This window comes from Pteronotus mesoamericanus, unplaced genomic scaffold, assembly GCF_021234165.1.
Source record: "Pteronotus mesoamericanus isolate MK-2021 breed Mesoamerican mustached bat unplaced genomic scaffold, CSHL_Meso_final scaffold_137, whole genome shotgun sequence".
NCBI classification, from domain to species: domain Eukaryota; kingdom Metazoa; phylum Chordata; class Mammalia; order Chiroptera; family Mormoopidae; genus Pteronotus; species Pteronotus mesoamericanus.
The window spans coordinates 6,845,226-6,912,916 of NW_026555306.1; the positions used below are offsets into that span (position 1 = coordinate 6,845,226).

At 55.8% G+C, this 67,691-nt stretch overlaps 6 protein-coding genes across 6 annotated transcripts in view; 3 read left to right on the top strand and 3 right to left on the bottom strand.

The window, feature by feature from the left end:
* Positions 1 to 1,112: 1,112 nt before the first annotated feature.
* SIGLECL1 (SIGLEC family like 1) lies at positions 1,113 to 5,260 on the top strand. The gene is made up of 5 exons (XM_054588429.1): positions 1,113 to 1,137; positions 2,370 to 2,651; positions 2,771 to 2,876; positions 3,984 to 4,183; positions 5,154 to 5,260. The coding sequence occupies exons 1-5, from the start codon at positions 1,113 to 1,115 to the stop codon at positions 5,258 to 5,260; spliced, it is 720 nt and encodes a 239-aa protein (XP_054444404.1).
* Positions 5,261 to 5,983: 723 nt separating this feature from the next.
* LOC129082717 (60S ribosomal protein L27a-like) lies at positions 5,984 to 6,947 on the bottom strand. Its single transcript, XM_054588430.1, has 2 exons — positions 6,887 to 6,947; positions 5,984 to 6,435 (listed from the first exon to the last, which is right to left on the bottom strand). Exons 1-2 carry the CDS (start codon positions 6,945 to 6,947, stop codon positions 5,984 to 5,986), a joined length of 513 nt encoding a protein of 170 aa, XP_054444405.1.
* Positions 6,948 to 23,338: 16,391 nt separating this feature from the next.
* IGLON5 (IgLON family member 5) lies at positions 23,339 to 37,036 on the top strand. Its single transcript, XM_054588562.1, has 8 exons — positions 23,339 to 23,417; positions 30,614 to 30,692; positions 31,343 to 31,575; positions 32,909 to 33,028; positions 34,359 to 34,493; positions 34,674 to 34,794; positions 35,362 to 35,516; positions 36,785 to 37,036. Exons 1-8 carry the CDS (start codon positions 23,339 to 23,341, stop codon positions 36,871 to 36,873), a joined length of 1,011 nt encoding a protein of 336 aa, XP_054444537.1. The 3' UTR covers positions 36,874 to 37,036.
* Positions 37,037 to 40,386: 3,350 nt separating this feature from the next.
* On the bottom strand, positions 40,387 to 47,813 carry LOC129082973 (V-set and immunoglobulin domain-containing protein 10-like). Its single transcript, XM_054588789.1, is given in 11 exon segments — positions 40,387 to 40,913; positions 41,434 to 41,585; positions 41,807 to 41,920; positions 43,729 to 43,774; positions 43,776 to 44,026; positions 44,247 to 44,525; positions 44,987 to 45,241; positions 45,691 to 45,975; positions 46,135 to 46,428; positions 46,830 to 47,675; positions 47,771 to 47,813. Coding segments are annotated over 11 exon segments (2,634 nt in total). The 5' UTR covers positions 47,811 to 47,813; the 3' UTR covers positions 40,387 to 40,841.
* Positions 47,814 to 50,536: 2,723 nt separating this feature from the next.
* On the bottom strand, positions 50,537 to 61,399 carry LOC129082974 (electron transfer flavoprotein subunit beta). Its single transcript, XM_054588790.1, has 6 exons — positions 61,254 to 61,399; positions 56,971 to 57,129; positions 56,499 to 56,657; positions 54,112 to 54,174; positions 51,707 to 51,865; positions 50,537 to 50,748 (listed from the first exon to the last, which is right to left on the bottom strand). Exons 1-6 carry the CDS (start codon positions 61,308 to 61,310, stop codon positions 50,578 to 50,580), a joined length of 768 nt encoding a protein of 255 aa, XP_054444765.1. The 5' UTR covers positions 61,311 to 61,399; the 3' UTR covers positions 50,537 to 50,577.
* Positions 61,400 to 61,506: 107 nt separating this feature from the next.
* LOC129082976 (electron transfer flavoprotein subunit beta) overlaps positions 61,507 to 67,691 on the top strand; it is a 10,809-nt gene continuing 4,624 nt past the window's right edge. Inside the window, exons 1-3 of the mRNA XM_054588792.1 lie at positions 61,507 to 61,563; positions 65,686 to 65,844; positions 66,189 to 66,347. Of these exons, the coding sequence (XP_054444767.1) occupies positions 61,507 to 61,563; positions 65,686 to 65,844; positions 66,189 to 66,347 (375 nt within the window). The remainder of the gene's footprint in view (positions 61,564 to 65,685; positions 65,845 to 66,188; positions 66,348 to 67,691) is intronic.

The following is a 67,691-nucleotide window of genomic DNA, read 5'->3' on the forward strand; positions in this document are numbered from 1 at the left end:
TCCAAAGGAAGGGGAAGCCTTGAATTGTAGTGTTGCCAATTTCTACTGTGTAAATACTTTCACCATAGTCAATTTTAAGCTATCAACCATGATGTGGAGTTAGGAAGAGATACAGTAGCACACCATTATGTAGTGTTTCCATCATACAAATACAATAAATGCAAACAACCTCAGGAACGCAGATAATAGAAAAGTGTATTAGAAATATTAGATGTAATTGATTTTGAGTAATTATTACCTTTGTTTTTAATATAATTTGCTTAACCATAGGTTCATATAATTTAATTTTTAATGATGCATGTGTTTACAGCCAGCTAGCAACATTCTTAAAATTTTAATAATCAGCAGTGAAATTTAGAAAAGGCAACGTTTTCTCTTTGGCATGGGGAATGTCGGAAGAAGGCACAGGGGAATATAAGGCAAGGCTGCGGCCTAATTGTGGAGAACCTTATTTGCAAAGCAAGAAGTTTGGGAATCAGCAGTGGTAATTTCTGTCCTTTTTTATTCTCCCAAAGGTTTGTTAAATCTGTCCCGCCTCCCCATTCCTCACAGCCCATGTGCCGTGTGGATCGTCACTCAGTCCAGACCTCCACACCAACCTCTTCCAGGACCACCTGGCTTGCAGTCGCTCCCCCTACAGGCCATCTCTCACATGGCCCCAGTGGGCTCTTCAGAGCACTCAGGCTTGATCCTGTCCCTTCGGGGCTCGCAACCCTCCCTTGGATCCCCATGAGCTTTGAGAGGGAACCCAAAGGACTTGATAAAAGAGCCCCTCCAAAGGGGCTGAGACTAGAAGTGAAAGACTAGGGGGCAGAGAAGAAAGGAGACCTGGCATTGGGGAGACAGAGGATCAGTGGGTGCCGCCCTGTCCCTAGTCGCTCTTGAGGAATCCCATGTAATTCCTGCTCCTCGAGATGGACTGGCCTTCAGGATGAACAAAGAGATAGAAGCCCCTGGCTTGCTAAGAATACTTTCTGCTCCCCGACCCGCATGTCATCTTTCAGTTGCCCATCCTCTCATCCCTTCTGGACCACACGGTTCCGAGGTCGGAGCTGGCTGCAGTAAAGGTGCCAGAGCTCTCCAGTCCCTGAGAGCCACCACTGCCACTGCTGATGGTGCTGCCAGCGCAAGGTCTGGGTAGGTAGCGGGGAAGTAGCTCTGCGGTGTGTGAGGAAGCCGAGGGCTCTGGGGGCACAAGGAGGGAGAACACAAGCACGGTAGGTACCGAATAACTGATATGGATTAGACATCTGTGGGCCAGATGCCGGCCAGGCTGGGAGTGTCCCGGGCAAACAGTGGATTGGGCCGGGGAGTGGGGTTGCAGGTGAGGGTGGTTTGAGCATTCGAGAGTACAGGGAGCTGTTTGAGATATCACTGGCCTGCGCTTGGAGCTCCCAGGTAGGCACTTTTTCAGCATCTTGTTGGTGGCCTTCCAGGAGCATGCCTTCCCAGGTGGAGAAAATAAATAGTCTAGAGACCAGCAGTGGAGGAGAAGCTATACATCACCCATCACCATCCCTTGCAAACTCCTTATCCCCTCAAGTGACCCAGGTGAAAAGGCCAAGACCCAGGTTACTGTTTAGGGGGAAATTACCCCTTTCTTCCAGCAACCCAAACCAACTCCTGTGAAAACATATATGAAAGCACTAAGGACCAGCTCCTCGCTAATCCATGCTATTCACCAGATTGACAATATTCCCTGACTATTCTATGTAGAATGAGGCAGGTCCAAATGTTGTTACCTAGACAATGTCATAGCAACCTGTGCTTCAGATGAATGCACAAGCAAAGGCCACTTGGGACTGGGAAGAAGAAATCTAGAAAGGCATCCTATTTATTGAATGGGTAATGCTTTGCCGCACACTGAGCCAGGAACACTGCAAACCTTAGGGCATTCCTCCTTATAGCCGTCATAGTGTGATACACGTTCAGTGACTATCGCTATTTTCCAGAGTAGGAAAGAACAAAGAGAGGGAGTGATTGGCCCGAAGCATCCAGACAGTAGGTGATGATGGGAGAAATTGATCACAGATGGAGCTGGGAAGGGGCAGAGCCCAAGGACAGAGTGGAGGGGGGAGGAAGAGAAGGGATATAGGAGCTGGGACTGGGAAGTCTAGCCTGGGGGGCGGTATATTAGGGATTATTTGCAATGTACATCCCCAGAAAACTCCAGTCTACAAGGTCAGATATTCAGGTTCAGGCCAGATGAGGAGAGAGGTCTGTGAGGCTTGACCTCTCTGGGGTTCCAGAAAGTCTTTCCAAAGCTCGCTGTTGATCACGAGTAAGGAGAAGGCTGGGTCCTTGAGAAAGTGGAGGTGGAGAAGGGGCGTCAGGATGCCCTGCCAACTCCTGGCTCTTCCTCCTCACAGAACCTGCCAAGCTCCTCTCTTCATCTTGCTCTTTGGAGAAGGTTCTGCAGTGCAGCTGCTCCTTTTATGGGGTCCCTGCACCCTACGTGCGGTGGTGGATGAAAGATGACATCGTGGGTGTGGACAGCACACCCGACAGCCCCCAGGTGGAGTCCACGTTCCTGGGCCCCTGGGCCAACACCACCATCAGCCTGGCTGAGATGCCAGAAATGGGTACACGGCTTCTCTGTGAGGGGATGAACGAACGCGGAAGCCATGTTATGAGCATCGTACTGATGTCAAGTGAGGATGAGGAAGAGCGGGATGGGGACGGGCACTGGGGCCAGGGGGGAGAGCAGAGCTTTGGTTCCAATCTCCAGGTCGCAGGGGGCCAGCCTTTCTCATATGTTCTCTACTTCCAGTAAAGAGTCCCTTGGTCACGCAAACATTCATCAGCGGGTTCTTCCAGGGTCTTGCCTATGGAGCCATTTTGACTACACTGCTCTTCCTCTGCCTCATCCCATTCATGTGAGTACTGGAGTTAAAATTCACCTGTAGGCGTCTCCTGGGGCCTGCTACTTGGCAAGCCCTGGCTGTGGTGTGGCACAGAGCAGGGAAAGACCAGGCCCCTGCCCTCAAGGAGCCCAGGGTCCAGGAAGGGAAAGAGGCACCAAACATGGTCCCCACAGTCTGGGGCCATCAGGACTATTCTGAACCACAAACAGGCCCAAGGGATGAGGTTTTCAGTGAATTTCATGAAGGAGAATGCAAAGGAGGAAGTGCCACCCTCAGGAAGACAGCAGAGTCCCCAGAGTACCATCTGCCGTGGACTTGGGGGGCCGAGCACTCATTTGGTACAAAGTACTATCTGAAGACCCCAGGGACACATTTGAGGAATTTTCAGGGTCATTGTGCAATGTCACTTGCATTGAGAGCAACAGATAATGGCTAAAAGTGAAGGTGAAAAAGGCCCTCTATGTTGATTCATAAAGACCCTCGAAACTTGGCAGAACCCATTGGCTAGAAGCCTAGAGTGAGAAGGGCAGAGTTCCCAGAGGTCAGGCCAGAGAGTTTGGTGGGGGCTGGCAGCGGGGGAGTCTGGCCAGTCCAGATGTCTTGGGCTGGATTCTGAGTTGGGAGCCCTGGAAGCATGCTAAGCTAGGAAGGAAAGCGTGAACTTGGGGTGGAACACAGACCAGAGAGGGAGAGCGAGGCAGCCTGGGGCTTGAGCCAGGCCTGAGCCTGGGCAAGTGATGTGGGGCAGTGGGAGACATGGGACTTGGGAGTGACTGGATACCTCAGGTGAGGAAGAAGAGGAGCAGGGTAGCGGGGCCAACCGGGGAACCATTTTCAAGTCTAGTCATCTGGACTTAAAACCAAAACAGTCCTTTACAGTTTGGAAAGCCCTTTCATAGCTGATCTCCTCTGAGTCCCAGGGCCTAATGAGCAAGGTGATCCCATTGTATAGAGTATGAAACCAACTCCCAGACAGTGGTGCGACTCACCCTAGATGACATGACAAGATGGTACGGTCACTGAGGCTCTAAACTGGAACTTATGACTAAGACCATGGCCCTCTTGGGGATCCTGGGGGACGTGCAGGGCCAGAACTAATCCGGAGGGTCGTTTCCTTAGAGTGAAACGTATCAGAAAGAAGCTGGCAAGAAAAATTGCAGTGAACAAGGAAGAAAAGGACATTGGAGACAGAGCATACCAAGGACCCAACATGGCTCTGAAGCCTGAGGAACCAGAAAAACCCATAATCACCCCATCTTCTGAGAGCCAGAGATTGGTGGGTACCCACTGTGTCTGCAATCTAGTCAAGCAGAATGATGGCAACGATGCAGCAGGAGCGCCACATAGTTATCCTCAGTTCTATAGAGGCCAGAATAAGCTTGGACATCATCTTATACATGAGGAACCTAAGGCCCAGGGAGGGGAAGAAGGACGAAAATTAAGAGAAACAACTTAAACGACAATTGGAACCAGCAATATATACACACATACATACACACTGAGTCCCCATCGAGAACAGGGTTGGGAGAAATTCCAGCAGCAGTTGTAGCATTAGAGTGGAAATCAAAGGGCTTTGTCTCTGACAGTCTGGCAGTCTGCAGTCAGCACAGCCTGCAGACACCACAGGCTCAAGTCAGCCTGAAGTTCCAGGGGACCAGACTAAGCCCAGTTTACTTCATTTACACCACATCCTGTATCCTCAGCAGGGTTTGGAGGAAGCAGTACCTGAGGTTTCTGGGCCTCGCTGTTATTTACCATTGACAACTCTCTAGGCCAGAAGTGCCCTGCTGCTGTCTGTATACCGTACACTGGGAGCCAGTGTCCCTTTCTATATAGACCATACATCTATTACGTTCCACCCGCATTTCCCACAGTATTTCCTAATGTCCATGTGGGCCATGCTGGGATCTCAGAAACGGGTCAGACCCAGGCCCTGCCCTCAGAGAGCAACCAGGCCAGCGGGGAAACACCCTTATAGTAACGAGGCTGAGCTGAGGATCTGGTTACCCAGAGGAAGGAGGGACCAAACCCACCTGCAGAACCAGGCAGAACCTCCCAAGGGAGTCTTGGTCGGGGGGGCAGTTAGGTGGGTCTGGTGCAGGGAATGCACAGGAAGGACCAGCAGAAGAAGATATCTCTCAGGCTCCAACCAGGGTATCGCATGGAAAGGGGAAGCCAATACCTGCTCCATGTTGCCCCAGGTGCTCGAAGGGAGGGACAGAATTCTGTCCCTATTTGGATACCTCACCTCTGAACCTGTTCTAACATTCTTCTCTCTTTGCTCTGCAGGACCCATGACCCTAACTTCCAGGAAAAAAAGAGCTGAGTTGGAGCCGACAAAGCCTGTGAAAACTCCACTCCCATCTGGAGAGCCCGTGATCCCACAGAACTGTTAAGGCCGCAGAAACCCAGGGCCTCTAACAAACCTGGAGCCCCTGAGCCTCCTTGGCTCACAGAGGCCTCTCCTGCCACCCTCCCATCCTGTCCTTTGGACTGGTTCTCCACGGAACAAGGTTACCCTTCGACCTGCTATTAGAACCTTTGAAAGCAAGCTATGAACTGTTTGGGTTAGCCAGAGGAAATGTGCCCCATCCTGGAATGGTGTCAAAGAAAGAGAAAATGCATGTGAGACTGAAATAGGCCCACCAAGAAGGGGCTTTTGAGCCCCTGCTGTGTGCCCAGGGCCTGGAAATATACATACAAGAGCACCAGACTTTGGAGCCATCCTGTACGGATTGAATCCCAACTTGGTTATATGTCTTCGAGAAGGCCATTTGCCCCCACCCTTGAACTTTAAACTTTGACCTTCAGTATTGTCACCTGAGGTGTACCTGCATGGAGAGTGAATGAAGTATGGTTTCCAGAGATACAGGTGGAGAAAAGGCACAGAGATGGGCCCTGAAGGTCAAGCTATGGCGTTGGAGCTCTGTCTGGTAGGACCTTATTCTGACTCCCTTAGAATGTGAGTTCCACGAGAACAGGGATCTTGTCTTTTTTTTTTTTTTCCTATCTGTATCACCAGCACCTAGAACAGTGCCTAAAAATAATAAACTCAAAAATGTTTGTCGAATAATTTTTTTTCACTTGTGAGAATTTAATGGATTCCCCTCCATGTGGCTTCAAGCTCCCAGCACACAAGCTCCACCCACGGTCTTAATCATCTCCTCGGCTCTTCTGCTGAAGACCTTGGCGTTCACAATGACAGGCTTCTCTGGGCGCTTCCCCTTCCCCAGAACTTTGTAGTAGCCCGATCGCACCCCATCAATGATGGGAGCAGCTCTGGTCTTGTTCTTGGCAGCATTTACCCATGTCTGCTCACTGACCAGAGTCCACAGTTTGTCAAGGTTGACAGTGGAGCAGAAGCTCTGGTTCCTCTTTAAGTGGAACCTCACACCACCTTTCCCAAAGTGACCTGGGTCATATTTGTTGAAGTTGATCCTGTGATGATGCAAACCACCGGCATTACCTCGGCCTCCCGGGTGCTTCCTGTGCTTGCTGATGCGGCCGTGGCCATGGCTTACGTGGCCCTGAAGTTTCCAGGTCTTCCTCAGTCTGGATGGGATGTTGGCAACTGAGATGCAAGAGCTGTTTGTCGAATAATTGAATGAATGAATGAATTAATTGTAAGCTGTTGGAAGGTCTGAAGCAAAGAAGTGGAGTGCCAAGATATATAATGAAAGATCATTTTATAAGTAGTTATTAAAAATGTATTTGGAAGAGGTAAGGCTGGAGGCAAAGAACCTAGTTAGGAAGTTATTCCAATATTTCTTGGCCAGGCTGAAAGGTAGGCATACAAAGAATGAGAAAGGGATTCTGACATTAGAATGGACCATGGCTGCATATTCCCCTCAAAATAAATGGTAACTGTTCCTCTGGTGCCAAAGGCTGGTTATTTTCAGCTGTCGAAGAAAGGGGCATCTCTTCCTTGGAGTGTTATTTGTGAGCAAATCCAGTGGTTTTCCATTCAGCACCAGTGAGATGATCATCTTGTACTTAAGGCAGAGATTTATGTAAACCCTCACCTGTATGGGCACCTCTATCAACTTCATGCATGCAATTCATACATTCCACCTGGGCACTCATCTTGTATCAGAGGAGGCAAATAAGCCAGACACTGACTTTGCTTCTGTGGAGTTTGTGGTCTATAGAGGTACACAGACAGTGAAGGAAGAAAGAAACAAAATATGACTTAACTTAAAGTAAGATAACTTAAAATAGAAAGTGCCAGGAAGAAAAAGGACAGAATACTCAGCGTATATAAAAGACCAGAGAAAGAATCTAGTTTGGATTAGAAAATCACAGAAAGACTCTTTGAGAAAGTGACATTTCTGCTGAGACCTAAAGAACTCTTAAGGGCTGGTCAGAAGGAGCAGCAGATTCTAGGCTCTTACATGGGAGAGGTTTGATGCGTTTAAGACACCGGGGGTAGGGGAGCGGTCTATGCCCTCGGAGCTCAGACTGAAGGATGCGCTGCACAGGAGACAGACCTTTCAGGGCCTCACGGTGAGAAGTTGCAGTTTTATCCTCACTCGTGGAGGGTTATTTTCTCATGTGCTTTGTAATCTTGAAAAGTGGGCCCCTATTCATCAGGACTTTACCTGTAAGAATACTGTGTTTAGCGTAGGTTTTAAGTTGAAGGAGGATCCTTCATAATAGGTCTGATGTTTGCTTCTATCAAACAAATCCTCCGTCAGGAAGAAGTGAACAAGGATGGGGACAGGGAGGGTGGACGATTTGAGAAAGGGATGGAGAACGAGAAAAATGATGGGAACTGGTTTGGGAACAGATCAGGGCTGGGCTGTCACGAAAATGGAGAGTTGGGCCTTGCGTCTTTCGGTCGGGATGGAGTCTTGGTTGCAGGAGAGGAAATGAGGGTACCAAGGTACCTTCTGATTGGCCCTGAGGGTCGTGCACTTGGCATTTTGTTTCTTGATCAACAGCCTCCAATCCGCCCACCACGTTTCCTCACAAGTACTGGGTTGAGGAAGAGCGCCCCTTAACAACTTGGAGTCTTAAGCTCTAGGAGGAACCTAGAACCACCACCTCAAGAAAGACGATTCTCCGGAGAGCTGAGGCGAGGGATGCCCGGCTAGGGTCCAGGGTTTCCACAGCGACCATCGTTCCAGACTGGCTCGGGCTCTGGAGACCCACGAGGCCCCTCCCCATACCAGCAGCCCCTGCGCACAGCCTCAGGCGCTGATTGGCTCCTGACAGACTTGCGCATGCTCATTGGTGGGCATGCGGTGGGGGGGGCGGGGTTGATGCTTCTCTGGAAAACAGGTATCCGCACGTGACCTCTGGCTGGTGAGTCGTTGGAGAAGGTCAGGGACTCCCAGGCCACCTAGTGAGCTGGCTATAAGGCAACTAACCGGGGAGCCTTCCTCTGCCTGAGGCACTTCCCGGTGAGTCACTTAGTGGTTGTGCACAGGGATAGTCCACGGATGAGTCAGTACCTCGGGCTCATGGTGAGCCGTTACATCGGTCCAACAGTTTATTCCTCTGGAAAGTTCGCTGTCCAGTCAGTGTTCTATAATACGTAGTAAGTTAGCTCGCCGGTCCCTTGTCATTCAGCAAAAATCCAAGCAGACGTTCAGGTTTCGAGGAACCAGCCAGGTGGAGCTCTTGGAACCCGAATCTGAGACGAGGAGATGAACTTGGAAAAGCACATTTGGAAAAAGAAAGGTTGCCTATGGAGACAACCCATGGATGTGTCAAGGCCCAGAGAAGGGCATGAGTAGGGGAAGAGATTTTAAAGTATGAAGGACCGGTAAAACCGTCTCATGTGATAGATGAGGGAAATGAAGAGAAACCAGAGAGCAGACAGCGCTCAGGTTACCTCATGGTTGCCAAATGGCTTCTCCACCTCCAGCGTCGCATCCATAGTCCAGGGAAGAGGAAGCAAGAGACAAGGAGAACGTAGTAGTGCCAGTATCGGAAAAACAGAATTTCCCAACGTCCCCAGCAGATAGCCTCATACGTTTGGCGTTCTATATTGAGAAATCTCAACATTTGTGCTTAATAATAAGTTTAGCAAAGTGCAAGGTTTTTATTTTTGCACTGTGCACATGGGAAAAGAGAAGAGGGCAATCCCACAGATAGGTATACATTTAGGAAAAAACAACGCCGTCAATTACAGTGTTTTGTTACCAGAGCAAGAAATTATCAAGTAAGACAACTGGTCAGGATATCATTTTTTATTTGAATATCATTTTCATAAGACATGGAATAATTTGTAATGTCTTTGGAGTCTCATAAGACCACTTTGTTTAAATTGTTCTTTCAAGGGAGGATTTGTATTAACAGAGAATGGAACAAGTCAGTGACAGTCATGAATATTCATTAAAACACTGTATATTGCAGAGGAGAACATAAATTATATTCGTATAAACATTCTCAGTTTTGCACAATATCAAATCAGATTCTTTGAGCCCTTTTAAAACATGGAACAATGTATTTTGATTTATAGCTGCAGGGGAAGGGAACATTTCCTTCAATTCTTTCTGCGTTGTTTCCTTTATTATAAAAACTTGTTTTTTTTTAAAACCAGACTCCGGAATTTTAATAGTTCATAAAAAAAAAAGAAGAAAAAGAACTAAAAGAGATACCCAGATCTCAACTGTGATGGCAGAGAAGGAAAAAAAAAGGCATAAAGGTTAAGTCGGCTTTTATTTGCCGGTAGTAAGTTAATAACATTTTTATTATACTTGACTCAGTGGCCAGAACTATGTCCCATGGCCACCCCTTAATTTAAAAAGGCAGGGGAGCCCTAACTTGGTGTGGCTCAGTGGGTTGGGTGTCCTCCCACAGATCAAAAGATTGCCAGTTCGATCTCTGATCAGGGCGCATGCGTGGGTTGAGGACCCCGACTGGGGGCATGTGAGAGGCAACTAGTCAATGTTTCTCTTGCATATCAATGTTTCTTTACCTCCATTTCCCTCTCTCTAAAAAATAAGTAAATATAAAAAACAGGGAAATACAGGTTGCTTGGTTGGTTTTCAAAAAGAACCAGGGACTTGATCGCCTGAACAAATTTGAAATGATGAGACACACAGGAGCGTTGGCATCATGCAGGCAACTCCGGTCTGCCTGACACATTGCAGTGAAAGAGATGGACAGAGGCGGGCGCTGAAGAGAGTCTGAGAAAGGCGGCGTTCTGGTTGTGGGTATCCTCGGAAGCTGCTAGGACGAAGTTACGTTTGACCTGGACTTGGGTAGAGTGGTGGGATTTCAGTGTGGGCAGAGGAGTTCCAGGAGGATGCTGCAAAAAGGCAGCTGTTCTGAATAAACATACGGAAGGAGGAATGCATGGAGTATATGTGGAAAGGGTACCTCCTTTTCCTTCATCTGCAAAGAATGGCAGCGGGATAGGGAAGCAGGCAGTGGAGATAGGGCAGGCGTGGGGCAAGAGCGTGGAAAGCTGTTGAATGCAAGGCAACAGAGTTTGGAGTCTTATGAGACTCCAAAGACATTACAAATTATTCCATGTCTTATGAAAATGATATTCAAATAACAAATGATATTCTGACCAGTTGTCTTTAGCCATTAGCCATTTTTTTAATGCAGATACCTTAAATATATCCCGTTTTCTCCATCCCCCACAGCCAGCACCACGGACAATCATAGGGACTTTCTGTTCTCAAAGCTCCTAGCAGCTGTTTAAATGAAGTTTCTAATTCACAGATGAACAGACCTTGAGGCTAATGGAAGAGACAACAGCCCCTAGTAGGCAATGAATATATTTTTACCCCCACCCCTTGTCTCTTACTGCTGCACCTCTCCTCACTCATTCCAAATCCTTCTCTCCAGGACGTAATGGACCTGAGATCAGATTTAGCAGCAGCGTTGGTCCTGGTTCTTCCCTGTCCCTGAGATCCTGCGGGTACTCATGGCACTACCACTGTTATGGTTGGGTAAGCGGAATGAGAGGCAGGGCGGGAGGTGTCTTAGGGAGCCAGGAATGAGCTGGGGCGGGGTGAGTGGTGCTGGCAGATGAGCAAGGCTGAGGTAAGTATGGTAAAGGGGTGAGGACCTAAAGAACTCAGTATTTGACGAATCCAGTAATAAAGAATTCCATGCGCACATTCGGTGATTGGCATGGTGACCCACCATGTGTCCCATTTCATCTCCCCAACAGCCCTCTGGGGAATTACTGTCCCCATTTCACAGATGAGGAAACTGGCTTTGGGAGATTAAACAGCTCGCCCAAAGTCTCTTGGAATTTTGCTAGTGGAGCCCAGCTCTGCTGACTAGTACCATGTCCTCGTACGATTTTAACGCCACACCCCTACCGCTCTAGAACCTAGATGACAAACGTAGCCACCTCTGCAGTCTCCTGTAGGGCAGGTATTCTTAAGCTGCGTCTCAGAAAAGAGACACAGCGTGACGGCCCAGAACCAGGTGTGCCAGGGTCCATGGATGTGATGTCTTGGAGCACTGACATCACATGTGAGAAGCTGGAGGCCAGGCCTGATGCCATTGTCCCTTTACCTACAGCATGGGACAAGGCTCTTAATCTCTCAGAACCTCAGTTTACCCCTATGTCTAGTGGAGTATTATAATAAAACCATCAGGAGAATGGCTTAAGCTGATTTTTATGAGAGTGCTTTGAAATCTATAAACACTGGTGGTATTGCTACCATCACTTCAAGGTGTCATTAACCAGAAGTGGCCTCAGGAACCATGAAGTTTACAAGTCCATCTGTTTTGTACCTGAGAGAGGTGTCACCTAGGAAAGGGAGAAGGAAGGGGAAGGAATAATTTTTCACTAAGAACAAACAGCTAAGTTATAACCTGCGATTATTACTATAGGGTGCCATGTGCCCCTGTAATTAATATCCTTAATTTTCACATCATTGCAACATTAGTGTGATTGTACCCATTTTTCTTATTGAGAAGCTGAAATGCAGAAGTGATACAACATGGCCAACATCACAAGATCTATTTAATACAAGAACAGCAAAAACCCCAGCAGACTACATTATGTTGGTGCAGTTTGGGAGTCCCCAAGGCCACCTCAGGTTCCATGATTCACAAAAGGACTCGCATATTCATGTATGCATGGTCACAGTTTATTATAGTAAAAGAATAGAGACTGAAATCGGCCGAGGGAAGAGGCAGCTAAGGCGAGATCCGGGAGAGACCAGGCGTGAGATTCCAGTGTCTCTCCCAGGAGCATTGTGTGGGTGGTGCTTACCTCTCCCACAACGGTGTGCGGCGGCACACACAGTACTGCCAAGCAGGGAAAATCACTGCGCCTTGGCGTCCAGGGTTTGTCTTGGGGGTCCGGTCCTGTGAGCACGGCTGAGCACTCTCATGGCTGACCTTAGTCTCCAGCCCCTCCAGATGTCATTATGATCCCATGTGTCCCAAGGTCCCCACGATCAATCACATTGTTAGCGTATACTGTCTGGTTGTGGCCCAAGGCCTCAAGTAAACCATCAGGCAGGACATTCCAAGGACTTCGAGGTCCTCTCCCAGGATTTGGGCAATGGCCGGACCCTTCCATGGAGAGGTGAATCCTTTAATGCCCTGTTGGGATACCAGGAGGGACTTGGTGAGTCTGTTTTTCAACTTGAATCTCTCCCCACAGGGTTGCTTTCTCATGTTCTGATGGAAGTCACGAAGACGCCAGCGGACGAGGGCCTGTGCACTCCAGTCTCTTGCAGACTAGAATTTCCCAAAGAATCCCCGAGCAATTCCACGATCACAGGCTACTGGCTCCATAAAAACACTAGCTCCCCTGTAGCTACAAATAAACTTAATGCTGCCATAGATGGTAACACCGGTGGGAGAGTCCACCTTATTTGGAATCTTGAAGAACAAGACTGTACCCTGCTGAACCACAATGTTCTCAGAAGGGACAACATGACATACTTATCCTCGGCAGATCGAGAACAAAAGAGTGCTTTACTGAGAGAGAATATCACACTCTTGCTGTCAGGTGACATTCAGTCTCACGCAACGGGTGGTGTGGAAAGCAGGAACCACAGGAGGGTTTTGGTAATTGTGTGGTTTTTACCTCACAGGGCATTGGGCTTTACAAAACCTTAGTAATTTAATTTTTACGACAATAATACAAAGAGACAGGTACAGTTGACAAGTTAATTTTTCTGACTAGAAATGGCAGAGAGGAAGGGATTTACCCAGGAGGATCCAGCCCATAAAAGGTGGAGGCGTGAATGATCACAGATCAGTTGGGAAGGGCAGAGCCTACTGGGAGAATTAGAGTGGGAGGGAGGGAGGCAGAGTCGGAGCCGGCCCTCGAAGTCTAGGCTGGGGGACGGACAAGGAGTCCTAGGCAATCTAGACCCTTAGGAAATTGACTCACTCTCAGTCTTGAAAGTCTAGGGTTCAGGCTCAAGTTCTGCCACTTTAAGCATTTTTCCAGTTTCTCACCTAGACAATGGGGTATGCCCCTTCTGTGCAGAGAAAGGAAAGATGCTTATGAAAAGCCACTTAATGATTACAATTCCAGGTTCCATGAGATTGGAGGCACGGGGGAGGGGCACCAAATGAGCTAATGGGTGGGAGAGTACTTTGTAACCTGAAAACGCTAGCCATCTGCGAAGTGTGCGTGAGGGTCCCTCGTCCCTGTGGTTTGGGTACAATACATCTCTTTCCTTCAGACCTGACCTCTACATTCCAGATATTCCTATGTCTGGGAAGCCTGTGGCCTTGATCTGCACCATCAGAGGCGCCTGCATAGAAACCAAAGCCCTCTTCCCCTCCTGGAAAGAACACACCATGTCCTTCACCACCAATGGCTCCAGAAACAACAACTCTTCCTCAGGGCTACGCTTCACCCCAAAGCCTAAGGACCATGGCACCAACCTGCAATGCCGTTTGAACTTTCCCCTACCTAACTTGACCAGAAACGTCAAGTTCCCAGTGATCAGTGAGTGCTGGTGGGCAAAGGACGATCCAGAGTCTGAGAGAAACGATGAGCCCAAGAGAAGTACTTGTGTCCTTGTAGGAAGGGAGAGGGAGAAGGGAGATGGAGAAGGCAGGGAGCAGCCACATCTTCCCCTGGCTTCTGGGGCTGAAAAGTCAGAAGTAAGAGCTGAGCCCGGGTCTGAGACAAATGAGGAAAGAGGATAAATCCCAGCCCTTTTCAGCGTCCAGAAAGTCTTATCGAAGCTGCTTTTGAATCATAGATGAGGAGAAGCCTGGGTCCTGGGGGAAGCAGAGAAGGGAAGGCAGGATGCCTTGCTGACTCTTGGCCCCCCTTCCCCACAGGCCCTGCCATGCTGTTCAGTCACTCTTGCTCCTTGGGAAAGATTCTGGAGTGCAGCTGTTCTTTCCATGGGATCCCCACACCCATCGTGCAGTGGTTCTTAGAAGGTGTTCCCGTGATGGTGAAAAACAAGAGTAACATCCTCCAGGTGACTACCACCGTAACTGCCCCCTGGGCCAACAGCACCATCAACCTGCTCGGGAAGCCAGAAATAGTCATGGACCTCCACTGTGAGGCACAGAACAAATATGGAACCCATGCTTCAAGCGTCTTCCTGATACCAGGTGAGTATACAGGAGTCTAGTGACTGGTCTAGAATGACAGCGCCTAGGGAGTGGGATGAGGATGGGCACAGGGACAAAGAGAAGAATTGCGTATCAGACCTCACAACAGTAGGAGAGAAAAAACCACTCTCACCTCCCTCTGATTCCAGATGAGAGTTCAGTTCACAAAGCGTTCAGGAAAGGGCTGATCCAGGGCATCGTGTATGGAGTCATTGTACCAGCACTATTCTTCTTCTTCCTTGTTCTTCTTGTGTGAGTACCAAGTTAAAATCCATCAGCATGCCTTTCACGAAGCCTTCTACATTTATTTTTTTTTCTTTATGTCCTTCCTTATAATTATTCCAGTTTATTCTACTGTGTCCACCCTCTTGATAGGGACTCACATCATTAAATTGCAGTCATTCTTCTTTTCCAATAGTTGCATTTAAGGCTATAAATTTCCCTCTGAGAGTAACTTTAGCTGCATCTCACAAATTTTAATATCAAATATTTATTACCATTTAATTAAAGTATTTTAATTTCCATTATGACTTTTTGACCCAAACGTATCTTTAGACACATCAAAATTTCCTAATAACCCTCATTTCTTTATTTCTAACTTAAACCCAATAAGTTCAGAAATATAGACCATGCATGCTTTTAATTTTTATTTTCTTTGTGACACAATTTTCATTTGGTTTTTATAAATATTTCATGTGGGCTTGAAATAATAATGCGTATTCTACATTTGTTGAATTCGGTGGGGGGTGGGGTGTGTATACACACACATCCTTTAAATCAAGTTCATTAATCACAGCACTTAAATCTTCTCTAGCTGTGCTGTGACTATTGCTTGGTGAGCCTCTCTACACTTAATCTCTCATTCGTGTTCCCTTCTCCTACCTGGCTGATGTTTACTCATCATTTAGGACTCAACTCACAGCTCCTTTGCCATGTTCTCCAGGAAACGTTTCCTGGGTGGCTTTTGAGGGTCCCCATAGCCATCTGAGCTTTGTGGTGTTTGCACTAATATTTTCACTGTATGTGACTACATGTGGATATTTTTTTGCTTGCTGTTATTCATATTTGGCCTCTTTAACCTGTGTTTTTTGTGTCTTTTATCAATTCTGGAAAATTCTCAACCTTTGTTTCTTCATATATTGCCTCTGTCCTTCCCTTTCATTATGGGGTTCTCATTAGATACTTGTCAAACTCTCTTTCAGTTATTTTTCACCTTATCCTGTGGTCTTGTATTTTCTAGGGATGTAGACAAGTAACCAAGCACAAGGTCGAAGGTCTGTACAAGGAAGATACTAAGGGAGCACTTCCCCTTCAGTATTTCCATCTGTGGTAGGGGCAGAGCATCCGTACTTCCCAGAAATGCTTCCGCTTACCCACAGTCAGCCCTCTCCAACACAGTATTCTGTGGATGTTCTAAATGTGTTTCTTTTTGTCCCAGATCTCTTATCTCCCTCTCCCCCAACTCTCAGCAATAAGGTTCACCCACTTACCAGGAAAAAAGCAACCCCCAACATCTACACGGTTGCTAACATTGGTGCTGATGATTCACCCCTTGCCTTTTTCAGAGAAAGAGGCACCCCTGGTCCTGTCTGAGGTGAGCCCCACCCACTTTACTTGGGAATCCACCTCCTCCACCCCCCATCAATCATCCCTTCCCTCTCCTACGCTTCCGATCATTCTCTCTTTACTGGCTCTTTCTCTGAAGGAGATAAACAGGCCCACATATGTCCACCTGAGCCCCACAAACTCCCTCTGTGCACCATCCAATATTTTATTTTGAGGGAATAGCTTATGCCCACTTCCCAAGCCTCCCCACCCTTCCATTCCTCCGACCACTGCACTCCGCTGTCCAGCACCATGTCATCAAGGGGCACGGTCTAAAGCAGCCAGTTATCCTTATTCTCAGAGTCCAATAGCACATGTCCTCTGTCCCTCTTGTTCATCTTCGGCTGGCATTTATGATGTGGGTGGGTGGGGTGAGGCCCTCTTACCGAGTGGCTTCTTTTTACAGCGAAGGACTTGGCCAAGGCCATCTGCTGAAGGTGATGCGGGTGGGAGCAGGGGTGAGGGGCAGGGAATCGAAGGAGAGTGGGGATGGGGTTAGGGGTGGTTACAGTGGCCACTGAGGAGAATAAATGGGATCTGTACGCGCACAAGGAAAACAAATGGCGAGCAGCAGCAAAGGTCCATTAGCGACTGGAGCTTATTAATTGTTAATCGCACCAACCGTCATTGCTCTGGGATGTGCCCGCCAAGCCGTGGTTGTTGGAAGATAAAGAGCAGGTGGTGGCATCGATCTAGGTGTGGATCTTTGCAGGCAGAGAGCCATGGATGGCTGATGGCGTGGGCAGTGAAGGAGGCGTGGAGACGGCAGGGGCGAGCAATGCGAGTGGGTGGTCATTTGCCCAGTGGGGTAGGGAAGGAAGGAGGAGAGGCTAAGATAGATGCTGGGGAATGGGATGCTGTGGGGTTGAAGCTTAAACCTGCGAGATCAAAGAACAGGAACAGGAGATTGGAAGGAGAGCACAAGAAAACCGGATGGAATAGAAAAACCAGGCAGGTCGTGGGATCCTGGGATTTAAAATTTAAGGGGTGGAGAAGTTTGGCGGGGTGGGTAATGGACTGTTAGTAGTTGAGGGAGATAAGTCGCATTAGTCAGAACTGTTCCAATTGTGAGCATCAAGAGCAGACCTCTACACGTTCGAGGAAAAGGAGAACAGTTCTGCTTATCCGTTGCTGTGTCGCTAGCCCCAAACTTGGTGATTGTAAACGATGGTTGTTTTAGTGTTTCTCATCATTTCATGGGTCGGGAGTCCAGGTAGGGTCCAGCTGGGTGAGTCTGCTGCCCCCCCCCCCCGTGACATCCATTGAAGTCACGTGGTAGTTTTCAGCTAGCAGCCGGGCTGGGCTGAAGGGTTCAGAATGCCTTCGCTCGCAGTGCTGGCATTTTGATGGGGGACAGCCACGAGGCTGGGCTCAGCTGGGACCATCTCCCTTTCTGTGTTGGCTCAGGGCCTCTCGTCCCTCCCAAGGCAGAAGTGGCCAGTCGCTCCTAAGGCTAGGCCTGGAATTGACCGAACATTACTTCCACCTCATTCCGTCAGTCAAAGCAAGTTGTAGACTAGCCAAGATTCAAGCGGGGAGGAAACAGACTCTCTCCATGGGAGGAGCGCCAAAAATCCGTAGCCATCTTTAATCTGCCACAAGAGCATAATGACCACATGTTAAGTTTAAGGCTTAAACAAGAGACATTTTCTCGTAGCTCTGGAGGCTGAAAGTTCCAGATCTGAATGTCGCAGGGTTAGTGTCTCCTGCGCCCTCCCTTGGCTTGTAAATGGCCACCCCCTTGCTGCCTCTTTACAGGGTTATCCCCCTGTGCACACATGCCCCTGGTGTTCCTCCCCCTTCTTAAAGGACACCAGTCGTGTTGCTTTAGGGCCCAGTTAACAGCCTCCATTGAACTTAATCACCCCTTAAAAGGCCTCCTCTCCAAGAACAGTTGACCCTTGAACGACACAGGTTTGAACTGTGTGAGTCCAGTTACAAGCAGCTTTTCAATTGATCCACACAGTTCAAACCCACATTGTTCAAGCATCAACTGTCACATGGAGCGGGGTCCATGCATATGACCTCATTTACCTTTAATTACCTCTTCAAAGGCCCTACCTCCAAGCTGTCACATTCAGAGGTACTGGGTGTTGGAACTTCAGCATATGAATATGAGGGGAGGGACACAATTCAGCCCATCCCAGGGAGCACCCATATTTCAGGCATGATCGGGTCCAGGTGCGCAGACGGTGTCCTCAAGGGTCGTTTCCTGTCTCCGGCTCTGCTGCCGCAGCGTTGACCTGGTCTCTGGAGGCTGTCCCCACCTCGTGGGCAGGGTGGCCCACAGCAGCCTGAGTTCGCAGCCTCCTACCTTAGCGACGAGCCGAAAGAGGTCTTGTCTCTCCCCCGGGGGTGTATCAATCCCAGAGGTAACTCTGATCGTCCCTGCTTGAGTCCCAGGCCCCTCCTGGACCCCTGGCCACGTGCAGGTGGGCAAGGTACTTTGATGAGCCTATCCTAAGTCTGCTTATCCTGCCTGGTCTGTTCCCATAGAAACCACAAGGAAAGCTCCTCCTCACAGTTCCTTCTCGCTCCTTGCACCTCCTGACTGACCCTGCGTGGCATGGCAGCCCCCTCTCCTGGGAACTGTGGGTAACAAACTGTCTTTTCAATGGTGTTTTTCTCCTGATCTGTTGGCTTCACCATAGCTGGGTACAAATAGAATCTCGGGTACGTTTTATTTTTTATTTTTTTATATTTGAGAGGGGAAGAGAGGGAGAAAGAGAGGAAGAGAAACATTGACATGTGGGAGAGAGATCGAACGGTTGCCTCTCACACCGCCCCAACCGGGGAATGTGGCCCGCAATTGGCATGTGCCCTGACCGGGAATCGAACTGGCAATCTTTCTGTTTGCAGGCTTGTGTTCAGTCCACTGAGCCACACCCGCCAGGGCCCAGGTACATTTTAAACAGCTCTGGAAGAGCCTGACCAGGCAAAGCAGGGGACCCCTGGGCAGGCCTGCAGTTGCCAGGGCAATAGAGAAAGGGTCTGTAATCAACAGCACACCCACAGAACAAAATGCTACACAGCTGTGAAGAGGGAGGAAGCTCTCCAGGCCCCGCTATGCACAAACATACCAGAAATGTTGAAAGAAGGTACCACAAAAGATTTTTCAAAAAATAAACAAATTTGATATTCATATCAAGACACGAGAAGACAGGGGAAGAAGTGGAGGAAAGGCACTGAAGGGCCTCCAGACTGGAGGCTGAGGCTCTGTCCCAGGAGCCACGCGGGGAAGGAAGACGGTGGGCGAGGGCGGGGCAGGGTCAGCTCTGGGACAGGAGGCCGGGAAAGAGGCTGAGAAGAGGGTCCAGGCCTAAAGGTAGGTACCTGTACCCCCATTTGATGACGGGAAGTAAGCGCTGGTCGCAGAACCTGCAAATGGAGGGGAACCCAGCCTCCTGCTCTCCAGCCCAGGGCTCTGGTGGCGGGAAGCAGAGGTGGGGAACTCATCACAGCGTTGAGCACAAGGTCCCTTTGTCTTAGACTGAAGATGCTCAAGTGGTGGACAAATCGTCAGATCCCCAAAGACGAAGAGGCCCTGATCCTGGAGAAACCAAAGCTGCCGGAAAAATCGGAAACATCCAAGGAGACTGAAGGTGAAACTTCACCAGTCCCCGTGGAAGGTAAGTCCCTGGGACTGTGGGAGCCCAGGGTGTCCGCCAGCCAGGCTGCTGCACTGCCCCGGCCACCGGGGGGCGCTCTGGCTCAACAGAGGACTCCCAGGGCCCCCGACCCTCCATCCCAGAGCCCCAGGGCCGGAACCCAGAGGGTGTACGCTTGGGGCGAGCTCTCCAGCTCCTTCCAGTGCACGCCCCCGGCCCAGGGGCTGGGCCTCCCCAGCCTCAGTCCGGATTTTCCAGCTGAGCTCCCCTCCCACAACCCAGCCCCAGGCCACGCCCCTGCCCCGCGGAGGGGGCCGCTCGTCCAGGCAGCCACTGCTGTGCCAGGAAAGGACAGTAAAAACTAGGAAGGGAGCCTTATCAGTCTGCTCAGGCTGCAGTAAGAAGTGCCACAGACTGGGTGGCCTTCACAGCAGAGGGATGTTTTCTTCATGATTCTGGAAGCTAGAAGTCTGAGACCGAGGGGTCAGCAGGGCCGATTCCTTCTGCTGCCTCTGCCCTTGGCTTGCAGATGGCGGCGTTCTCTCTGCATCCCCATAGGTCCTCGCTCTACGTATCTGTGTCCTAATCTCCTCTTCTTATAAGGAAATCGGTCCGATTGGATTAGGACTCACCCTAATGACCTTATTTTACCTTAATTATCTCTTCAAAGGCCCTGTCTCTGAATATGGCCACATTCTGAGGTCCCTGGGTTCGGGCTTCCCCCTATGAATTTGGAGATGGAAGGGAACACAATTGAGCCCATAACAGAGGCTTCTGGGAGCTAGTTGGGTCCCACCATTTGTGGGAGACCCCGAGGGGGGAAGGGCAGAGAAACATCAGTGTCTGGTTCTCCCTCAGTCTAAGGCGAGAAAGAAGACTCCAGGACAGATGGTGACCAACTTGTGGTCCGCAGACATGTAGAGTCGCCCTCCAGTCCGACCGGCGCAGACCTGCAGAGCAGGACAGCGACGCCATCTCAGACTAAGAAGAGAGCCCACTGCTGGGCCCTCTCCATTCACAGCGCAGACATCCCCCCAGGCCGCGGTGCGCCAGCCTCTGTCCCCCTCTTCTTGCTCCCTGCCCTCGGGGAGCACGTGGGAATATGGAGGGCTCAGGACTCGAGCATCTGGAACCGGCGGTTGCTGTCGCAGAGGCCGCGCGGCACTGTGAACCCAGAGTGACAGGGACCCTCCTGCAGCCGCAGGGGCACCGCAGACGGAATCCAGCCTCGGCATTCTACAGCGAGAGAGGCTGAGGCCCGTGGGAAGGGGCTGAAACTCTAAAACAAACAAACAAGCCTGCTTCGGGACATTGGGGATCCTGAAGGCCCATGCTCCACTCTCTGCTTTGCAAACGGGGACACTGAGGCTCACAACGCCTCAGGCCACACAGCAAGACTGTGCCCTACTCAGGACCTCTGAATCCTGGGTCCTTGGTCATCCTCTCCTGCCCTTGTAAGACGATCTAGTGCAGGGCTTATAAACTCGGAACTCCACAGGGCCAGGCGGGCAAGGAAATGAGTGCAGTAGGCCTGGTGGGTCCCGCTGCAGAGCAGGCACCTGCCAGACGGGGGCGCGCAGCCGCCGTGAGCTCTGCTCCCACTCCGCCCCCTCCGCCCGGCGCCCCCTCGCCCGGCCACCCACCTCCCAGCAGGAGTGGGTTTCTATTGCCAGATCTGAGTTTTGGGGTTTTGGGTGATGGTTTTTTTGAAAGAGAATCTGGAGATTCAGGTTTCAGTGTGAAATTTCTGGATTCAAACGTTAATAATTAAAACCATGTTTTTAAAAAAGCAATATGGATCTCAGAAAAGCCTCTCATTTGCAAATCTGATTAGAAGCACAGATATGGAAGGGACACCCTCTCTCTAAACGCACGTCCTGCCAAAAGGAGGTGTCTTTATTCAGAATGCAAACCTCTTGCCAAGAGCAAATGGATGGAATCCCCAGATCCTGGGCAGAGGCTTGGGTGTGGACGGGTAAGGAAGTTTCCCGGGTGGAGGAGGATGTTCCAGGTGCGTCGGTGCCCCCTCTCCAAAAATCAAAAAAACAAAAAACAAACAAAAAAAAAAACACCCAACCCTGCCCTAGCAAAGCTTTCATTCTGGAATGGGGCGTGAAGGAGAGGCATGACTGAAAATGAGCAAGTGAACATAGGCAATAAGGGCATAACAAAGACTCTGGAGAAAACAAAACAGGTGCGATAAAGATACTGCCCTGGGAGTAAGGGTGACTTTGCAGAGCACAATCCACAAAGGCTTGTTGAAGGGGAGACCTGCAGGATAAGAAAGAAGCTTGCGCCCAGCCCGCCCGGCCCGCGCGGACAGCCTCGCAGAAGAGGGAACAGCCCCGGGGCTGGGATCGGGTGGGCCCGTTCGAGGAAGGGAAGGCCAGGCGGGGCAGCTGGAACTGAGCGTCTGAGGCGGGGCAGCGGTGTCTGGGCAGCCCGGGGTCAGGGGCCGCTGAGCGCAGGGGGCGCCAAGGTCGGGTCGCGGCTGGGAGACCAGGGCTTTGGCTGCCGTGGTCAGGGCGGCCATGCAGGGGCAGATTGTGGCAGCTCGGAGCGAGGTGGGGGGAGGGGTAGAGGAAAGAGTAGAGATCTGTTTAGGAGGCAGAGCCAGCTTCTCTTGCAGACAGATTGGGGGGGGGGGGGGGGGGGGCGGAGGATGGATATGCTTTTTAGGCAAGACAGCGCCCATGGGGCGGCTTTAGAAGTCCCTGCCTCCAGCCGCCCCCGACATGGAGCAGGCTCAGAGGCTGTTGCCTTGCCTCAGAGGCCCACGTGAGGGACAGGGACAGGGACCCTTCACCCGGCAGGGCCCGGAGGGAGGACTGTGCCTAGTAAATGGATGCGTCGTGGGGCCAGGGGGGAAGAAGGACGTCGGGGTGCGGGCAGGATCTCTGGAGGTGGTTCTGCCTTGCAGGGGAGCACGCCGAGGTTCTGGGAAGAGAAGTGACTTGTCCAAGGTCACACAGCCAAACCCGTGAAAGAATGGGGAAAAGGGCGTGTTTTGCACCCAAGCCTTGAACCACCATCTCCTCCGCACTCCCAGTCCCAAGATTGGGTCCCCCAGGCCCTCCCCAGTCCCTTGTCACCCTGGGGATGAGGGTCGGCATAAAGGGACGAAGAAAAATTCATCCCTAAAGTCAGCGTTATTGGTGAAAGCAGAGAAGCGGAACTATGTCCCACGAGAACAGGAGGCTGGGGGGCCTGGACCCCTGGACCTCGACCCCTGGGTCCGAGCGAGAGACGGCCAGGGACCTCGACCCCTGGGTCCGAGGGAGGAAGGGCCTTGGGCCTGGACCCCAGGGTCCGAGGGAGGACGACATTGGGACTGAAGCAGGAGGGAGGTGGGCTTCAGGAGAAGTGTCCCCGGCCGGGGGTCGTTGCGGGGACCCAGGGGGGCGGACCCGCGACGCCGGGGGCGGGCGGGGGCAGGGCCGGGCCGCAGTAACAAAGGCCTCTCCCTCCCACAAGCAACCCCCCTCGGCCCCGCCTCCCCAGCCCCCCGCCTGTCCTGATTGGCCGGCCTTCCTGCCCGTCAGCGCCGCCCCCCTCCCTGGGTCTGCAGCAGCTCCGGCCGCCTCGTCGCGCCCCCCCGGCCCCTTCCCCCCGCCCCCGCCGCCCCCCCGGGCCGGTGCAGCCGCTGGCGGGGTCCCCCTCCCCCTCCCCCTCTCCCCCCAGGACCCGTGCGCCCCGGGACGGCCCCCCCTCCCCCTCCCCCTTCGCGCCGCCGCCGCCGCCGCGATGCCCCCCCCTGCGCCCGGGGCCCGGCTCCGGCTCCTCGCCGCCGCCGCCCTGGCCGGCCTGGCCGTCATCAGCCGAGGTACCGCAGCGCCGGGGGCGGGGGCTCGGCCGGGACGCCGGGGTCCCTGGCGGGGGCTGGGGGCGGGAGGGGGGCTGCCTCCGCGGACGGGGAAGGGGAGGCCCCCGGCCGAGAGGTCCGGGCCCGGGGGCGGGGGCTGCCTCCCCGGCCCGGCCCGGGGTCCTCGGGCGAGTGGGTGCGTGCCCGGGGCCGGTCCGCGCCCCGGGGCCGAGCCTGGGCCTGGAGGTGGAGGGCTGCCTCTCCGGGTCGGCCGGGGAGAGGGTCGCGGACACCCGGCCCGGCCTGCGGGCGGGAGTGTGCGGCTCCGGACCAGGGAGGGGGCCCGACGCTGAAGGAAGGGTCCCCGGCCAGGACCTCTGAGCTGAGTTAGGGTGTAGGGGCAGGAGATGCCCCGTCGGGGGTCGCCTCTCTGCGTGGAGACGGTCCCTGAGGGGGTCTTGGCCTGAGGGCCGGGGTGGGTGTTTGTGCGGGCAAAAGTGGGGGGATGGCGCCTTCCCAGGGTCAGCGTAGGGAGGGGGCAGGGGTGTCCGGAGACCTCAGTCCCAGGGCCAGGAAAAAAAGGGGGGGGGCTGTCTGGTCTCCCAGCTAGAAAGAGGCTGAAATTCCCCTGCTGGGTCATGTAGGTTGGGTCAAAGTGTTGGTATTTGAGGGGTTGCAGTTATGTGGGAGAGTGGGGGTCTGGAAAGTTGGGGTGCTGAGCTGGGATTGGGGTGTGGGGACCTCTGGCTAAATGCCTGGGGTCCGGGGGGCGGGCCTGGAGGACGAGAGCCCTGCAGGTTGAAGAGAAAGGGAAGGGCTAAGACGGGGTCAAAGGGTGAACTGCCCTCCCAGTGGGGGAGGGGGCTGCGGGGTGGTCTGCGGAGCAGGGAGGGGAGAATGTAAAGTGGGGGCGGGGGGCTCGGGGGGGGGGGGTGCCCCGGGCAATCTCTGGACTGAGGATGTGTCGCTGGACCTTGGGTCTCCCAGCGGGGAGCTGCGGCACCAGTGGTCCAGGAGATGCCGCGCTCCGGAGGGGAGGGGGGAGCAGGGAGGCAGGAGGCCAGGCACAGCGTTAATTCAGTGCTGCTGGAGGATTCCCCCGGGCCCTGCCTCCAAACGAGGGTCACAGAGTCAGGGACACGCAGTCGGGGACAAGCTGGAGCCCCCAGCAGTCTGAGTAGGGCAGCTGTTCGCGGCCTCCCGCCCACGCACACCCGGTCAGGCCCGGCCTCAGAGAGGCCGTCCCTGAGTCCGACTAGGAGCGCGCCTGCCGCCGCCCACAGCCGCACCAGCGGGGCTTCCCGCACGCGGGCCAGCAGTCCGCCCGCGCCCGCGGCCCGGCGGCAGGCCCTCCCTGGTGCGCACGCCGCCTGGGCGCTCCTTCCCCCGACCTGTCTGTCTTACTCTCCGACTTTCTGACTACCAGCCTGGGTCTCTCTGTCTCTGTCACTTGTTTCTTTGTGTCTCTCTAGGCGTCTCAGCCATTTCCGGAGGCTCCCTGGCTCTGGGGTTCATTCCCTGCGTCTGTCTCAGGGTCTCTGTCTTTCCTTCCCCACTCAACACAGTTTCACATCTGTCCCTCTCTGCCTCTGGAGACGCTTCCCTTTGTCACACCACGTGTCTCCCTCTGTCCCTTCGGGGCTTTCTTCACGAAAGCTTGGGTCCTCATTCACTTCTGGGAATTCATGACACCCTCTCATTTTTCTCCCTGTCCTTTCCTTGTCTCCAGGCTTCTCCCCTCACCTCCCCCTACACTCTCTCTCCTTTTACTCTCAAGATAACTCCCCATGTTCCACTTTTCAGGACCCCAGACACCCTGGGCTGGGAGCTTAGTGGAGCCAGGAGGTGGCCCATGATCTAGATCAAGTGCTTTCCCACCTCTGGGCCTCAGTTTCCCCATTCTGCAGCAGGAGAGAGGGGAGAGGGGCCTGGGGAGCTGAGACAGAAGCAGAAGGCAGAAAGTCAGCCGATAGCACAGTCCCGCCCCCACCAACTGACAGCCGGGGCTCCCTGAGAAAAAGCTGCTGGGAGGTCCACAAAATTGCATCTTCTCCTCTCTTTTGTTTTCCCAATTGCGGGAGGAATTTGTGCAAGTTACCAATCCCATCCAGCACGGAGGTCCCGGCCCCACCCTCCCCAACCTGCTCTCCTTGCACAGCCTCTCACGGAGATGAAGTTGGACCCACAGAGGGCCACGTGGGTGAGGAGTTGGTTTGTGCGTTGATGCTTTTCCCAAGATAGAATCAAAATAAATCCATTTCTCTGCAGTTGGCTTCTTTCTGCCTCTCTGGCATCCATAGATACCATTCTATCTTTGATTTTTTTTTTTTTTTCATATTGGACAGTTCCTGAGCGCTCTGGCTGGTGGTGTGGCCATATTAGACAGAGAGGGCAGGGCGGACCCAGGCATTCGAACCAGGGTCCACCCGTTTTGTCTGGGCTGTGGACTCGGCTCATCCGTTCCCTTAGCACATATCTACTGGGCACAGTGTCTGTTCCGGGCACGGGGATCTACCCATGCACAGCCAGATGACGTCACTGCCCTCACAGAGCTTAGGTCCCAGTGGGACAGAGTCAGCAAAAAACTGGCACAAAATCTGAAGACAAGCCAGCTAGTAAACAGGTGATTTCAGAGAGTGATGGGCAATGTAAAGAAAATTAGGGACAAGCTGGCCATGTGGGCTCAGGTGGCTGAGGGGACTGTCTCTGAGCAGCTGAGCGTGTGTGCAGTTCAGATGGAAAGAAGCAGAGAGGTCCGCCTTCAAAAGGCCCCAAGGGAACAGCAGAGGCCGAGCCCCCTCTGGGGGGAACCAGCGCAAATTCCCAGGGCTCTGGGCGCGGGCTCTGGGCATCAGCAATGCAAAGACCCCTGGACTTCCAAAGTCAACAGTGAGAAAGAGGGATCTGGGGGCTCCTCTGTGACAGCCAGGCCAGGCTCTGTCTCTCAGCCCTTTCCTCTAGTCCCCCAGGCCAGCCACACTTCTGCTTCTCACACACACTCTGGGGCCTCGGGGTCCCCATCTGTGGGTTTCAGGACCATGGAACCCAAGCATCCCCCCACTGGAGGGTCCCAATTCTGCTTAAGTTCCTTCCAGGGGTTCCAGGAGATTCTTGACTCCCACTCAAGGTCACCCAGCTTCTTAGAAATCCCCCTCTCTCAAGAGAGGGGAACTCACCCCTGCAACCGTCATCCCTTGATTTACCAAACAGGCGTGAAGGCTGCTAGTTTGGGCTGGCAGGGACCCACGGGGTCCCTCCAGTCACCACTGACCCGGGACAGGCTGGCACCTGCCCCATAATTATCCCGCCGTGACGCTGTGGGCAGGCACTTAACTGGAGGCTCTGTAGTGGACCGTTACTTTGCCTCCTTTCATCCTCCAGCAATCTGGTGGAGACACGATGATTGTTCTTATTTACAGTGGGGAAGGGAAATAACTTTTCCACCAAGCGGAGGGGCTGGGACTCTGTCCTGGAGACAGCAGGGAGACACAGGAGGGCCTGGGCAGTTCTGTGTGTTGGAAAGACCCCTCCCTGAGTCTCGGAAGGGAAATAACTTGTGCGACACAGAGGCAGAGCTGGGGTTTGAGTCAGGGGCTGAGCCCAGGAGCCCTGGCTCCCCCAGTCCATTCCTTTAGGCGCCGGCTTACGCTGGCGTCAGAACAGATGCTGATGGGGCATCTGAAGGATCGCCAACTCGGGGGTGGGTGCAGGGCGCAGAGCAACCTACGGCCCAGACACGCCCTGCTCTGCTGGAGCTCCACCCCTGGGAGGCTGACCTCGAACCAGGGATAGCAGTGGAGGCTTCCTAAAAAAGGTGTTGTTCTGAATAGCTAGCATTTATTGGACCCTTTCTGCATGCTAAGCACCGAGCTAAATATTTTGCTAGCATGTTCTCATGGAATCCCCCGCAAAAACCCTCAGAGGGAAGAATTACTATTTTTCTCCTTTTTATACGGGGGAGCTGAGATCCATGCTGGCGCAGGGTCGGGGTGGGGGAGAGTCACCCAGCCAGGAAATGACGTGGCGGATATTTCATCTCCCAGCTCAAGCTCCTTGGGCTTTTTCCAGTCTCTGGACACCATCTATTCCCTCTGTGAACACTTCCCTGCTCTGGACTAAACCCAGCTCTCGGGAACACAGCCAAGATTTGGGCCCTTGGGGAGTTCTGGGGCAGGTGGGGGCACTATCACAGCTGAGTCAATGTGTACCCACTAAAGAGAGTGAAAGCTGCCTGCCTTGAACAGCCAGGGAGGTCCTCCTGGAGGAGAGGGCATTTGAGTTTGGGTCTTGAAGAATGAGTAGGAGTTCAAGAGTTGGCGAAGCACGCAGAAGGCATCCATTTATATTCACTCATTCAAAAGATATTTCCCAAGGCCTTCCAGGGCCAAACCCTGGGCTGGAAGATGCTGGGGACACAGACCCGAGTCAGACCCAGGCTCTGCTCTCAAGAAACTTGGGAGACCGCCCTCAGCCGGGCCCGGAGCTGGGCACACTGGAAACACAGAGGAGGTCCGCCCCAGGCCCCGCCTTGGAGGAGCAGGTTGAGGAGGCAGCTGACCCTGATCTAAGGTGTCCTGGGCTTGTATACACCATCTCTCCCAGGAGAGGCCCCACCAGATGAGGGCCCTGAAGAAGAAGCGTTTGAGGGGAAACTATGAGACAGAGGGATGGCCAGAGCGGGGCCCCACATGAGGCCAGGTGGGAGAGTGATACCAGGGCTCCGGACACCAAGCGGAGGGGCTGGGACTCTGTCCTGGAGACAGCAGGGAGACACAGGAGGGCCTGGGCAGTTCTGTGTGTTGGAAAGACCCCTCCAGCAAGGGGTTTATCTGTATTTCTCTCTGCCGGGACATTTGGTGAGGGCCTTGGATGCTGCTGTGGGGTCCGCTCCTCACCCCACAGCCGTGGTTTGTGGGCCCAGCTCCTAGGGTGGCTCCTGGCTGGAATCAGGGGCTGAACCCAGAAACCCTGCGGGCCTTGACGCTTGTCCAGCACCTCGGACAGCTCCCCCTCACCCCGGGCGCGGTCCCCCTCTTTGAAGCTGGGGCAGAAGCTGTCATGGGTGGGAGGGGGTTTGTTTTGTCCCCCAGGAGGCATTTAGCAATGACTGGAGGCACTTTTTTTGGTCGTCACCACTGCGCGGTGGGAGGCGCCACTGGCACCTAGAGGGTCAAGGCCAGAGGCTGCCGCACACCGTACACCCTTCGAGGCACAGGACGGCTGGCCAAGCAGGATCCGCCCCCCACCCCACCCCGCCCCCCGGACGCCAGAGGCGCCAAGGTGGATAAGCTCCCGCCCAGGATCTGTGTGGCCTGGAGTCTGGCAGGTCCTGTGGGGCGCCCTTGTGTGATCTGATTGTAGTGACAATGTGACTGCGTGTCTGATTCTTGGCCCACAGCAGCCCCTTTGCGTTGCAGAGGCTGTGACGATGGAGCTGTGTCATTGCACAGGCTGTGGCTTCCTACCCGGAATCCTGGAGTGGGGGCGGGAAGGAGCCTGGCCCTCTGGCTGGAGGGGTGCGCGCGCGTGCGGGGAGGTGGCCCCTGGATAGGGCTGGGACCGCCCGTAGACTTTGCACTTGCGTGTAGGAGGCTGTTGGTGTGTGTGGCTGTGCTATACGTGGGGGTGGGGGGGCCTCAGTGTGTAATGCTGCTCGGCCTGGGGCTCTCCCTCTGCCGAGTGCTTCTGAGGGAGACTTGACCTGCTGGGTGGGTGTCCCGGGCTGTGTGGTCACCCTGAGTGTGTGTGGGCCTGTCCCTCCAAGCAGGGCCCCTTGTCATCCATGTCACTGAGCGCGGGACTGTTCCTGGCCTGGCACTGGCTCTGTGTGTCCTTTCTGGGCCCTGGTGGCTGCATGTGTGTCCGTGTGTGTGTGTGTGTGTGTGTGTGTCCATCCTCTATCTGTCCCCTGCTGCTACCAGGGCGGTGTGTGTCCCCGTTCACTCTGCACAGCTGGGGACGACCCACTCCCTCCCTGTGTCCACAAGTGACTGGGTGAGGCCGGGGCGAGGGGCTGCCCACTGCACTGGCTCTGCCCCAGGCCTGTCCTGAGGGGCTGCTGATGGAGAGGGCCTTTGGGAGCCATTGGGGCAGCACGGGCAATTAATTCATCAGATTAATTAGCTCCTCAACCGGGGCAGGGCAGGGCCCTCCCTCCCCAGGCGTCCAAGGTCATCCGGCCTCCTCCTCTCCCCAGCCTGGTGCATCTCCATCCGGCCGCCTCGACTTGCTCAGCCCCCACTCCCTGGCTCCGGTCCAGCCCGCTGGCCACAGTCCACAGAGAGATGAATGGGTGGGGGTGGGGGCCCTGCCAGGCAGTGGGGCCTTCGAGCTGCGCTGGAGTGTGCGGGCAGGCATGGGCCTGTGCCCGCAAGAGCGTGCCCGGGTGAGCACGGGCACACGGGCGTGTCTGTGTGGACACGTATGTCTGCAAGGGTCTGTGTGTGGCTGTGCACTGTGCCTAAGGGCGTGTTTGTCATAGACGTGTGTCTGGTGGATAGATGCATACAGGTGTGTGTGCACGCCTGCATCTGCATGTCTGTGTGTGTGCGTACAGGCATGGGCGTTGAGTGCATGCAACCAGCTCCGTGTGTGTGTCTTCCCACGTATTCCTGACTTCGTGTGTGCACATGTGTGTGTCTGCACATGTATACGTTTCTGTGTATATGTGTGTGTCTGTGTGCTCATGCATCTGAATATGTGTGTGTTCATGTCCATCTGTGTGTGTGCACCCGTGTTTGTTGTGTGTGTATCTGTGTTTATGTATCTGCATTCTTGAATCTGTGTGTGTCTTCACTGTGAAGACTGTGTGCATACGTATATGTGCATGTGTGCATACATGTACACATGTGTCTGCATGTGCGCATGCATGCATCTCTATACAGTATCTGAACATGTGTATGTGTGTGGCTGTATGTGTCAGTGTGCATGCGTCTTTCACACCCATGTGTTTGTGTGCTGTAGTTGGGGTGTGGGCTCAGTGCCTCTGCAGGTGTGTAGGTTTGTGTGTCCCCGTCCATCTGAGTCAGTGTGGGCCTGTGGGGGGACACGTACGTGTTGTGCGTATCTCCTCTGAGTGTATTTGCCACGTGTGTTTCTGGAAGCACCAGTGAACACCTGAGTGGGTGGGCGAGCGTCTGTGTCCCCGAGGACGTGTGTGTGTGCACGCGTGCACCCGAGCAGCCCCCGCGGTGCTGAGCTGGCCCTCCCGTCCGCAGGGCTGCTGTCCCAGAGCCTGGAGTTCAGCTCTCCGGCCGACAACTACACGGTGTGCGAAGGCGACAATGCCACCCTCAGGTATGGGGACTCAGAAGATCTCCCTGGGACTGCACTCCTGCCCCCACCCCGCCCTCCCTAGGGAGAACAGCCCTGACCTGGGGTGCGGCCCAGCGCCTCCCTGTCAGGAGAGGCCCCTGGGGGCACGGACTCCGGGCTTCGGTGTCCCTGTTTGTCACGTGGGCAAAGGATCGGTACCACTGTGTTAGCTGTTGTGGGGATTCAGGGGTCGGTGCACAAGGCTGAGAAAGCACAGCTCCAGCACACTGGCTGCTTATAGACGAGGGCCAGGGTTATCGTTTCCCCAGACCTCTGCCTCTGCCCACTCTGGGTCCCTGTCCCCCCTCTCTCTGGGTCTGTGTCCCTCATCTTCATGCATCTCTGTCCCTCTCTCCCAGAGGGACTGTCTTCCTCTTTTCGGATCCCTGGCACACAGCCATCCCTCCATAACCATCAGCTACCATTCCATGGGTACTTGACCCCACAACCTTCCCTCTCGGGGGCTCCGTTTACCCATCTGTAAAGTGGTACCGTCACCTGTCAGGGCTGCAGGGGGACCTGGAGATGTAGTGGCCCTCCCCCCCTTCCCCAAGCCCCTGCGATGGGAGAGCCTGGACAGTCAGGCTGGGCTGAAGGAGAGAAGCGACCTCCCCCTCTTGTCCTCCCGGCAGCTGCTTCATCGACGAGCACGTGACCCGCGTGGCCTGGCTGAACCGCTCCAACATCTTGTACGCGGGCAATGACCGCTGGACCAGCGACCCGCGGGTGCGGCTGCTCATCAACACGCCTGAGGAGTTCTCCATCCTCATCACCCAGGTGGGGCTGGGCGACGAGGGCCTCTACACCTGCTCCTTCCAGACCCCCCACCAGCCGTACACCACTCAGGTCTACCTCATCGTGCACGGTGAGCCCCAGGCCAGAGGGGCAGTGATGGGGGGAGCTGCTGAGAGAGGGGGTGGGGGGAGGGACATGATCCCGGGCACACCTGCATGGAAGGCAGACACTGCCCAGCCCTTGCTGATTTCAGCCAAGAAGAGGAAAGGGCAGTCACAAAAACAGTGACTCTTCAGTGCGATAGCTTCAAAGGCAGGAGAGCTACGGGGTAAGAGGAAGGTGTGTTCACAGGAAGACCACACTCACTGGCTCAACGCCGTTTATTGAGCACCTACTATGTGCCGGCATTGCTCCAGGCACTGGGGATACAGAAGAAGCTGATCAGGCTGTTCCTACTCCTTTGGAGGTGACTTTCCAAGGAGAGGCAGCTTCCCAGACGTAATGTCTGAGCCGAGACCTTCAGCCGGGTGCAGAGCTGGTAGCGGAGAAGGACCGGCATGTGCAGGGGCCCAGGGAGGAAATGAGTCGGGTGTGCGGACCCGAGTCCTGCATGGTGGGGTGCGTCAGAGTTCGAGGCGGGAGAGAGAGGGCTGGAGAAATCCACAGAGGGGGCAGGAGGAAGAGAGAGGGATGAGGCTGCCTCACGTGGCATCAGAAATGGGCTGGAGGGAGGGAGCACTTGGAGAGATGGGAACCCAGACACAGGGACAGCCCAGTGGGGGCAGGACAAGCCCGGCTTAGGAGCCAGACGGCCTGGGTTCCAACCGCGACACCACCACCTGCTGAGGGATCCTGAGCAGGTGAGGCAGGCTCAGGCTCCTCACATGCGTCGGATCTAAGACATCTTCAATCGGGAGGGACCCCTTTATTGTATGCTCTGCCGGAAAAGAAAAAGAACCTGCCAATCGAACTCTGGCATCCGGATTAGAGACGCGATCATGTGGGGTAAAAAAAAAAACAAAACGCCCACATGTGTTAGAATCGATGGACATAGTTACATCTACCCCAGAGACTGGCAGTGAGGGTTTAATTAGTTAATTTTTGTAAAACACTGAGAACAGGGTTTACCACACAGCAAGCGCCATGTGAGTATTTGTTAAATGAGTTAATTTTAAAATAATAACCAATAAATAAAAATAGAGATGAGGAGAGAGAAATTCAGAACAGAAGACAGAAATGCCAAGTTAGGATGAAGGCAGAGAGGGAGACGGAGAAAGAGTGAGGAAGACAGAAGTTAGACAAGAAGCCAGAGCCATAGGCAAGGGAGAAACAGAGAAATCTTACAGAAAGACAGGGAATGTCAGCTGGACATCCAGGTCCGAGGGAGGAGGCGCTGGGGGCTGGGACCCCTGGGTCCCGGGAGCCGATAGCCAGCCTCCCCTGACCTCCCGCCTCCCCCGCAGTCCCCGCCCGCATTGTGAACATCTCTTCGCCTGTGACAGTGAATGAGGGCGGCAATGTGAACCTGCTCTGCCTGGCTGTGGGGCGGCCGGAGCCCACGGTCACCTGGAGGCAGCTCCGAGGTGAGAACCTCACCCCGGCCCAAGCCCGTTCTCCTCCTCCACAGTTTGGGCCCCTGGTTTCCCCACATCCCTCGCTAGGTTCCCAGAGCCCCTCTTTCCCCCATTCCTGATCCCCCGGCCCCAGTAATAACTCGATTCCCCCCTCCCACCCCAATCCCATTATTTCCCTCGCACACCTGTGATCCTTAGGGCCGTCACCACTTGGCATCCCAGGCCTGGGCCACTTCTTCCAAATCACCCATTAGACCCCAGACGCGCCCCCGCCCCCCCCGCCACCCTGTCCCTACCCCCAATAGCCACAGGCTCTTTCCCGCCAGCCACAGGATTCTCCAGGACTCAGGTCCATGGCCTGAGCCAGGTTACAGCCAGTGGCCCCGTCCCCATTCCCACTTCCTGGTCACATCACTACACATCTGCTGGGTGCTCCAGCCCCGCAGTCCTGCAAGTGTGGTCCCATCGGCATCCCCTGGGAACTCGCCAGACAAGCACGTTCCTGGCCCACCTGGACCGGATGAGCAGAAATTGCCCTTGCCTGCCCACCATCACCACCACATTTTAACAAGCCTTTCGGGTGATTCTGATGGTCCAGCTGCGAATGACTGCTCTCAGAGTGCCCTAAACGTGGTGCCAAGGTGCCCAAACGTGACTTCCGGGGTCTCCACACGTCCCACCGCCCCTTTACCTGGATCTTCACCACCCCTTCCCAGATCCCTAGGTCCTCATTCACTGCGTCCTTGGAGGCCGATGGACGATCGCTGAATTCCCGACTCCAGAACCCAATCACTGGGTCTCAGATCCCTGATCCTCCCCTGCTGGGCCATCTGTACCCCACAATCCTGGTCTGAGATCCTGGCTTCCCAGATGCCCTATGTCCCAAACGGTCTTCTGAGCCCAAATCCGTCATAGACCCTACCTGTCCAGATTATTGATCCCAATCACCAGATCCAGATACTCTGACCCCTAAGAGCTAGACCCCAGAACTCAGGGCCTTCCCCCCTTGGGTCTGTATTTCCTGGATCTTTCTGAGCCCCAAGATCCTGGGATCCCCCCCACGGGGTCCTCTGAGGCCCATGATCTGAGTCAGGTACTCCCAGATGCCTTGATCCCCTGCACCCCCAAGTTCTAGGACCCTCCCCACTGGGTTCTAGTTGCGAGGCCCAGATCCTCGCTCCCAGCCCCTCCCCGCAAGTCCCTCCTGCCTCCCACTGGCCCCGGGCACTCCAGGCCCTGCCGTGCCCACCCCGCTGATGTGTGTCCGTGTTGTGCCCGTGTTGTCCCGTGTTAAGTGTTTGTGTCCGGCCCCGCCCCCTCCCCTCCCCCACCTCCGCAGACGGCTTCACCTCTGAGGGCGAGATCCTAGAGATTTCCGACATCCAGCGGGGCCAGGCTGGAGAATATGAATGCGTGACTCACAACGGGGTCAACTCAGCACCGGACAGCCGCCGCGTGCTGGTCACAGTCAACTGTGAGCCCCCCCGCAGTGGGCACGAAACGGGGGCGGGTCCTGGGTCCCTGGGTAAAAAGGGTGTGCGGGAGGAGAGGGCGGCGGACCTGGGCGCCTGGGAAGGAGGGAGGAGGGGCCTGCGAGCGGGAACGTTTAGATCCCCCCTGGCTGGGAGGTTTCCCTGACGCTCGCCATCACCAGATCCGCCGACCATCACGGACGTGACCAGCGCTCGCACGGCCCTGGGCCGGGCCGCCCTCCTGCGCTGCGAAGCCATGGCGGTGCCCCCAGCGGACTTCCAGTGGTACAAGGACGACAGGCTGTGAGGACAGCGCCGGCGGGCCGTGGGAGGAGGGGGTCCTTGCTACCTTGGACCGCAGGCGGGCGTGGGAGGGGTGCGCGCGTGGATGGTGGCGCAGGCCTAGGTCCGGAGAACGGGATAGGGGGGTGGGGGTGGGGGTTCCAGCTTTCAGGTGATGGGGTCCGCGGGGCCCCAGAGCGAGACTGTGGGGACTTACTGGTAGCCTAGGCCCCACCATGATGAATGTGGAGCTGGATCCCCTCGACCTCTTCAGGGAGGTCAGGGGGTCGATGCTGAGCATCTGGCGGGGAAGCTTCAGGAGACCATTGGGGCTGGAGTCCAGCGGGGTCTGGGAGACCCTAGAGACTGGGGACACACCCCGGGAGAGTCCAGTGTCCCTGAGGAGCCGGGGTGCCTGGGCAGGGGTGTCAGAGGGGGTGTCCCAGGATCCGTGGGGAGCTAGACTCCGAGGCTTGGGGTGTGTGTAATGGGAGGGGGTCTGTGGGGAACTGGGGAGCCGGGGAGTCGATGGCCTGGGCTCTGCGCCCGGAGGGGTCACGCCCGGTCCTTGACCCGGATCCCCGGCAGGCTGAGCAGCGGCACGGCCGAGGGCCTGAAGGTGCAGACGGAGCGCACCCGCTCGATGCTACTCTTTGCCAACGTGAGCGCCCGGCATTATGGCAACTACACGTGTCGCGCAGCCAACCGGCTCGGAGCGTCCAGCGCCTCCATGCGGCTCCTGCGTGCGTCTGAGCGCGGGTCGGAGGGAGGGGCGGGGCCTGGGCGGTTTGGACTGGACGGCGGGGGTGGGCGGGGCCTAATGGGCGGAGACGCCGGGACCTCCCCCAGGCTCGCCCAGAACTTAGGAAAGGGAGGACGCTGGGACTCGAGCAACAGGACTGAGCAAAAAGCCTCGCCTTCGGTGATTATCGACTCACTGAGTGGCCACTGAGAGCAGTGCACGAGAGAGAGGTCTAGGGGCTCGCAGAACTTACGGTCTAGTATTAGCAGAAAAGCAAATAGACGTATAAATAGAAAAGCAAATACATAGACACATAAACAAGCAAAAAATAATAGGATTAGGGATAGGTAAGCTCATCAGAGAAAGCTTCCTGAGCGGGGCGGGGGGGAGCGGGGGCGGGGGCGGTAGCATTTGAACTGAGACCTGAGTGGTAAGAAGCAGCCAGCCCTGCCCAGGTTTGCGGGGAGAGAGCTCTGCAGGCGGCGGGAACAGCCAATGCAAAGGCACGGCGGGAGGCCGGCGTGACCTGAGCAGAGTGACCACGGGACCTGAGGTCGTAGAGGAAGGGAGAGCCGGAATCTCCTGGTCCATGGGAACGGTTTTGGATCTTATTCTACTGCAGGGAGAGGCCACTGGAAGCTGTTAAGTGGGGGAGAGACATGTTGATGCTTCTCAAAAGACCCTCTCTGGCTGCTATTTGAGAGATGAGCTGGGACGGGAGGTGGGGGAGCGGTTCGCAAAGTGGAGGCAAGAACAACAGAGAGGAGGCTTGGGGCGGTGGGGTAGGGGCAGCACTAAGTGTCTCTAGCAGGGAGATGTTTTGGAGGTGGAGGGAAGTGGAGACCAGGTGATTCCAAAGTTGCCCAGAGCAGCAGGGTGGATCCGGGCGACGAAGTAGTGGGGGTGGGGCAGGGAAGTAGCCAGTCTGGGAGACGAAAGTCAAGAGAACAGCTTAGGACGCGCTGACTAGAAGCTGCTCGGTGGCCCTGCTGGGTGAACGGAAACTGCATGACAGAAAGACACGGAGAGCCCCAGGCTGGTGAAGAAGGGGCGGAGGCCTGACAAGAACAAAGAAATAAGAGTCAAGTGCCCCACGAGGTGCTGAGACTCAAAACAAGAGCAGGCACACGGAGGGAAAGAGTCAGAACGGCCCCTGAAGAAGTAGCCCCGCGTGAGACCCTCAGGGACCAGTGTCGAGACAAGCACCTGGGAGAGACCCACAGGTCTCCTCCTCCCGGGCCTGGTCCGTGACCCTCTCTCTTTTCTCAGGCCCAGGATCCCTGGAGAACTCAGCCCCGAGGCCCCCGGGGCCCCTGACCCTCCTCTCTGCCCTGGGCTGGCTGTGGTGGAGGATGTAGGAAGAACCCAGTGCAGCTCGCCTCCCCCCGCGGGGGCCTGAGGCCGAGAGCGAGAGCAAAACGGGGAGAAAGCGGCGTGGGTCTCCAAGGGGCGGAAGAGCTCTCGGCCACCGAGGAAGAAGAGAAGGAAGAGGAGGAAGCAAGATCTTTAGAGAACCCATCACTGTGAGGGATAACGCAAAATTATGCATCTTTCTACAGCCATTCTCGCCACTGTTCACGTTTCCGATTGTGACCCACCCCCGCTACCCCCACCCCTCTCTTAGCTCAGGCTGTCAACTGGATCGCACGTGTGTAGTGGGTGTATGTGTGTGAGAGAGCCTGCCTGCATGTGTGTGTATGTGTGGGGGGGGGTCAGGGAAGGGGGCTCGAAATCTTCCCTCGCCGGCACTCCCCCATCCACTACCCCAACCCTGCTGCCTCTCTCCTGGGGCTGGAGGTAGGTATGGGGGCTTCGTGGTAGGAACTACGAGGGGAGGTTTCCCAAGGCCCCTGCTTTCCCGATATATGCACGCAGCCCACTGCCGCCTCCTGTCCCTGCTGAAAAGGTGTTTCCTGGGCAGGTTGGGAGTGGGGGGGGGGGGGTTGCACTCACCTGTCAAGCTGTCATTCAGCCTTCGCGAGTCCGTGGGGTGTCGCCACCTGCGCTCCGGGTGCCCCTGCTGTCAACCACCAACTGCCTGGAGCCAGAGGCCTCATCACTGGCTCCGCAGCCTGAGACCTTCCCACTTTTCCTGTCCCCTCCCCTCCCCTGGACTTTCTGGCCCCCTCCGGGGCCAATCGGTGCTTCCATCCAACTGTCAGACTGGTGTCTATCGTCACCTGTCTGTCTCAGTGCTTTGCCCTGCCCAAGCCCCACTCCCTTTGGCCGCCTGCGGCGCCAGTCAGCTGCTCTCAGCGTCCCTGCAGCTGGCCCACACCCGTGGGTTTGCTGGTCTACTACCCGCCCCCCAGCCCTGCCTCTCCACCAGTTGTACCTCCCGAAGGCTGACCTGACCGCCCTCACACACACACACACATACACACACACACACCAGCGACTGACCAGCAATAGCCCCCTGGCTCCAGCCGACCAGCTGTGGTTCCCCTGGGGGGGGGAGGGGGGGCAACTGTTAACTGTTGTCAGGAGGGGGGCGCAGAGAGGCTGTAGCCTCTCTCTGATTGTAGGAATACCCCAGCCTGGCACACATCACACGGAGTAGGGGAGAGAGGCCTCACACAGACATCCCGAGCCCAGACCAAGATGCCAAGTCACCAGCTCCAACTCCCGGGAGACCCTCTAAAAACACCCCAAACCACACCACCCAGTGCTTGTTAGGGGGAAGAGGGCAGAGCAGGGGCACGGGGCAGTGACTGTACCTCAGACAGGGGCGTGGGCCCCATCCCACATTGTCTTCCATTCCCAGGGTCCTGGGGGATGGGGAGGGGAGGGGGAGGGAGACAGGGGAGGGGGTTGGGAGACCCTGGGGGCCGTGTGTTCCAATCCATGGGGAGTGTTGAGACCACCACACCAATAAACGCCTTTTTCCAAAGTCTCCGCCTGCAGATGTCAATGTCATTAAGGATTTGGGCGCGCAGAGGGTAAAGGTCATGGTTGGTGGCGGTGCCTCCCCAGCCTCATTCCGACAGTCTCCTTTCCCTTTCCCTTTGGTAGACTTGGAATTGACCTGGTACAGAGGTGGCCCCTAATTGGCTCAAGCCACTGGACGGAAGCCTTTCCCCCACTGACTGGTCCAGAACTAAAGAGAGAGAATGCCAGGCAGTGTGGATTCACGAGGAGAAATGGTCTTGCAAGATAACATGATTCAGTGATGCGAGGTCTAGACCTGCGTGGTGGTTCTTCCCTGTCACGTGGAGACCTCTTTTCGCCTGTGGGGACAGCAGTGGTGGGGAAGACAGGATGTGGAGCCTAAGAATGATGAAAACACTGTAGAGCATAGAGCAGAAGGTCTAGGGAAACAGCCTGTGATGGTGTCTTTTGAGCTACAGGATCAAAACTTACCTGATGCCCACCTCCACTTACACAGGCGAAGTCCCCCAGTGTTTAAGCCAATTAATGTTAAGTTTTATGTCTCTGGTGATCAAAATGGAGATGAAAACTCTGATATAAAGTAGATATAGAGGGGTCAGGTACCCAGGACTCCCGCCCCCAAGCCTTCAAAATGATGCAAAAGCTGTATTTCCCAAAGGCCTCTTTCTTCCCAATTTTTAACCAGAATACCTCACATCCTTTCCTTCCCTGAGACAGATGCTGGTTGTCTTTGCTTTAGTTACTTGTTTCCTCTTTCTTTGCTGTCAGACCCACCACCCGTGATATAGCCTGAGAGGTTTGGTTTCCCAGGCTCCCTTGCAGTGAGTGACATAACCAGTTTGGGGCCAAGAAGACAAGGGAAATTTTCTGGTACGCTTCCAAAAAAGGTTTTTCTCCACTGATGAGGTTGGTCAAAGAGAGGTGAGTGAGAAGAGAACCCTGCTGTCTTGTTTTTGTCTTCAGATACAGTTGTGTGAAGACGTGATATCTGGAGCTGCAGCAGCCATCTTGCTACAAGAGGCAACACGCCAGCCCGCTGAGGGTGGCAGAGCAAAAGAATGCAATAAGTCCAGATCTTTGAGGGGATCACTACGTTGCAGCACCAGCCTGAAACCACCCACCTCTGTGTTTCTTTCCACCATTTATTTTGTTAGTTTGCAGCCAATTAACAAATCTTCAGGATGCAGCCCCTAAATTTCCCCTAAGAACCCCTGCTGAAAAAACAAAAAAAAAAAAAAAAAGACACCATTCTGGGAAGAGCAGGGGCAAACCCAGCCCTTCATTGGCACCAAAACATTTCATCAGTTAACCTATATTTGTTGATTTGTGCTGTGTGCTAGGCTTTGTGTTAAGCTCTGGGGATAACGACACAGTCTCTGCCTTCAGGAAACTCTCAGTTTAGACAAAGAGTCAGCGGCTAAACAAGTAACTGTGTATTTATGGATGTGAAGCAGAAGGTTCAGGGTCTCTAGGACCTAACCCCTGATGAATGCAGGGGTTAATGAAGCATCTTCTTCTGTTTTTATTATTTTATTTATTTTTAGAGAGAGGGGAAGGGAGAAAAAGAGGGAGAGAAACACCGATATGCAAAAGAAACATCACCAATAGGCTGCCTCTTGCACACCCTGAGCTGGGGACCTGGCCTGCAACCCAGGCGTGTGCCCTGACGGGGACTCGAACCAGCGACCTTCCTGTTTGCAGGCCGGTGCTCAATCCACTGTGTCACAGCAGCCAGGGTTAGAGAAGCATCTCCCAGGATGGTAATGGTCAACTTTACACTTGAGAAAGGAACAACACGGCAGAGAGTCCTGCTCCAGACAGAGCAAACTCTGGGGGCAAAGGCCTGGAGGCCAAACGAAGTGGCAGCAGGAGTGCCTGTGCGGCTGGAGTGGTGAGGATCGGGGCGGGGGGGGGGGGTCACAGAGGCGGATGGAGGCCGATCCACAAGGCTCTGAAGGTCACGATGAGGAATTTGGACAATATCTGAAGTCAATGGGCAGCCACAGAAGGGCTTACGAGAAGAGGGATGTGTACTCTGATCTGTTTTAAAATGGAGACTCTGGGAGCTGGGTGGGTATGGCCCGGAGGAGGCAAGAGTGGACATAGGAAGACTCTTCCAGAGATGAGGCAGGTCCCGGCTCTGGCTCAGAGCAGCCCAACAAGCCTGCCTGTTCGCGGCACAGTCCGCACATCTTGCCAGCTTGGTGGTTGGCGAACCACACTGTTAGGGCAGCAGGAGTCTCCCCAGCCCAGGAGTCCCACCTCCTCAGTTGCACAAATACAGGTAGAGTCTTTGGAGGTGAGAGAGGGAGACAGAAAGTCTCACTTTCTGAGTCTTCAGTCACAGTAAGACAGGGAGGCCTTGCCTGCTGCTGAGTAAAAACAGGAAGTCCTGAGCAAAAAGTCCTGCAGAGAGCACGCCACTCATTAGCCGTAGTCACACCTGTGTGGCTGCGCGAACAGTCTTCAGGCCCCCAGCTGGAGGGATGACGGGACTGGGGCCGGCGGCCTGGAAGAGAGCGGAGAGGTAGGGGACAACCGCAGGGGCTACACTGGATGCGACATGACTCACCCATTTCTATAGCACTGGCTCTCATTATTCAGAAATTAGCTGGGGTTCCTCCATTTGCAAGGAATAAAAAAATGTCTAGCCACCCTTGGTGAGAGAGAAGACGTGCAACCACCCCACTTTACCAGCGAAAAGAAATGTCATCCCACTTTGGAGAGGAAATGGAAGTTTTGCCCATTTGTATGGAAAAGACAAATAAAGGAGGTTCCATCTTAATCCTTTTGGGGGGAAAAACCCCAAGGGACATTCCTTTTGGAATGTCACTCTTCTTTTAAAATAGCTAAACGTTGGATGGGAAGCCCTGTCCAACTTTTGTATGTTTTTTAAAAAGGACAAAATTTTACCAGGATTGTAAACCAACAAGTAAAGCTGGAGGAAGAGAACTCAGACCACCTCATCTCCCTGACTAACAAAAAAATTCCACCCTCTCTCGGGAGGTCACTGGGCCACGCACACTCACTTGGTGGTCCCTGGTTGGGCTGGGGTCCTCCAGGGGGACTTTAAGGGGCAGAGGCTGTGGAGTCTCGGGATCCACACTCTGCATCTTCTTTTCTGGTGGCGGGACCGCAGGGATGAAGGTGGGTAGCTGCTTCTTTTTCTTGAGAGTCTCTCCTGAGAAAGAGAAAGGAAGAAAAGAAACGTGATTGGCCGCTCCAACATGCCTACCCAGCCAATGGCAAAGGAAGCTGGGCTGAGAGGTGGGGCCTTTAATCTGATTGGCTGATATGGAGGGAGAAAGGTCCGGACATGTGACCTATAACTACGCTGATTGGTTCAGCCAGGCGTCCAATGGGGTTTTATCTAGGGACTCTTCCTGTTGGCGCCTCACTCACCCCGAAAACGACGCAGGCAGCAAACGCACAGGACGGTAAGTGCTACCAGGAGCGCCAGGCCCAGCAGGGAGCCCAGGACGATGCCGGCGATGGCCCCGGGGCCCAGGGTGGGGCCTGGAAGAGACCAAGAGGAGGAGGATAAGGGGAGTGAGAGCCAGAGTTGGACCAGTTTTCTAAGTCCCCTGTCCCAACTCTCTCAGAACCCAGGAATCTGGGACCCAGCGCTCTCAATTCATTCAACGTTTACTGAGTGACCATCACGTGCCCAGCATTCTACCAAGTGATGAAGGTCCATTCCTGAGCGAACCACGATACCTACTCTCGTGGGGATTAATTTTAGGAGGAATCAGAAAGGAACGGTGCCCATAAATAACATAAAGACAGATTGTAGTAAAAAGAAAAATGTGCTAACATAGAAATAATGGGAGGCGAGATGATATTTACAAAGGGTTGAGGAGGGCCAGTCCCTCAGGAAGTAACATCTGAGCAGAGACCCGGAGAGTACCGCGCCACGCACGCTAAACGGGGGGAAGGGCGTCCCAAGAAGAGGGAACAGAAGATGCAAAGGCTCAGAGGTACAATAAAGTTTTCTGTGTTTAGTGAAGGCCAGTGTGGGTAGGGGACATGGAATGAGGGGGAAAGAGGTAGGCAATGATGTTAGAGGTGTTAGCAGGGGCCAGAGCCTAGGGAATCTTGAAGCACTTTATGAATCACAAGTGACGCGATGTGACTTCTATGACTCTGGCGTCTATGTGGCAAAGAATGAGTTGTAGGAGAGCAAGAGGGTACATAAGGAGACCAGACAGATGAATGGCTGTTGCAGCCCAGGCAGAGGACGTACGTATCTGACCAGGAGGTTGGAATGGAGACAGAAAGAAACGGATAGATTACAAAAGCATTTTGGAAGGAATGTCGATGGGACCTGCTGGTACTTGGAATGTTCAAGGTGACTTTGAGCATGTGGGTGGTGCCGCGGGAAGCTGGGTGGGAGAAGGAGGGCGGGATGCAGCCTTGGCGAAGTGTCTTATGAAGAAGTGTATTTTGGACATGTGGAGTCTGAGGTGCCAATTGGGCATCCAAAGTGAAGGTGTCAGGCAGGGAGGTGGCTTTTCAAATGTGAAGTTCAGAAGAAAGGTCTGGGCTCCGGATCAGACAGTTGAGAGACATCTGAGTCATACTGGTATTCAAGGCACCGAGAGCGCACGGGGACACACAGAGGAGACGTACAGGTAAAGCAGTGGTCTGAGCACTGAGCGCCGAGAAGTCCAACACTTAGAAGTTGGGGAGCGTCCTCAGTTGAATTCTGTCTCCCCCAAGACAGACATATTGACATCCTAACCATCAGTACCTGTGAATGGGATTTTATTTGGAAATAGTCTTTGCAGGCTGTTTGCGGATCATTCTGAGTTGACCGCATCTGCTCTATTTCCAAATAAGACCACGTTCACAGGCACTGGGGGTTAGAGTGTCTATATTTCTTTTGGAGGGAGACACAATTTACCCAATTAAGTCAAGACGAGATCATTGGGGTACATCCTAACCCAATAGGACTAGTGTCCTTACAAAAGGAAGACAGAGGCACACACAGGGAGGAAGGAGGAGTCTTTGGGAACATGGAGGCAGAGACTGGGTGGATACGGCTGCACACCAAGGGACACCAAGGATTGACAGGCACCGTCAGAAGCTGGAGGAGCAAGTAAGGCTGCGACCCAGAGACTCAGAGGGAGCACGACCCCACTGACATCTTGATTTTGGACCTCTAGCCTCCAGGGCTGTGTGAGAATACATTTCTGTGGTGTCAAGCCATCCACTGTCTGTGGTTATGGCAGCCCCAAGAAACTAACCCAGGGAGGAGGAGGAGGAGCCAGTGAAACAGACAGATCGAGGCAGCCCAGGAGAAGGGCAGGACAGCCCCAACTCACCAACACTGTAGATCCGGCTTTGGGATGGCCTCCCTGGCTGGCCCCCCCAGGGTGGGCACGATACGCAAGGCCCAGGTCCCAGGGTTCTGGGGAGGGAGGGGCACCACGGCTGACCGCTCCTGAGGCCCCAGAATGAGCAAGGAGACCCAGCCCTGGTAGACGATGGCTCTGCTCAGGTCAGGCCCCTCCGCTCGTGCCTGGATCTCAAAACCACTCATCACGGCTCCGCGCTCCACATCCCAAGTCAGCACTGCTGCATCTTGGGCTCTCTGCAGCCTCCACGAGGAGATGGAGGGTCCTGGAGGGAACAAGGTGGGGGTAGGCTGGATTTGTGGGTCCTAGATGGGAAAGGGAAAGGGGCTGCAGGCCTGGACTCATAGTTCCCAGGGGAAAAGGATCTGAAGACCCAGACTTCTGAGCCTATGAAGAAAAGGGGCAGGGGTTCTGGCATCTTGGGTCTGAGGGAGGAGGGGCTGGGGGACCTGAACTTCTAGATTCTGGGAAAGGACAGAACTCACCAATGAGAGCGATCTGGTCACCCCCAGCACCCAGCGCCCCACTGCACAACACGGAGTAGTTTCCAAGGTCCCAGTCCAGGCTGAAGTTGCCAATGAGGAGCCGCCTCCCGTCTTGGCTGAGTCTCAGGCGCCCACCACTTCCGGGGACGAAGGGCCGCCCCTCCCTGGCCCAGGATGGTTGTGAAGGCGGCAGACAGCCAGAGACCTCCAGCACCACCTCTGCCTCCCCTGACCGTGTCTCCTCCACCACTGGATGCAGCAGCACCTTTCGAGGGGCCTCTGCAGGTGCAAGAAACCCCGTCAAGACATTGCCCTAAAGTCAAAGAACAAGTCCTGTGCCCTTTGGTGACGCAAGCAGCAGTGAAATCTCTGCACCTTAGTTAAATGAGGAAGCACCATCTATTCCCTCTCTCCCTCCCTCATTCATTCATCATCTAACTCCCTTAACCAGGACTTATTAAGTACCTACTATAGGCCAGGTCCTGGGCTGACCAGGTCATGTTGTTCTCAACGATTTATTGCTCTGAACACGTGTCTGTCCTCCTCCTGGGTCGAGGAAAGAACTTTTTGTCCCTGTCCCTGCTTCAGGTATAGGAAACACCTGGGTCCTTTTGTAGAGTTAACGACAAAGGAAACCCTTTTCTCTGGAGTTAAGAAGTGCTCCTTTCTCATGTTCGAAAGGAGCTAAGAAATGCCCTGTTCTTCTCAGGAAATGGGAAAAAAGTCCCACCGGCTCTCACCCGGCGTGACAGTGCAGGTGCGCGTGGTCACCAAGTGTCGAGCGAGGCAGGTGACTGGAACGCCGCTGAGCCGGGGGTGAGCAGGGACAACTGCCAGGAGCGAGGAAGACGTCGGCCCCGCGCGGACGCCCTCGGGGAGACCCTGGAACTGCAGGGAGGCGGCAGGGACCCCACCGGGCCAAGAGCAGCGGAAGCGAAGGCTGCGGTCCCCGGGACCCCCTTCGACTGAGCACTGTGGGGACCCGGGGGGTAGATCTGTGGGGCGCAGGGAGAGATCAGGGAGTCAGCCTCTCTTCCCTCTCCCAGTGCGTTCACTCCTCCGGGTCTTCACTAAGCTCCGCCCCCTAGGCGCTGGCCCCGCCCCCTCTCCCAGTATCCGCGCCCCATTTACAGGGAATCTCCGCCCTTTCTTGCCAGCCCCATCCCCTCCCGAGTATCGCAACCTCTGGCTGTTTCCTCCTCTTCTTCAGAACATTCCCGCCGCTTTTACCGGGAATCTGTTTCCGCTGTGGTCCTAACCCCTGCACTATGGCCACACCCCTTCTCAGTGACCCCACCCCCTTTCCCAGTATCCCAGCCCCTCTCTAGTTCCGTCCCTTCTCCTAAGAAACCTCGCCCCTCCGCGTTGGCCCCGCCCCCACCCCGGCGGAGGCCCTGTCCTGTCTAGGCCCCCAGACGCTCCTTCCCGCCCCGGCTGCGCTCACCAGCCACGGTGACGTTGAGCAGAGAGCGGCGGCGGCGGCCGGTGCGCGGGTTCGCGGCGAGGCAGGCGTAGGTACCGGCGTGGCCGGGCTCAACCGCGGGCAGCAGGAGGCGCGGGCCCGCGGGCACCGCAGCCTCGGAGGGGTCGGCCAAGCTCCACGCGATGTCTGCTGGAGGCCGCGAGGCGGCAGTGCAGCGCAGAGTCACGTTGCTGCCCGCGGTGACATAGAGGGCAGGGGTGGCGTCCCGGTCCGAGGAGATCGCGATGATCGGGGGGTCCGGGCCGTCTGGGTCGAGGGAGGGGTCGGAACCACGAGTGTCGCGGTCACTCAGGACTCCTCCAGGGCCCCCAGAGACTAGACCGTCAGCACCCTCTTCCCCAGGGACTGAGGAACCTGGGCTCCCAGTTCCCTGCCCCCGACCGGAGTCATCCCCCCCCGACTCACAGAAGACGCTGACGTCAGCCGCGGCTTCCGTGTGGCCGAAGGGGCTGCGGACTCGGCAAGTGTACCGGGCATGGTCGCTGCGCACGGGGCGCGCGATGAGCAGCTGGTCGCCCTCTGCGCGGATCCGAGGCAGCTCCGCTCCCTCCGGGTCCGCTGTCTCCAGGGAGCGCCCGTCCCGGCTCCAGCTTAGCTCCCCGCGACCGGGCCCCCAACCCAAGCAGCGCAGCCGGAGCTCAGTCGCCCCCTCCTCTGTCTCCGGGGCCTGGGGCTGCACGGACAGCTGGGGCAGCGGCTCTGGGAGAAGAAGAAAGTGCTCAGGCCCCGGGCCACCTTTTCCCTTTTCCCCACAGGACTGCAAGCCCCAGGCCCTCCACCTCCTACACACAGTGCTCCCAGTCCCAGGCGGGGCTTCCTCTCAGGCCCAGCCCTCTTCTCACAGACCCGTGAGTCTGAGTCTCCCGAGTCCCTGGAGAACTCAGAAGTTGGGGGCCCCTCGGGAGTCTTGATCCCCAGGCCCAGCTTCCCTCAGGTGCCCCGATCTTGGCCCCAGACCCTTTTCTCCTCCCTCCCAGAAGTCCTCTCTCTTCTGTCCCCTTCTTCAGGGGAGAAAACGCCCTCAGAACAGCAGTGACCTGCCCTAAGGTCTGGCAAAGCAGCACTTACAGCCTGTTTTCTGGACCTCAGCGCCCACTTACCATATACACCCACCGTGAACTCCCGAATCTGCCGAGAGACCCCAGCACGAATGACCTCAGCCGTGTAGACTCCAGCATCGTCCAGCTGGGCTGAGGCGACTTCCAGGCCCCCTCGGGCCTGGTCAAATCGTAGGCGATCTCGGTGAGCAGGGTCCAGGCTGATCAGAGGGGCCCCTGGCCCCAGGCCCCCCGCTGCCAGCACCTTGGAGCCCCGGCGCCAGACAACCAGAGGGGCAGGGGGGCCGGGGTTGGGGACCGGAACCAGGGGGAGTTGGATGGTGGTGCCCACGAGCACGGCAAGAGGGCCCCCCACCTGGTGGGGGAAACTTAGCTCGAGGGGGGCCTCTGCAGGAACTTTGAATTCGGGGCGCTGGGGAGAGAATTTAAGATCCAGATTCTCTGGGGAAAATTTAAAACCTGGGCCCTCTGCGGACACATTCGCATCAGGGACTTGAGCAGAAATGTCTGAAGTTGGCTTCTGAACAGAAGAAGAAGGCTCCGAGTCTTTGGCCAGAACTTGAGACCCCGAGATATCAGGAAGTACTTGGGAACCAGAGATCCCAGAGACGGTGGGGTCCGCGTCCAATTTTTGGTCCTCAGCAGAAACATTTGACCAGAAGGACCCAGTTACACTGTCCAAATTCAGGTCCTCAGGACTCCATTTGGAATGGGGGATCGCAGCAGTGGCTCGTGAACCTGGAGGCTGATCCAGAAAGTTCTGCCTGGGGGGTTTGATGAAAGAAATATTCGAACCGGGGCCCTGGAAAGAGCTTTCTGAGTCAGAGATGAAATCAGTTGGCTGAACTCCAGAAGGGGCTCTGAGAGGGAGGACACCTGCTCCGGAGGCTGCAGAGGAGAAGAGGGGAGGGCGCTGAGGGGCTGCTGAGAAGGGGAACCAGTGGGAAAGGGGAGGTGGGAGAGGGGTTGAGCAGGAGACTTACCCAGGAGCAAGAAGAGCGGCAGAGCCTGTGAGGTGTCCATGGTGCTGGCCGCACCCCGGCGGAGGACACTGGAGTGAGACTCGGGGCAAGTCCAACAGGACTGGTAGCTTCCTGGGCGGGGGAAAGGAGCCAGACCCAATGGGAGGAACCAGGATCCCTCACCCCAATCTGGTGGCTGAGCCACCCACCCCACCCCGCCGGTCCTCAGCAGCTAGTCTCATCTGAGGGGAGTTCCAGCCTGACGCCTGTCTTCACACCCCCAGCGGGGAGGAAGTGACAGCTGAGTCCCAGCTGGAAGTGTGGGAGCGAAGCCAGGAAGACTCCCTGGAAGAGCATGAGGCAACCTTTCAGAGAGTCCCACCTTTGATGGCCATGGCCTCGGCTCAGGCGTCCTCCCCCCTCAGTGTCGTGGCTTCGGGTCCACTCTGTCCTGCCTGCAGCCTCAGACGGGGGTATACCCACATCTGGCCCTGTTCCCGCTCTGCTCCAGACCCTCCCATGATTTCCTGTTGCCCTCAGGACCAAGTCTCAAGTGGCTATCTCCCACCCAGCCATCTCTTCGAAGACCCAGAACTGCATCTTCAAGTCCCCTGGAGACTCCACGCCCTGCACCCCACTAAACTCAGCACCTTCCCTCTAACCAGACCCTCCTCCTGGATTCTTCATCTCCACCACAGTTCCACTTGTGCAGAGGCTGGGGAGCCTTCCTCCACCTCACCGCTTTGAACCTCTGCATCCCACCCTCCTGCCTCCTGCACTTGTTTCATTTCTTCTCCTCTCTGCCCACTGGCCAGGCCCCAGCATAAGCCCCGTCCTTTGCCCCTGCCTGCTCGCTCAGCCTTCTGTCCTCAGCCTCATCTCCTACAGCCTGTGGATCCCCACATGGCCCCTGAGTCTACACCCAGAGCTGCCTCTTCCCCTCCCCGCTCACAGCCCTCCCATGGCTCCACAGGGCCCTCAGGAGGCATCCAAGGAATTCCCAGGCCCTGTCTAGACCCACACACTCCACCCACTTCCTCCTCCCTCTAGCACGTACTCATTAAGCACCTGCCATTCTTAGGCCCATCTCACCCCTTCCAGATTTGCAGTTTCCTCTGCCTGGAATGCTCTCCCTCACTCCCCGCCCTCCTCCAACCTGGCTGAACCACAACTTGTCCTTCAGGTCTCTTATTAAGAACCAAAATAATAATTACCACTTAGCACGCACCAGGAACTGTGAAAAAAAAAAAAATGTTTCGCAGACATTATGGGCTGAACCCTGCTAAACATCCCAAGAGCTGGGTGTTTATCATGCAGGGGGCGGTGGTTCAGAAAGGGACCTGCAGGAGGTTGCACAGCCAGAGGGAGAAGCTGGGTGGCTTCAGCCCAGGACGGTCAGGCTGCTCACTGTTCCTGAAAGCTTTTCCTACCACGTCATGCTGTCCTTAGCAGGTCCCAGTCCTCTAAGCTTACCCAGATAGTCTTGCCAGGCAGATGATGGTAGTGCTACCTAGTGAGCATTTTCTGCATGCCTAGTGGTTCTGAGGGTGCTACATTAACCCTTTAAACCCCAGGGGGTGGATGTTATAGTTTAAACATGGCTGCAAATTCAACCTTCCTCCCCTTAAGGAATAAGTTCTCTGTCCCTTCCCCTGGCATCTGTGTAGGCTCTCTGACCTCTAGACCAAGAGAGTACAGTGGAATTGACCGTGTGTGTCTATACCTAGGCCGCAAGAGACTGGCATATTCCACTTCCTATATCAAGGGACACTCCCACCATGCTGTGAGGAAGCTCAAGCAGCCCCGTGGAGAGCAGTCATGGCCCCTAGGTAACAGCCAGCTCAAGCCCACAGCCCCCTCCAGCTTGCAGGCATTTGACAGCCATCCTGGGTGTTGATCCTCTGGACCTATTTGAGCCATGGAAGAGAGGCGTGCTGTCTCTGCCAAACTCAACTCTCCGATTTAGAAGCAAAATAAATGACTGTTGGGGTAAGCCACCAAGCAACAGACCACCAGATCACAGGTGTCGTTACTAACTGCCCCGGATGGAGGAGGAAACTCAGGCTTAGAGAGCAGGAAGCTATCAAAGGTCATCCTGGGGACAGGGATCGGCCAGGATCTGAACCAGGGCCTCGGGATCCCGACCCCAGGCCCATAACCACTAGGCTAAGCTCTCACTGTTTCGATAGGCCAAATGAAGAAACTGAAGCTCAGAGATGGGAAGTTACTTGCTCAAGACCTCACAGTTGATAAATCTGAGAGTGAGAGTTTGAAATCACTAAGCCCGAGTCCAGGCCCTGGCCCTTCATCCCGCACTAGGTTTTGATTGTCTCTTGCTTGTCTGTCTTCCCCGCCGGAATCAGAGCTTCCAGCCTCCTCCCCTTTCACATCCCAAGTCTCAGCAGGGGCCTGGCACCCGGGAGTCCCCCGCAGACATTTTGCAGATGAAAGCCCTTCTCCACAATCCCCCACCACCACTTCACTGGTATTTGTCCAAGACAACTTATTTGCCACCGTACTGGAAATCTTCGACCCCACAGGCCTGCTCAGATGTCCCAGGTGGCTCCCCAGTACCCGCTGCTGCCTCATGTACAGCACACAGCACCCGCCTCATGGCTGTCTCTGCCCATGTCCACTGCCCCTTCAACGTGGAAGCTTCTCGAGGCAGGGACTGGATGTGACTCACCTGGATCTCTGGCGTTGCCCGGCACATGGGAAACTTAGGGAAATGTTTGTTGAATGAATCAAAGAATGTGTGTTCATGGAATGAAGTAAAAAAGACAGACATCAAGAGTCAGAGTTTTATTGTCAAGCTTCATAGAAATGGCTCAAATCCGCCCGATCTCCCTCAGCTTGGCCACCAGGTCCTCTGTGGTCTCCACCTTGACACCAGCCGTGCGCTGGGGCGGGTCCTCCACACTAATCACAGAGATCTTGGAGGTCAGGTCCACGCCCAGGTCCCCAGCCTTGAGCACCTCGATCTTCTTCTTCTTGGCTTTCTGCATACAAGAAGCCACAGTTCACAAAGCTGCCAAGTCCCCTGCTGACACTCCTGCAGCCCCCATGGGTGCCACATCTGCTGGACGACTCCCATTGGCTAAACCCTTCCAGACCTACCCACTGGCTAGGACACACAAGCCCTCTTACTGGGCCACACCTGATGTGGACAATTCCTGTTGGCTGGGATGTCCTGGGAAGCCCTTCTACTGCAGAAGTCCTCCTCTAGTCAACAGCCTTGGTGAGCCCTCCACTGGCTGGAATAAATCGGCCAAGTCATCCTCTGGCAGTAAAACTCTTTGGACTTTTGGCTAAACTGACCCATGAAATTCACCCTTTTGGCCCTGGCTGGTATGGCTCAGTGGACTGAGTGCCAGCCTGCGAACCAAAGGGTCGCCAGTTCAATTCCCAAGGTCGGGCACATGCCTAGATTGCAGGCCAAGTCCCCAGCAGGGGGCGTGCGAAATGCAACCACACGCTGATGTTTCTTTCCCTCTCTTCCCCTCTCTAAAAATAAATAAATAAAATCTTAAAAAAGAAAAACAAATTCACCTTACTGGCTGAGATGCCTCAATGAGCCCATCTTATTGGCTGAGATGACCCACTGAACTCTCCCCACTGCTGAGATGACCAATAAATCCTCTTCATTTAGCTAGGATTACAGAATGAACTGTTCCTATTGGCTGTAATGACAAGGGGAACTTTTTTACTGTCTGAGGAAGCCCTTCTATTGGTTGAGGTAAACAGCAAACCCTGTTAGCCAAAAGAGCCCCCCTGAGCTCTCGTTATTGGCACGAACGACCCTGAACACTCTCTGTTACCCAGGATGACCAGGGCTCCCTCCCTTTGGATGAGATGTCCCTCAGACCCTGTCTCTCCCATCTGACCACCGGGGAGGCACGGCGCCTGCAGCCCTCGCCCGTTCCCAGGCCTCCAGTGACTTGTCTGCCAGGCGCTCACCATGATGTTAGGCAACGTGGCATATCGGGGCTCATTGAGCCGCAGGTCGGCGGTCACCACGGCAGGCAGCTTCAGGCGCAGAGTCTCCAGGCCCCCGTCAATCTCCCGCTCCACTTTCAACTTGTCCCCTTCCAGCGTCAACTGGGAGGCGAAGGTACCCTGGGGAAGGACAGCGTGGGGGGAGTAGGCAGATTAATTCGGGGCGGGCCCGGAGCAGTCCTCCATCCGCCACTGTGCAGGCATGGAGTGCAGGCATGGAGGCGCGACAAATAATAGAAGAGGGAGGACCCTTAAAGGTGACTTCTAGACATCAAGTTCAGACACGGGGGGAAGCCACAGAAAGGGATCTCAGAAACCCCAGGGAGGGCGTCTTTATTTTCATCAGACGCCAAGTGTGTGTCCTAACGTTCGAACCTGCCAGCGGGTCTCCCTTCCCTAACAATAAGGAGCACCTATCGGGTGCCACCCTAAGCAATTTAAATGAACTAAGTCCTCAGATCCGCACAGGAACTCTAGGGGGAAACGTTTTCAGCCCCACGTTACAGATGAAGAAAACAGATGAAGAGCCGGAGAGGGGCTCACGACATTTCTACTGTCACCCACTGCTGGCAAATCCAAAAGCCACCAGTGTGGTTCTAGGCCTCATGTCACGCTGTCACCTGCGCACCATGCCGTCCCCAGGAGTTCCCTTCACGACCCCTCTGCTGGCACAACAACAGCCCGTGTGCTCACCTCCATCCTCCAAACATCCTCTGGGGCCCATCTTCCAGGGTCCGTGCCCTTCCTCTGGCCAAGGCCCCTCCGCCCGTCGGCCCCGATCCATCATTTCCGGGCCTACACACTCGTTCTAACCAACCTGTCCCCTCCACTCACGGAGCCTCTGGACCGATCTTTCACGTCTCAGTCGGAACGTCCCATTGTTCTCGTGGGTCTCTTTCGAGTGCCCATGAGCCCAGTTCTGGGGATATACCGTGAACACGACCAGCCAGGCCCCGCCCAGCTTGAGTGGGCACCTGCCCTGGCCACCCGTACCCAGGTGAACGCGGTCACCACTGGCCGCGAGCGGCTTCTGAGGGCGTGCAACGTGGCGAGCGTGATCGAGCAAGGGTGGGACTTTTTCCTTTTGTCTAGTTTTTTTTAAATTTAAAAACCAATAAGCGAGATACATTATCAGGGTCACGGTGATGACTTCATGGATGCATATGTGTTCAGAGTTTGCCAAACTGTACACTTTAAATATGTGCAGGTTTTTGGAGGCCAGTTATATCCCAACCAAGCCTTAAAAAAAAAAAAAAAAGAAGAAGAAGAAGATACTAGACGCAGTTATCAGGAAATGTTGGAGTCTGTTTGGAAAACCTTGGGTATATGAATCTACTTTTCAACTATGAATTTTGGGAATCTAAATTAAGTAATTCAAACGAAAGTTTTATATCATCTGAATTGAGACGTGCTGTTGACATGAAATACACACTGGATTTTGAACATTTCATACAAAAAGATATAAGAATGGAGGGATTGGAGGCTGGGTAAAAAAGGTAAAGGGATTAAGAAGTACAAATTGGTACTTATAAAATATTCACAGGGATGTAAAGCACAGCACAGAGAATAGAGTCGATAATATTATAATAACTGTGTACAGTGTCAGATGGGTCCTTGAAATATCAGGAGAAACACTCTGTAAAGTATGAGATTACCTCCTGAAACTAATACAGAATAATACTAAATATAAACTGTAACTAAAAATAAAATTAACAAATAAAGATACAGAAATGGAAAAAACATTTTTAAAAGAATGCAAAATCACTCCATTTCTTTATATGGGTTACATGTTGAAATGCTATTTAAGATATACCAGGTTCAATAAAATACCATTAAAATTAAGTTTGCCAGTTTCTTTGTATTTCTTAAGTGTGGCTATGAAAAATTTCATATGAAATTTCATATGAAAAATAGTCTCTGCGGCCTGCATCTCTACTGGACCAGCACAGGCCGGGACTGGAGGGCACAGAGTTTGGAGGGGACATGCGTCCCTCACAGCGGGTGGGCAAGGAAGGCCTCCCTGAAGAGGTGACATCTGAGAGGTCTCTGCCCGAAGCAGGGGCTGGAAAGCCCTGAGGCGATCTGAGGGGACTGCGTTCGGTGCTGCAGGAACAGCAGGTGAAAGGCCCTGGGGCAGGGATGAATTTGGCGTCGCTGAGGAGCGGCAGGGCTGCGCGGGCCGGGCCGGAGCAGTCGTGCAGGCCCCGACGAGGCCTGGTGTCCCTGCTGGGCACCCCTCCTTCCTGCCTGCAGGAGCTGCTGCCCCACTCTGAGCCTGCCTCCCTCCAGAAGGGCCGGGGCAGGGGTGGCCGTGTTCTGAGCCCCCAGGCCTGGCCCACAGCAGGTGCTACCCATTCCAGCCTCACCTGTGGCCAGTCCAGAAATCCAGCTGTCATCTGCCCTGTCTGGTTACAGTCATCATCAATGGCCTAAGTGGGAAAAGACAGAAGACTGTGTGACAACTGGGCTTTTCACACACCATTGGGGCCTTTGTCTACAACAGCGACTGGCAAACATTTTCTACAATGGGTCAGAGGGTAACGATCCTCTGGTCTCTGTCACAGCGCCTCATCTGTGACCTCTGATGTCACTCTCACTGTGACATCTCACTGATGTCATCCATGAGCGGCCAGTGACACTCCCTGTCTGTTTCAACAAATGGGTGCAGTGGTGTCCCAACAAAACTTTATTTACAAAATTGTGGCCTCTCTGGGCCACAGTTTGCTGACTTCTGGACTCACGTGATCCCAACGCCCTAGAGAGAGGCAGTCTCTAGTCCCGGGGCACAGAGGGGACCTGGCATTCCCAGCGCCAAACCTCTGCCCTGTCTGAATATTTACAGAAGCCTCCTGTAAGCCAGACCCCGGGCGGGCGGGCCACACTGGGGAAGTGAAGGAACGGGATCTTGGCCAATGAGAACATTCTGTCCCCGACGCTCGTGATTGGCTCAGGGGTGAACACGTGAATCCAGCTAGACCAATGGAGAGCCAGCCTTGGGAGTCTCACTACAGCCCTTGGGAAGGAGGCTCTTTTCTTTCTGCTGGGGTCACTGGGTTGGTGGGATGTGAGCCTGCAGATGCTGAGACTGAAGCTAAGGCAGAGGAGCAGAGTACAGAACACACATGTGACCCTGCATGTGTGCCTGAAGCTCTCCTCACCTGAACTGTAAGTCCAGTTTGTTTGTTTTTTAAATCCTCACCTGAGGGTATGTTTATTGATTTTAGGGGGGTGGGCAAAGAGAGAGAGAAACGTCGATTGTTTGCCTCCCATTCGCACTCTGACCGGGGATTGAACCTGCAACCTTTCGGTGTAAAGGATGACGCTCCAACCAACCGAGCCACCTGGCCAGGGCTGACAAGTTAACTTTTTGTTAAGCCAACATGAGCTGCAGTTCCACCCCCTACACCAAAAAGCGTCCTGGCCAGTTCCCCCAGCATCTCCCCAGCAGGAGGCCTGGGCCGCAGGAACTGTCCCTGACAACCAGGACAGGCAGGACATCAGAGTCTGAGACCCACCGGCAAGTGCAGGAAGCTTCAACAGGTCATGCCACCCGCACCTGTTACGGGGGCAGCTGCTGTGACACCCGTGCCCCACCCAGCCCCACCCATGCCACTTTGGCCTCTTCTCTGGTGACACACTCTGCCTCAGTTTCCAGATTTATACTCCGACTCTCCTGCTGTCATCTCTCTCTGCTTTCTGCTGCCTGACTCATTGGGCAGGACACCCAAGGACCCAAGTGGACCCATCAGTCCCCCTCTGCCCTGGGGCCCCAGGTCTGCCTCTGAGTCTCCCATGCGTCTCTGCGCCCGCGTCACCTCACCATCTCTGACCTTCCCTCTCCGCCTCCCTCCCTGCCTCGTGCTCTCCCCATCCAACTCCTGTGTGTCTCAGGCTCTTCGGGTGGCCCTCCTCTGTCGCCTCCTGGGTGAGGCCACCAGGTCTGCGCTCAGATGGGATGGGGTCGGGGGGCTACCCCCGGGTAGGGTCTCCCGGGTCTCCTGAGGGGGCTGAGGAGCCAGAGCGCGCACCTGCCTTGGCTGGGAGCGCCACCTGCCGTGGGAAGTCCTAGCTGAGTTCTCAACAGAGGATACTGTTGTCCCCCACCGCCCCCGCCTCCCCCTTGAACCCCTACCCTCCAGCCTCTCCCTTTCCCGTCCATTCCTCAGGGGTGTCTCTGCACCCACAGCTGATCCCGCCCCTCCCCGGCCCCCAGAGTCTCCATGGCTCCTGAGTGCCCTCCACATGCCTCAGATCTCTGTTCAAGCCCAGGCCTCGGTCAGAACCCCTGTGCATGTCCCCACCCCATCTGGCCCCTGGGGCTGGCTTTTCACACTTCCTCTCATCTGTTCCTTCAGGTTTTCTCTGCTCTGTGCCTCCAAGAAACCCAGGACCCTGGCACTGTCCTTTCTGCCTCCCTCCCTCTCACTCTGCTGGGTCAAGCCCTGGTCCTCCAGCTGCATCTGTCTCTGCTCTGTCCCCTGGCCTGGGACCAGGCCTCCTTCCCTCCCACATGGATAGTCATCATGGCCCCCCAGGGTTCCAGTCTCACCTCATAGGACCCCTGGGGAATTTCTGAAGCCCACAGCGACCCTGCCCTTCCTGCGCATACTCTCTACAGGGATCGCAGAGTCCCAAGCAGAGTCCCAAGCCGCTCAGCCTAGGAAGTGCGAACCTGAGCCTGCGTCACCTGCCTCTCACCGCACTTTCTCCCCGCTCCCAGGCGCGGATGGGTCGGGAGGGGCGGCACACCCACCTGCTTGCCCAGCAGGACCAAGTCCACCTTCTCCTTCTCTGCCAGCTTGGCCAGCACCCGGGCCACCTGCAGGGGACCTAGGCGGTCTGCCTCTGCAGCTGGCACTTCCACGTGGATGCCTCGGTCTGCGCCCATGGCCAGGGCAGTGCGGATGGTCTCCTGTCAAGGAGAGAAGGGGCTTAACTTGGCTTCTAGCCCCAGGGAGATCCAGGGTCCTGATCCCCAGCCCCTCCTCCCTCAGGCCCAGGGTCCGGGCCTCCGGCCCCTCCTCCCTGAGACCCAGGGGTCCGGCCCCCGGCCCCTCCTCCTTCAGACCCAGGGTCTGGGCCCCCAGCCCCTCCTCCCTCAGGCCCAGGGGTCCAGGCCTCCAGCCCCTCCTCCCTCAGACCCAGGAGGAGTCCAAGACCTCAGCCCCCCACCTTCAGACCCAAACTCTAGGCTGAGCACCCCCCCCCCCCCCGGCCCTGGGCACCTGGCACTGGGCAGGCCCGCAGCTGACAGCAATGACCTCCTTCACCAGCTTCTTCTCCTTGAGCCGCACGGCCTCCTCCACGGCGATCTCGCAGAAGGGGTTCATAGAGTGCTTCACGCCATCTGTGACCACGCCCGTCTTGTCTGGCTTCACCCGGATCTGCCCAGCCAGGAGGGGAAGGGACAGGGTCAGAGGTCAGGCCTGCAGCGCCAACCCTCGCACAGGCTGGATGGGGACCACAGGGGCCTTGCCCAGGGTCCCACGGCTCCAGGGACATTTGACATGCCCGTCCCTACTCCGCCGCTGCTCCTTGCGCCTGAAAGAGTGTTTCTCCATTTTGTTTATCATCGCCCGCAGTGAGAAAGGCATTTGATGATCTCCCCAAATGTGTTACAGGTCCACACATAAGGGCTGCACGGGCTGTATGTGTACCATCTCATTTAACTCATAATAGTTCAGGAGGCTGGTTACTGCCATTGCCATCAGTTTGGCATATGGGGCAACTGAGGCACAGACGGGCCACGCACCTTGCCCAAGGTCACACTGCAAGGAAGTGGCGGGACTGGAGTCTAACGCCAAGCCTGTCCCGGGAGCCACGAGCCCCTCCAGGACGCCAAGCGAGCCTGCCCAGCAGTAGGAGAGTCAGCCCCTTATTCCTGCCCGCAACATCCAAGCGGGCTTTTACCAAGTGATTTCTGATGGCTCTTCCCAAGCCCTTGACACAGCGCAAGGACTTCTGTTCAGTTCTGTCCTCCAGACTTTCCTATCAAGCCAGTCGCTGGGCACGTTCTGGGGCTCGAGGCAGGGCACGGAGCCACCGGATCTCAGGGCCAGCAGGACAGCCCATGCCAGCAGAGACAGGAAGGCCCTCAGGGTAGATGAAGATGGATACACACACAGAGGTGACATGTGACCCGAGAGAGGAAGACAGGCCAGCCAAGAGCAGGAGGAGCGCGGAGACAGAGCCAAAGCCCTGAGAGAAGGCCTGGCTGGCCGGGGTTGGGCTCAGGGATAGGAACTGGTTTGAGGGGCCTCAAGTTTCCATTCGTTGGAAGGTCCTCGGTAAGAGAATAAATAGCTAATCCTGAACACAAAATTGCTCCAGCCTCTCCTTGGGCCTTGAAAGCACTAAAGCTAAAAACTCATCAGCCTCATGGAAAACGTGTCCTTGGCGAGAAGTGGGGATTCCTGAGTTGCCCAATGTCTATTAATACCCTAGACACACAGACACACACACGGAGACACCCAGACATGCAGAGTCAGTGACACAGACACAGTGACACACACACACAGGCCCAGAGACACAGGCGCGCTCATGTGCACACACACACGCTGCGCAGAAAGTTTGTTTCAAATGAATGAGCAAATAAACTCTCATGATTGTTACTACCAATAAAAGCAATCTTCGCTGTGTACCAGCCAACGCTCAGTGTGAACCAGACACTGTTTGAAGTGCTTATTCCATCTTCACTATGACCCAGTAAGGGAAGTGCTGTCCTTATCCCCATTGTACGGAGGAGGAAGACAAGGCTCAGAGTGGCTGAGCGGCTTGCCCAAGGTCACACGGTGGGAAGGAGACGCAGGCAGCTGGGCTGGGAGCCCACACCCTGAGCCGTTCCAGTAGTGCGCCTGCTGTCCCAGACCGCAGCGTCATTCTCCGCCCCAGAGCTCCAACTCTGGAAGCGGAGACAGAGCAAAAGCCGGGAACCAGACAATGACATCGTGGGTTACAAAGTGGTCAGAGTGTGGGGGGAGATTCAGCAAGGAGGCAGGCAGGGACCGTGGGGCTGAGGGTTTAAGTAGGTGACCAGGGAAGGCCTCACAGAGACGGTGACATCTGAGCAAAGCCTGGAAGGAGGCAAGGACGGGGTGCTGGGAACAGAGAGATGGGCCAGAGCGGGCACGGAACTGCGGGGGGGGCGGGGGGGGGCAGGGTGATAACTGGGTACACAGAGGATCCCAATTTGGTGCGGGGAGGGCTGGGAAAGGCAAGCACAGTCCTGCAGGAGGACCTAAGGACCCACCAAGGTCGCAGAATGGGGGGCTTCCTGGAGGAGGCTATGCCAGAGAATCACTATATCTTGACGCGATAGCAGTCGGAGTTAGGCAGGATGAGGGAGGGATAAGACGCAGAGGTTGCAGGGCAAGTGGGAAGGGTGCTCAGGGGGAAGGCACAGCAGGGACAAAGGCCCAAGGCAAGGAACAGCCCGGTCTGCTGGGGAAAAGTACAAGCAGGCAGGGACTACGGAAGCACAGAGCGGGAGCGAGGGCGAGGGGGATGCGGTTGGCTGAACAGAGGACCAGGGCTGAACCTCAAAGGGCCTTGAACACCAGACTGAGGGGTGGGACTTTGTCCTGAGGGGGGTGGGGTCAAGGGGGGGGCAGGGCTGCCCCAGGCGCAGGGAGACCCCTAAGGCTGAGAGCTGGGAAGGAGACTGGGGCGAGGGTCCAGCGGGGAGAAGAGGAGGCCTGAGCTGCCATAGCCCTGAGGCTGGAGAGGAGAGAATAGGGCAGAGGGAGGGAGAGGGCAGGGGGGTCGGGCTGAGAGCTGACCGGCTATGGGAGGTGAGGGGCAGGTCTAGCCCAGAGATTAGGTCACTGCCAGGGTTTGAATCATTTATTTCTTCAGAAAGGGACATCAAGAGACACGTCCATCAAGACAGGATGCAATGGAGGGGGCCCCAGGGCACTGTGGGCAGGGCAGACAGCACCCACACTTTGGGAAAGCTTGGGAGCTGATACCAGGGTGCTTCACTCTTCCTCTCACGCAGCACACGCAGCAGAGGCACCCACGTGCCAGGCCCCAGGCTGGGAGATGCTTGGACCCAGAGCAGAGTTAACTGTAAGCCTGCCTGGTTGGGGAGAGAGATACGACCCCAGACATCTCACGCCAGGAACCCGGGCAGGGGCAGGGTCAGGGCTGAGAGAGGCGCAGGGGACTACGGAGACCAGAGGACCGTCAGAGGGGGGAGGAGTCCAGGAGAGTCGGGTCCCAGAACCCCAAGAGGAGCATGTTTCCGAAAGGCTGGAGGCAACAAACGCAGCCAAAAAACTGTCCCCACGAGGAGGGGAATGGGAGGGGCACAGCCCGGAGCAGGACTTCCCTGTGTTTCAGAACTGCCTGTTGCTGCCTATTGGACGACGTGGCAAGGAACAGAGCCTTCACAGGCCTCAGTTTCCTCACCTGTCCAACGGGATTCGTCAGTCTAGATATTGAAAGGACTGAATGGGTTAATCTCAGCCAAGGACTTAGAACGCTGCCTGCCTGATGAACAGTTAAGTACCCACCAACTGGGCGTTGTTACGATCCATCGCTGAAGTTTTCATGCCAGGGCCTTGCTCCTGGCCCCTTCCCCCTACCACATACCCCAACCTGGACGGGGCCCCACTACACCCACCCGAGGCCTCCAGCATGCCACGTCCTGTGCAGGGCCTTGCTGGGGACACGGAGGCAGGGTCCCAGTATGACGGGGCGGGGGTGGGAGGGAGGGGAGAGACTTGGATGGGCCATCACCCCCTTGCCTGGTTTAGGGCAAGTATGGAGAGAAAGGGGCCTGTGGGAGTGTGTCTGATTCACCTCTCTCCACGCCAGCTTCTGTCTGGGGACAAGCCAGGCTCTCAGAGACGTCCCCAGACTGTCTCCCGGAGGATGTGAGCCACCCTACCCACTCAGCCGACTGGCTTTCATTTCTAGCAAACTTTTTCCCTCCCTTCCTAGCTCAAGACTCCTCGCTCACCCTGTAGCTTTGTAGGGTGGAACGGAGCTTCTGGGTTCCCCCAGCACCCTGCCTGTGCTCCGTTACAGCACGTTTCCTGTACTTGTAAGAGTCAGTGGAGTTTGCAATGCAGCCTAGTGGGCGAAAGCATGGCTTGTGTGCAAAGCGCTCGTTGGGTGCGGAATCAGACGGACCTGGACAGGAATCTCGGCTCTGCCCCTTCCGGGCTCAGTGACCTCTCTGTGCCTCAGTTTCTCCGTGTGTTAAACAGGGAACATGACTCCTCCGGCACGTAAGAAATAGCGACGGTAACTCGCCCTGCACGCAATTGTTAAGACAGTGAGTTCAGAACCGGGGAAGAGGAAACGGGGTCGTAGCACCAGAGGGGTGTTCCGATGTCAGAACCCTAGTCCTTGATCTTTGCCCTGAGGTGTGACTTTGACATTTGGAGGAAGAGCGGCACAGATCAGGGGTTACCGCGAACACCCGCCCATAAAGGGTGCGTTCGTGACCCCGAAAGCACACGGCCGCGGGGCACAGGGAGGTGGGAGAGGGAAGCCCGGTCACCTTCACGGCGAAGTCGATGACCCTCTTGACTGCCACGAGCGCGCGCAGCTCCGCCATCTTCCTGCCGCAGCCACCCGCGGTGTAAAGCCTCACCCTAGGCCTCTGGGTCCTGAAGGCCCGCCCCGTTCTTTTCTGCGCCTGCGCCCCGGCCGCCAGCCAGTCAACCTTTGCGATACCCGCCTCCGCCCCGACGAAGGGCCAGTCGAGAGGCCGGAGTGGGGAGGTGTGTCAAGCGGGTGGCGACAATGGGAAGATGGCGGAGCTGCGCGCGCTCGTGGCAGTCAAGAGGGTCATCGACTTCGCCGTGAAGGTGACCGGGCTTCCCTCTCCCACCTCCCTGTGCCCCGCGGCCGTGTGCTTTCGGGGTCACGAATGCACCCTTTATGGGCGGGTGTTCGCGGTAACCCCTGATCTGTGCCGCTCTCCCTCCAAATGTCAAAGTCACACCTCAGGGCAAAGATCAAGGACTAGGGTTCTGACATCGGAACACCCCTCTGGTGCTACGACCCCGTTTCCTCTTCCCCGGTTCTGAACTCACTGTCTTAACAATTGCGTGCAGGGCGAGTTACCGTCGCTATTTCTTACGTGCCGGAGGAGTCATGTTCCCTGTTTAACACACGGAGAAACTGAGGCACAGAGAGGTCACTGAGCCCGGAAGGGGCAGAGCCGAGATTCCTGTCCAGGTCCGTCTGATTCCGCACCCAACGAGCGCTTTGCACACAAGCCATGCTTTCGCCCACTAGGCTGCATTGCAAACTCCACTGACTCTTACAAGTACAGGAAACGTGCTGTAACGGAGCACAGGCAGGGTGCTGGGGGAACCCAGAAGCTCCGTTCCACCCTACAAAGCTACAGGGTGAGCGAGGAGTCTTGAGCTAGGAAGGGAGGGAAAAGTTTGCTAGAAATGAAAGCCAGTCGGCTGAGTGGGTAGGGTGGCTCACATCCTCCGGGAGACAGTCTGGGGACGTCTCTGAGAGCCTGGCTTGTCCCCAGACAGAAGCTGGCGTGGAGAGAGGTGAATCAGACACACTCCCACAGGCCCCTTTCTCTCCATACTTGCCCTAAACCAGGCAAGGGGGTGATGGCCCATCCAAGTCTCTCCCCCTCCCTCCCACCCCCGCCCCGTCATACTGGGACCCTGCCTCCGTGTCCCCAGCAAGGCCCTGCACAGGACGTGGCATGCTGGAGGCCTCGGGTGGGTGTAGTGGGGCCCCGTCCAGGTTGGGGTATTGGTAGGGGAAGGGACCAGGAGCAAGGCCCTGGCATGAAAACTTCAGCGATGGATCGTAACAACGCCCAGTTGGTGGGTACTTAACTGTTCATCAGGCAGGCAGCGTTCTAAGTCCTTGGCTGAGATTAACCCATTCAGTCCTTTCAATATCTAGACTGACGAATCCCGTTGGACAGGTGAGGAAACTGAGGCCTGTGAAGGCTCTGTTCCTTGCCACGTCGTCCAATAGGCAGCAACAGGCAGTTCTGAAACACAGGGAAGTCCTGCTCCGGGCTGTGCCCCTCCCATTCCCCTCCTCGCGGGGACAGTTTTTTGACTGCGTTTGTTGCCTCCAGCCTTTCGGAAACATGCTCCTCTTGGGGTTCTGGGACCCGACTCTCCTGGACTCCTCCCCCCCTCTGACGGTCCTCTGGTCTCCGTAGTCCCCTGCGCCTCTCTCAGCCCTGACCCTGCCCCTGCCCGGGTTCCTGGCGTGAGATGTCTGGGGTCGTATCTCTCTCCCCCACCAGGCAGGCTTACAGTTAACTCTGCTCTGGGTCCAAGCATCTCCCAGCCTGGGGCCTGGCACGCGGGTGCCTCTGCTGCGTGTGCTGCGTGAGAGGAAGAGTGAAGCACCCTGGTATCAGCTCCCAAGCTTTCCCAAAGTGTGGGTGCTGTCTGCCCTGCCCACAGTGCCCTGGGGCCCCCTCCATTGCATCCTGTCTTGATGGACGTGTCTCTTGATGTCCCTTTCTGAAGAAATAAATGATTCAAACCCTGGCAGTGACCTAATCTCTGGGCTAGACCTGCCCCTCACCTCCCATAGCCGGTCAGCTCTCAGCCCGACCCCCCTGCCCTCTCCCTCCCTCTGCCCTATTCTCTCCTCTCCAGCCTCAGGGCTATGGCAGCTCAGGCCTCCTCTTCTCCCCGCTGGACCCTCGCCCCAGTCTCCTTCCCAGCTCTCAGCCTTAGGGGTCTCCCTGCGCCTGGGGCAGCCCTGCCCCCCCCTTGGCCCCACCCCCTCAGGACAAAGTCCCACCCCTCAGTCTGGTGTTCAAGGCCCTTTGAGGTTCAGCCCTGGTCCTCTGTTCAGCCAACCGCATCCCCCTCGCCCTCGCTCCCGCTCTGTGCTTCCGTAGTCCCTGCCTGCTTGTACTTTTCCCCAGCAGACCGGGCTGTTCCTTGCCTTGGGCCTTTGTCCCTGCTGTGCCTTCCCCCTGAGCACCCTTCCCACTTGCCCTGCAACCTCTGCGTCTTATCCCTCCCTCATCCTGCCTAACTCCGACTGCTATCGCGTCAAGATATAGTGATTCTCTGGCATAGCCTCCTCCAGGAAGCCCCCCATTCTGCGACCTTGGTGGGTCCTTAGGTCCTCCTGCAGGACTGTGCTTGCCTTTCCCAGCCCTCCCCGCACCAAATTGGGATCCTCTGTGTACCCAGTTATCACCCTGTCCCCCCCGCCCCCCCGCAGTTCCGTGCCCGCTCTGGCCCATCTCTCTGTTCCCAGCACCCCGTCCTCGCCTCCTTCCAGGCTTTGCTCAGATGTCACCGTCTCTGTGAGGCCTTCCCTGGTCACCTACTTAAACCCTCAGCCCCACGGTCCCTGCCTGCCTCCTTGCTGAATCTCCCCCCACACTCTGACCGCTTTGTAACCCACGATGTCATTGTCTGGTTCCCGGCTTTTGCTCTGTCTCCGCTTCCAGAGTTGGAGCTCTGGGGCGGAGAATGACGCTGCGGTCTGGGACAGCAGGCGCACTACTGGAACGGCTCAGGGTGTGGGCTCCCAGCCCAGCTGCCTGCGTCTCCTTCCCACCGTGTGACCTTGGGCAAGCCGCTCAGCCACTCTGAGCCTTGTCTTCCTCCTCCGTACAATGGGGATAAGGACAGCACTTCCCTTACTGGGTCATAGTGAAGATGGAATAAGCACTTCAAACAGTGCCTGGTTCACACTGAGCGTTGGCTGGTACTCAGCGAAGATTGCTTTTATTGGTAGTAACAATCATGAGAGTTTATTTGCTCATTCATTCGAAACAAACGTTCTGCGCAGCGTGTGTGTGTGCACATGCGCGCGCCTGTGTCTCTGGGCCTGTGTGTGTGTGTCACTGTGTCTGTGTCACTGACTCTGCATGTCTGGGTGTCTCCGTGTGTGTGTCTGTGTGTCTAGGGTATTAATAGACATTGGGCAACTCAGGAATCCCCACTTCTCGCCAAGGACACGTTTTCCATGAGGCTGATGAGTTTTTAGCTTTAGTGCTTTCAAGGCCCAAGGAGAGGCTGGAGCAATTTTGTGTTCAGGATTAGCTATTTATTCTCTTACCGAGGACCTTCCAACGAATGGAAACTTGAGGCCCCTCAAACCAGTTCCTATCCCTGAGCCCAACCCCGGCCAGCCAGGCCTTCTCTCAGGGCTTTGGCTCTGTCTCCGTGCTCCTCCTGCTCTTGGCTGGCCTGTCTTCCTCTCTCGGGTCACATGTCACCTCTGTGTGTGTATCCATCTTCATCTGCCCTGAGAGCCTTCCTGTCTCTGCTGGCATGGGCTGTCCTGCTGGCCCTGAGATCCGGTGGCTCTGTGCCCTGCCTCGAGCCCCAGAACGTGCCCAGCGACTGGCTTGATAGGAAAGTCTGGAGGACAGAACTGAACAGAAGTCCTTGCGCTGTGTCAAGGGCTTGGGAAGAGCCATCAGAAATCACTTGGTAAAAGCCCGCTTGGATGTTGCGGGCAGGAATAAGGGGCTGACTCTCCTACTGCTGGGCAGGCTCGCTTGGCGTCCTGGAGGGGCTCGTGGCTCCCCGGGACAGGCTTGGCGTTAGACTCCAGTCCCGCCACTTCCTTGCAGTGTGACCTTGGGCAAGGTGCGTGGCCCGTCTGTGCCTCAGTTGCCCCATATGCCAAACTGATGGCAATGGCAGTAACCAGCCTCCTGGACTATTATGAGTTAAATGAGATGGTACACATACAGCCCGTGCAGCCCTTATGTGTGGACCTGTAACACATTTGGGGATATCATCAAATGCCTTTCTCACTGCGGGCGATGATAAACAAAATGGAGAAACACTCTTTCAGGCGCAAGGAGCAGCGGCGGAGTAGGGACGGGCATGTCAAATGTCCCTGGAGCCGTGGGACCCTGGGCAAGGCCCCTGTGGTCCCCATCCAGCCTGTGCGAGGGTTGGCGCTGCAGGCCTGACCTCTGACCCTGTCCCTTCCCCCTCCTGGCTGGGCAGATCCGGGTGAAGCCAGACAAGACGGGCGTGGTCACAGATGGCGTGAAGCACTCTATGAACCCCTTCTGCGAGATCGCCGTGGAGGAGGCCGTGCGGCTCAAGGAGAAGAAGCTGGTGAAGGAGGTCATTGCTGTCAGCTGCGGGCCTGCCCAGTGCCAGGTGCCCAGGGCCGGGGGGGGTGCTCAGCCTAGAGTTTGGGTCTGAAGGTGGGGGGCTGAGGTCTTGGACTCCTCCTGGGTCTGAGGGAGGAGGGGCTGGAGGCCTGGACCCCTGGGCCTGAGGGAGGAGGGGCTGGGGGCCCAGACCCTGGGTCTGAAGGAGGAGGGGCCGGGGGCCGGACCCCTGGGTCTCAGGGAGGAGGGGCCGGAGGCCCGGACCCTGGGCCTGAGGGAGGAGAAGTTGGAGACCCGGACCTCTGGGTCTGAGGAAGGAGGGGCTGGGGATCAGGACCCTGGATCTCCCTGGGGCTAGAAGCCAAGTCAAGCCCCTTCTCTCCTTGACAGGAGACCATTCGCACTGCCCTGGCCATGGGTGCAGACCGAGGCATCCACGTGGAAGTGCCAGCTGCAGAGGCAGACCGCCTGGGTCCCCTGCAGGTGGCCCGGGTGCTGGCCAAGCTGGCAGAGAAGGAGAAGGTGGACTTGGTCCTGCTGGGCAAGCAGGTGGGTGTGCCGCCCCTCTTGACCCATCCGTGCCTGGGAGTGGGGAGAAAGTGCGGTGAGAGGCAGGTGACGCAGGCTCAGGTTCGCACTTCCTAGGCTGAGCGGCTTGGGACTCTGCTTGGGACTCTGCGATCCCTGTAGAGAGTATGCACAGGAAGGGCAGGGTCGCTGTGGGCTTCAGAAATTCCCCAGGGGTCCTATGAGGTGAGACTGGAACCCTGGGGGGCCATGATGACTATCCATGTGGGAGGGAAGGAGGCCTGGTCCCAGGCCAGGGGACAGAGCAGAGACAGATGCAGCTGGAACCCAGCAGAAACCCAGGGCTTGACCCAGCAGAGTGAGAGGGAGGGAGGCAGAAAGGACGGTGCCAGGGTCCTGGGTTTCTTGGAGGCACAGAGCAGAGAAAACCTGAAGGAACAGATGAGAGGAGGTGTGAAAAGCCAGCCCCAGGGGCCAGATGGGGTGGGGACATCCACAGGGGTTCTGACCGAGGCCTGGGCTTGAACAGAGATCTGAGGCATGTGGAGGGCACTCAGGAGCCATGGAGACTCTGGGGGCCGGGGAGGGGCGGGATCAGCTGTGGGTGCAGAGACACCCCTGAGGAATGGACGGGAAAGGGAGAGGCTGGAGGGTAGGGGTTCAAGGGGGAGGCGGGGGCGGTGGGGGACAACAGTATCCTCTGTTGAGAACTCAGCTAGGACTTCCCACGGCAGGTGGCGCTCCCAGCCAAGGCAGGTGCGCGCTCTGGCTCCTCAGCCCCCTCAGGAGACCCGGGAGACCCTACCCGGGGGTAGCCCCCCCCGACCCCATCCCATCTGAGCGCAGACCTGGTGGCCTCACCCAGGAGGCGACAGAGGAGGGCCACCCGAAGAGCCTGAGACACACAGGAGTTGGATGGGGAGAGCACGAGGCAGGGAGGGAGGCGGAGAGGGAAGGTCAGAGATGGTGAGGTGACGCGGGCGCAGAGACGCATGGGAGACTCAGAGGCAGACCTGGGGCCCCAGGGCAGAGGGGGACTGATGGGTCCACTTGGGTCCTTGGGTGTCCTGCCCAATGAGTCAGGCAGCAGAAAGCGAGAGAGATGACAGCAGGAGAGTCGGAGTATAAATCTGGAAACTGAGGCAGAGTGTGTCACCAGAGAAGAGGCCAAAGTGGCATGGGTGGGGCTGGGTGGGGCACGGGTGTCACAGCAGCTGCCCCCGTAACAGGTGCGGGTGGCATGACCTGTTGAAGCTTCCTGCACTTGCCGGTGGGTCTCAGACTCTGATGTCCTGCCTGTCCTGGTTGTCAGGGACAGTTCCTGCGGCCCAGGCCTCCTGCTGGGGAGATGCTGGGGGAACTGGC

Excerpts from the sequence above, each read along its gene's own strand:
- IGLON5 (XM_054588562.1), top strand. The coding sequence starts at position 23,339 with ATGCCCCCCCCTGCGCCCGGGGCCCGGCTCCGGCTCCTCGCCGCCGCC. Across the intron at positions 34,795-35,361 it reads TGGTACAAGGACGACAGGCT|GCTGAGCAGCGGCACGGCCG; the intron begins GTGAGGACAGCG and ends GATCCCCGGCAG. Across the intron at positions 35,517-36,784 it reads CGCCTCCATGCGGCTCCTGC|GCCCAGGATCCCTGGAGAAC; the intron begins GTGCGTCTGAGC and ends CTCTTTTCTCAG.
- SIGLECL1 (XM_054588429.1), top strand. The coding sequence starts at position 1,113 with ATGGTGCTGCCAGCGCAAGGTCTGG. Across the intron at positions 1,138-2,369 it reads GCTGCCAGCGCAAGGTCTGG|AACCTGCCAAGCTCCTCTCT; the intron begins GTAGGTAGCGGG and ends TCCTCCTCACAG. Across the intron at positions 2,877-3,983 it reads CTCTGCCTCATCCCATTCAT|AGTGAAACGTATCAGAAAGA; the intron begins GTGAGTACTGGA and ends TCGTTTCCTTAG.
- LOC129082717 (XM_054588430.1), bottom strand. The coding sequence starts at position 6,947 with ATGAGTGCCCAGGTGGAATGTATGAATTGCATGCATGAAGTTGATAGA. Across the intron at positions 6,436-6,886 it reads TGATAGAGGTGCCCATACAG|TTGCCAACATCCCATCCAGA; the intron begins GTGAGGGTTTAC and ends CTTGCATCTCAG.
- LOC129082974 (XM_054588790.1), bottom strand. The coding sequence starts at position 61,310 with ATGGCGGAGCTGCGCGCGCTCGTGGCAGTCAAGAGGGTCATCGACTTC. Across the intron at positions 54,175-56,498 it reads TGGTCCTGCTGGGCAAGCAG|GCCATTGATGATGACTGTAA; the intron begins GTGGGTGTGCCG and ends TTTCCCACTTAG. Across the intron at positions 50,749-51,706 it reads CCACGTTGCCTAACATCATG|AAAGCCAAGAAGAAGAAGAT; the intron begins GTGAGCGCCTGG and ends TCTTGTATGCAG.